This window comes from Arachis ipaensis, chromosome B4 (genome assembly GCF_059453495.1).
Source record: "Arachis ipaensis isolate K30076 ecotype BB chromosome B4, ASM5945349v1, whole genome shotgun sequence".
NCBI lineage: Eukaryota > Viridiplantae > Streptophyta > Magnoliopsida > Fabales > Fabaceae > Arachis > Arachis ipaensis.
Window position 1 is genome coordinate 48,713,956 of NC_142439.1, and position 72,089 is coordinate 48,786,044.

Here is a 72,089-nt window from a genome sequence, read left to right on the forward strand (position 1 = left end):
AGCATGCATGGTAAATATGTTATTGAGAGAATAAAATTTGAACATGCAAGCAACCCTAAGAATTAATAATAATTGTCAAACAATTCCTTTTAATAATCCACAAGCAAAATATAGAAGAAAACAATCACCCAATTAAATTTCTAACACCAATTAAAATAATACAAGAATAAAAAAGAAAGAAAAGGAAAACATAGATAATGAAAGTAAAAAAAAGAAAAAAGAAGAAGGGAATATAAATTAAAGTAATAATGGAAAAGTAAAAGGGGTAGAAGAAAAGAAAACCTTGATGAAGAAGATGAAAAGGGAAAGAAAGTAGTAGAAAGTAAGAAAGAATAAAGGAGAAAGAAGGAAGAAGAAAGAATTAAGAAGGAGGAAGAAAGAATTAGGATTAGGGAAAAAAAGATAGGAATTCTGGCGCTGATCTAGGTAAACTGTGCGGCGCAGGTGACGCGTTCGCGTGGGATGGTCTATTTTCAAATGACGCGGACGCATCAGGGACGCGTACGCGTGACCTGAATTGTGCTATTGGCACGAGAGCAGCCTCGCGCACGCACAAATCTCTGTTTTAATACGCACATTGCCAAAATTTAGGGTGATGCGTGTGCGTAAGGGACACGCACGCGTGAGTGGCCTGATTTGGAAAAATAACACGTACACGTAGGGGACGCGTATGCCTGATGGGGTTTGTGCTTCCAGCACAAATCCAGCCCCACTCCATCATAACTCCATGGCCATACACCCATTTACGTCGATTTTGCAAGGTCACACGTGCGCGTGGATGACGCGCACGCGTGGAGGGCTGATTTTGCAATTGACGTGGACGCGTCAGGGACGCACTCGCGTGGGCGTGTTTGTGCCTAAGGCATGCTTCCAGCCATGCTCCCGCGTAACTCACTGTTTCTTTTCTTCTTGTTTCGAATGCACACATGACGCGGATGCGTCAGCGACGCTGGCGCGTCGTGTGCCTCTCTTTTTTTTTATACAGAATACAAAATGAAGATGCTGATGCAGATGTTATGAATGACACTAATAACATAAAGTAGAATAAAATAAAATAAATTAAAACTAAGACTGAAAAGGAACGATTATACCATGGTGGGTTGTCTCCCACCTATCACTTCGCTTTTACATCCTTAAGTTGGACGGTCTTCAGGCTCATTCTGCTTCTGTTGGTGGGTCTTCTAAGAGGAAGACCTCTAGCTCTTTGTGATCCTTCATCTTCTCTCCCTGATAAAGCTTTAGGCGATGTCCATTGACCTTGATGAATTTGGAGCTAGAAGGATGACGCAGGAGAAAAACTCCGTATGGCTCTGCCTTTTCTACTCTGTAGGGACCTTCCCATCTTGATCTCAATTTGCCTGGCATGAGCCTCAGTATGGAGTTATAAACGAGAACCAACTCCCCTGGTCTGAACTCTCTCCTTTTTATGTGCTTGTCATGGACAATCTTCATCTTCTCTTTGTATCGCCTGGAGTTGTCATATGCTTCTAGGCGAAGGTTCTCTAATTCTACTAGTTGCAGCTCCCTTTCAGCACCAGCTTCTTCAAATCCCATGTTGCACTCCCTCACAGCCCAGAAATCCTTGTGTTCCACCTCTATTGGAAGGTGGCAAGCCTTTCCGTACACTAAGCGGAAGGGGCTCATCCCAATGGGTGTCTTGTACGCTGTTCGATATGCCCAGAGCGCATCTTGTAGCCTGGCACTCCAATTCTTCCTATGAGGCTTTACTATCTTCTCCAGAATACGCTTTATTTCTTTATTAGATACTCCTGCTTGCCCATTGGTTTGGGGATAGTATGCTGTTGCTACTTTGTGAACAATTCCATGCTTCTTCAGTAATCCTGCTAATCATCTGTTATAGAAGTGAGTGCCTTGATCACTCACGATTGCTTATGGTGATCTAAAGTGACAGATAATATGATTTCTAACAATGGAAACAACAGTGTTAGCATCATCAGTACGAGTAGGAATTGCTTCTACCCATTTAGAAACATAATCTACAGCTAACAGTATATAAAGGTAGCCACCAGAGTTTGGAAATGGACACATGAAGTCAATGTCCCAAACATAAAAAATTTCACAGAAAAGCATAATCTGTTGAGGAATCTCATCCCTCTTGGATATATTACCAAACCTTTGGCATGGGGAACAAGATTTACAAAAGACAGCAGCATCTTTAAAAAGAGTAGGCCACCATAATCCACACTCTAGGATTTTTCTTGCTGTTCTTTGAGTGCCAAAATGTCCTCCACTCTCCGAGGAGTGACAGGCCTCTAAAATGGACTGAAATTTTGATTGAGGCACACACCTTCTAATTACCTGGTCAGCACCACATCTCCATAAGTATGGGTCATCCCATATATAATATTTAGACTCGCTTTTCAGCTTGTCCCTTTGATGTTTAGTAAAATTAGGAGGAAAAGTATGGCTAACTAGATAATTAGCTACAGGTGCATACCAAGAAACTACTTCAGATACTGTATGCAAGCTATCAAATGGAAAAGCATCATTGATAGGAGTGGAGTCATCCTTAATGTGCTCAAGGCGACTCAAGTGGTCTGCCACTAAATTCTGGTTACCACTCCTATCCTTAATTTCTAAATCAAATTCTTGTAGCAACAGTATCCAACGTATCAACCTTGGTTTGGACTCTTTTTTAGCTAATAAATATTTTAGAGCTGCATGGTCCGAGTTCACTACCACCTTAGTACCAAGTAAATAGGCTCAGAATTTATCTAGAGCAAAAACAATAGCCAAAAGCTCTTTTTCAGTGGTGGTGTAATTAGACTGAGCAGTGTCCAAGGTCTTAGACGCATAAGCAATTATGAAAGGATCTTTACCTTCGCGCTAGGCCAGTGCCACTCCTACTGCATGGTTGGAGGCATCACACATAATCTCAAATGGCTGACTCCAGTCTGGTCCTCTCATAATTGGAGCTTGAGTCAGGGCGATCTTCAGCTTATCAAATGCTTGCATGCAATCCTCACTGAACTCAAACTCAATATCTTTCTGCACCAGTCTGGATAAAGGTAATGCTACCTTACTGAAGTCCTTAATAAATCTCCTGTAGAAACCTGCATGATCAATAAATGACAAGGGGTAATGATTCTTGCGAGTAGCTTGGTTGAGACGCCTATAATCAATGCAAACTCTCCATGAATTCTGCACTCTAGTTGTCAGGAGTTCTCCATGCTCATTCTTTACTGTTGTGACTCCAGACTTCTTGGGCACCACTTGTACTGGACTGACCCATTCACTATCTGAGATGGGGTAGATAATATCTGCTTCAAGTAGCTTGGTCACTTATTTCTTGACAACTTCTAAGATGGTGGGATTTAATCTTCTTTGGGGTTGATGGACAGGTTTTGATCCCTCTTCTAAGAATATTCTGTGCTCACAAAACTGAGGGCTGATGCCTACTATATCCGCCAAGCTCCACCCAATTGCTCTCTTGTGTTTTCTCAGCACACTGAACAGCTGCTCCTCTTGTTGGGAAGTGAGTTCCCTTGCAATGATAACTGGGAGCTTCTGATTATCCTCAAAGTAAGCAAACTTGAGGTGGGGGTAGAAGGGGCTTTAATTCCAATATCTGCTCATGGTTGGGTTCTAGATCATCTGGAGCTAGTGATAATGGCAAAGTGTCCTCACTGTGTTCAGAGGATGTCCCCACACTTGGACCTTGCTCCATGTACTTTTCTTCCACTTTTTCTTGGTGAACTTTAGCTACAGTTTCATCAATGATGTCACACTGGAAGATAGAATGATCTTCTGGAGGGTGCTTCATTGCTTCATTTAAACTGAAACTCACTGCTCTGCCATCTATCTCAAAGGAATAAGTTCCTGAGAATGCATCTAGCTTGAACTTCGAAGTCTTCAGGAATGGTCTTCCAAGCAGGATTGATAATGGTCTTCCTTAGTCATTAGGGGGCATTTCCAGGATATAGAAGTCAATGGGAAATGTGAGCCCCTTAATGCTCACTAATACATCTTCAGCAATTCCAAACACTGTAATAATGCTCTTATCTGCTAACACAAAACGAGCTGCCGACCTTTTCAAGGGAGGGAGCCTCAAAGCATCATATATAGACAATGGCATTATATTAACACACGCTCCTAAATCACATATGCAGTTAGAAAATATTACACCTCCAATAGTACAGTTAACCATGCATGGACCTGGGTCACTACATTTTTCAAGTATACCTCCCATTAAAGCAGATATAGAACTACCTAAAGGAATAGTTTCTAATTCATTAATTTTATCTTTATGTATGCATAAATATTTCAGAAACTTTGCATATTTAGGTACTTCTTGAATAACATTAAAAAGGGGAACAGTTACCTCAACCTTTTTGAAAATTTCTACCATTTTGGGATCAAGTTCCATCTGCTTCCTGGACTTCCTTGCAAGGTGTGGAAATGGGAACAGTTGCCTCAACCTTTTCCAATAATTCTCTCCTGAGCGTATCCCAATTGGTAATAGTTGCTTCAGGTTGGGAGTAGTACCACTCCTTCGTCTTTCCCTCAAGAGAAAATAGGAAGGTGGTTAACAGAATTGAAGTTTCATTTGCACCATGATGCCTAACAGTAGAACAGGCTGTCTAAAAATCCCTGAGGTGCTTGATAGGTTCCTGAGCAGGTAATCCATGAAACTTGGGCATCAAGTTGATTTGTGCATTGTGGAGTTCAAAATCTTCAGCCAGATTTGGATGACGCACTTGATACGGTTGCAGTGTAAAATCAGGGGCTCCAGCTTCCTGGAGAGTAATCCTCCTAGGTGCTGCCATACTATCTGCACGTGAATCAACTGAATCAGTAGTAAAGGAGCTTGTTTCTTCCTCAGATGGCGGTTCATATTCGCCCTTAGATGAGACTGGTGAATCGATAACAACCACTTCACCACCCTCAGAGGATAACCAATGCTGAGCTCACCTAATATGTGAAAGAGTTCTTTCAATTCCAGGATCAAATATGGCTAAGCTCGGATCAGGTAGTGAACGAGTCATTCAACGAAGGAAACATACAGCTCATGGTAATAAAATAAAATAAAATATGGGAATAAAATAAAAATATGTACACTAATTAATAATTTAGCACGCTATTGCAACTCCCTGGCAACGGCGCCAGAAATTGATGCGGGGCGAAAGTCAGCCAATTATGAAATCAATATAGGAAATATGTTGCGAGTATAGCTCTTAACCAGCAAAAATCCACCTCATCAATTTAGAAAGGTTGTCACAAAAGTTTAGAATAAAAATACTGGGAGTATGAGTCCCAGGTCATCTCCCAACGAGTTGCTAAAAAAGGTGTTAATTTATTAACCGGGAGTTTTTTGGGTAATTTTGAGCTTGGGCAATGGGCAAATAAATAATTGTAAATTAAGGCAATGAAAATTAAAAGAGATTTATAATATTCAAAATAAAAAGCCTTGACTGGGGGAATGATTAATTGGAAGTTCTATCCTTGTTGGAATTCTCTCAAGTGTAGTGTAAAGAGGTTGTTATTTTCACTTAGTTAACGCTTACTACATAAAGGAAAGTCAAGTGATTGAGCTAACTCTTATTCGCAAATCCTAGACCTCTCCCTTGGGAAGGTCTAGCGTTAGTAAATACAGAATTAGCCAACAACTTCCAATTTAACTAATCACTTGAGCATTCCAACTCAAGTGTCTCCTCTTAATCAACCCCCATGTCAAGTTGGGAGTCTACTCTATTGACATGAGAATTACTTGCATAGAATTAAATAAGGAATAAAAGGAAGACATGATAGATAATAACTACGATTCAATTAAAAGTAAAAGTAACCATTTGCATTAATAAATTTTAAAAATAATCCAATTGTAACTCTAAACAAGAATTAAGAATATGGAATAATAAAAGAGTAAGAGAACAAACTAGAATAATATTTTCAACAGAGGTGATGACTCTTCAATATCCAAAGCAAAAGTAATAAACTATGAAACTATGAATAGAAAACCTAAAGGAAGAGTAGTTTTCCTCTCTAGATTCAGATCTAAAAATTAAAACTATGCTAATGAGAATGTCTGTTGAGTCCCTGCACGTTCCCTGGCTCTAGTCTGTGTTTCTAGGCCAGAAACTAGGTCAAAACTCAGCCCAAAATCGCCTCCAGCATTTTCTGTTAATTCTGCAGATCGCGCATGTCACGCGTACGCTTCAATCTCGCGCATGCGTCGCTTGTCGTTTTGGCGTGTCACGCGTACACATCATCCACGTGCAAGTGTCTTTGTGCAGTACTTTAATCCACGCGTACGCGTCAGGCACGCGCACGCGTCGCTGCAAATTTTTCCATATCGCGCTCTCGCGTGAGCTAGGCATGCGTGTCAATGCTCGCTGGTTATCTCCTTGGTTTCTTGTGTTCCTTCCATTTTTTCAAGCTTCCTCTCCATTCTCTAAGCCATTCCTGCACTATGAAGCCTGAAACACTTAACACATGGATCACGGCATCGAATGGTATAAAGGAGAATTAAAATATATAAATTAAAGATCTCTACGAAGCAAGTTTTCAACCATAGAACAAAACTAGGAAGGGATTGTAAAAATCATGCAAATCATATGAATAAGTGGGTAAGGATTTGATAAAAACCACTGGAATGAGCACAAGATAAACCATAAAATAGTGGTTTATCACTGCTCCTAAATAACATCAAGAACAACTTTAAATCCAAAAACCCTCAACTAACCGAATCTTACTCAGCATGTTAGGAAGGGATTTCTCACCTTACACTTACTGGAAATTAACGTTTCTTGGCCCTCAAGTCAATTTAAGCATGATTCCTAAGGAAGAACATAAAAAAAAACACATGTTTAAGCATGTTTCATTGAAACCAAAGCAAAAGGGAGATGGTGCAGCCAACTCACCTTGATTCCAGCCTTGATAAGTCATATGATTATGTAGAGAAAGAAGAGAGGATCATTTTGGTTAGATTGGAATTTTGATTTGAGTTTTAGTTCAGCCGAAATCAAGCTTTGAAGATTTGGAACTAAGAACTTTTCTCTCCTTTTCTCTCTTGGGAATTTCGGCCACAAGGAGCAAATGAACCAGCCTTAGGGGTTTTGGGGGTGTAGGGTGAGTTTTGATTGGTTGGCTTGGAGGTGGGTTAAAATAATATTAAAATATCTCAGGTGTATAACTACTAAAACTAGATGTATTGGAACACTTGTAAAAACATCTCTAAAAATTATTTTCTAAGCTAATTGCATAAATGACACTAATAACATATTTATTATGAGAATAAAACATGTATGATGAGGCCTTGGCATTGCTAAGCCGCACCAGTAAACTGTGAACCCGGTTAAACCGATTTTCTGTTTTTATCTAAAACTGACCAGGTAACATTATAATATCATTTAAGCAGCTTATAATACTAATATAATGATAATATTATACTATTATCTCTCTTCTCTCATGAATCGAGTCCGGTTCATTAAATTGAGACTATTTAGGGAAAACAGAATCAAAACTCCTAACCGATACGGTTCAAAAGCTAGGTTCTTCGTGACTGCATTATTGAGCTTGCCTCAAAAAAGGTTCTAGCTTAAAGATGACATAATGACAATGAGGATTGAAATGCTTGATTATATAGCAGAGGTTCTCTCCTTACTGATCTTCCAGAGAAATCCGTACTTTCAAAAAAGGTCTCACATACTAAAAAACCAGGGTTGTTACTTTCTACCCTCCTAAAAAAAAATTTTGCCCTCAAAATTTTTGTTATCTAAGAACAGATGCGGGTAATCAGCTTTCATCTCATCTTCTAGTTCCCAAGTGTGCTCTTCTTCTCCTCTTTGTCCCCAAGCCACTTTGACCAAGCAAACAGTTTTACCCCTCAGTTGCTTATCACTTCTTTCTACGATCTGAACCGGTGATGCTTGGTATGTCAAATCGTTTCGTAACTGTACTCTTTCCAGTTGTAGAACATGACTCTCGTCGAGAATATATTTCTTAAGTTGCGAGACATGAAAAACATCATGAAGGTTTGACAGGTATGGAGGAAGGGCTACTTGATAAGCTACTAGACCGACTCTTTTAAGTATTTGGAAAGGTCTTATGTATCGAGGGTTAAGATTTTTAGTATTAAGGACTCTACCTATTCTAGTAGCTGGGGTTTCTTTTAGAAAGACATGGTCTCCCTCACTAAACTCTAAGGGTCTACGTCTATCATCAGCATATCTCTTTTGACGGCTTTATGCTGTCTGGATCTTCTAACGAATCCCCTTTATCTTCTCAGTAGTTTCTTGTACCAAGTCTGGACCCAAAACACTAGCTTATCCATCATCGTTCCAACACAATGGTGTCTGATATCTTTTCCCGTAGAGAGCTTCATATAGTGCCATCCCGATACTTTGCTGGTAACTGTTGTTGTAGATGAACTCGACCAATGGCTAATACTTATCTTAACTACTTTGGTTATCCATCACACACAATCTTAACATGTCTTCTATCATCTAGATTCTTCGCTCTGGTTGTCCGTCTGTCTGAGGATGGTATGCTGTACTCATATGCAGTTCTATCCCCAATGCATTCTGAAAAGCTCCCTAGAATCTGGAAGTAAACCTCGGATCTTGATCTAAGACAATTAACGAAGGTATCCCATGCAGCAGAACGATTTCTTGGATATATAGCCATGCTAGCCTTTCTAAAGTATAGTCAACTCGAATCGGAGGAAAATACGCCGACTTTGTCAATCTTTCCATAATTACCCAAATGGAAATTTGTCCTATTGAAGCTCTTGGCAATCCCATGACAAAATCCATACTAATCTTCTCCCCAAGATGATGCACTGGGACGAATAGACTTCTTTCTAAGTAGCTCATCCAACTACTTCTTCAACTCTGCAAGTTCCAACGGCGACATCGGGTACGATGCTATAAAAATCAATCCAGTTCTAGGTACTAGATTAATATTGAATTCTATCTCTCACTGAGGCCGAAACTCAGGAATGTCGGCCAGGAAAACGTCAGGAAATTCCTTCACCACTCAGTTCTGTTCTAGACTTAATTCACTGTCATTCGAGCTAGTCGCTAACAAAACATACCCCTCACAATTACTCCCGTCTATGGTAACTCTTGCAGAATTTATATATAACGTATGGGACAGAAATGGTTTAGTATATAGACTATCACACGGAATAATAGCAGTTCTTTCAAAGCAATCAAGGAAAACATGATACTTAGATAACCAATCTAATCCTAGAATAACTTCTAAACCATATAGAGGCAAACATATTAGATCATGTATGAAAATCCTATTTCTAATAGTAAACAGTACTTGCAGGCACACTAAACTAATTAAAGAATTTTGGGATGCAGGTGTATGGACAGATAAATCAAAGTTTAACTCAGAGAAATCTAGTCCCAACTCACGAGCAACAGTTAAGGAAATATAGGAATGCGATGCACCCAAATCGTACATTACAATTAGAAATCAATTTTTAACATAACACTGACCTTAGATCAGGGTGTCTGATTGCATAGCATCATCAGTAGTCATAGCAAACACTCGACCTTTTTATTGGGTTCAAAATGGATTCCGAGCAAACTTTCTTTGGTAGATCCTAGCTGTGTGTCCAGATTGCTCACAAGTAAAACAAGCATTCGTTCCTTATAGCATCCAAATCTAACATAGCCATAGCCATGGAGATTATAACAGCTGTGAGGATAGCTGTGCCTCGCATCGATTTGTCGTTCAGAGATCGATTAAACTATGACTATTCACAGTCATTAAGGTCCCATCCACACCAAAAAATCAACATTAAGGTGATTAGTCTTAATATCTCAAGTTAGGCACAAACATTCCCAAAAATGAGCGCTCATAGACATTCATGCCAAATGTATCTCCAAGGTACCCTAAAAGCATGAGACACACAATATAGTATGCAATAAAACATAGTCAGTCCACTCCCCAGGCTCTACTGGGAACGAACTGCTCTGATACCAAATTGTAACGACCCAACTCTCAGTATGCCATGGTCATACAAGAAGCCAAGTGTTACCAACTTGTTCTTCCTAATTATTAACTACTACTTAATATATGAGCCTGTTCCTTGTTAGAACGTTGCCGGTTTTACGAGTAACTTTTTTTTTCTAACTTATATTGTTGCGAGCGAGGGAGTAAAATAAATAAGCACACACTGATAGAAATAATAAGGAAGCATAAAGAAACATATAACACATCTAATAATATACATCATGTACACTATAACAAAATATGTAGCGTTCACAAAAGATCAAGTTAGTTTACATTGTCGTCATCCTACATAGCTAATATATACACGACACTCCCAGGGCCTGGCCCATACAAAAAGCCGCCAAACTGGCGCCCAGGCTAGCGTAACAACTATATAGCTCCTAGCTCTCGGGTGTACTAATACAAGTGAGAGACTAACTAACAGATAACGTCAGACTAGAGTGTCATCAAAAGAATGCCCCTACTATTGTCAGACAATATCTACACGTGGCCGTTTGGAAGGTCGTCATGAGACTCGCCCATCTCCTCATCCTGCTTTATCTCTATCTTAGGATCCTCCTCCTCCTTGTTGTCCATAGCTACAGCTATACCCTCGGATCCACCAAAAGCACTACTGTGACTATGTACAAAACCATTCGCGAGCACAGGTCCGTTCGTGTATATTGGAGCTACCCGGTCGTCTGGTGGTGCCAGCTCATCAGGCCGTGAAAAGTCAGGGATTGGTTCAAAGGGAAGTCCCACTCGAGTGGTATCACAGTTACGTAGTCACCAGCTAACTCGGGCTCATCAGGAATGATAGGCTCAGGTTCCACCACATTCAAAGGTTGAGCTGGTATAGGGTGTGCGGGACCATTGGGAAAAGGATGTCTAGGTGCGTCAGAGTGTAACCAGGATAAGGGAAAGTCGTAAGGAGCATCGGGGTAAAAATGCGGGCTAGATAGAGGATGTTGAAAAGCTCGATTAGGTAACGCATATTGTCTAATACGAGGCTCTAATCCTATAATGAAGTAACTGTGATGTACCAGATCCTCGTAGATGTAAGGGTCCTCGAACTCATAGAATATCACACCCGTCTCCATCTGAAGGGGAAGAAGGGAGAGAAGGGGGTAAGAACTGGGGAGGTCTTAGTAGGGCCGGGGTTATAGTTACATTCATTTATTCGGTGATGATGAGTAGAAGATAATAGAATACAACGAAGCAGTAAATAGAAAATAAAGATAGATAGAGAAAAGAGGGAAAATAGAAAACAGAACACGAACAGAAGAATACAAGAAAATAAAACACAGATATATCATACAAGCAGACAAACATAAAGAAATAGATCACACACAAAAAAGGAATACAACAGAGAATGATGCGCAAACAAGAATGATGCATGCCTAGTCCTAGTGCAGGTAATGAGCTCATCTGTCGGTTTCTACCCGCTCCCGACGTAACCCAGCATTACTAGCCGGATATGGCTTTCCTGTTAACTATACCCCTGTGTACAGAAAATAACCCCTCTGCCACCATAGGGTCCACTGCACGCAGGAAATAACACATCTGCCACTGCAGGGATGTATACCGACACACCTTCTGTATATAGGAAATAACCCATCTGCCACTACAAAAATGGAACAGGTGGTCATGGTACTTCTGTAGCAGGAAATAACCCCTCTGCTAAACAGAAAAAAAAATATGGATCTGTACCACAGGAAAGCGTTCTTAGTGGTCACACCACCATCTATCTGACTGCCATAATGCAACAGATGAACATATAGATATCTCTGGAGTTGCCTTAATGCAACAAATGACCTCTTAATAGGTCCTCTGCTTTTTATCATATTACTTTTTCGCTTTGTCTCTTTACTCTACTCTGATTATTCTTTTCTCAGTATCTCTTTACTCTGCTGTGATTTCTCTGTTTAACGTTAGTATTTCAAGCTTATGTAAATTTTGGTATGAATAGTTACCCTGTCCCAAGTATAGGTTCATTAAGTCTATACTAAAACAGTTTAACTTTTCATATAATACCTAATCCTAGTCGCAACTCAAGGACTAACTATGTTGCCCTAGTTCGTTCACTAATCTTTGTCTGTTTTTCTGTCATTAAAACTTTACAGAATTTTGTTTGGTTTTTATCTTTTCTTTAACTTCTTATCTTTCCTTTATCTTTGCCTCACTATCATGTTATTACCACTCCCTAAGTTTTTTATGAAGGTAATTATGAGATTCTGCGCTTAAAGTTGTCTTTCTAAAGCTTTTACGAAAAATTGCCTTTTTCGCATTATTTTATTATTTTTATTGAAATATTATTTTTAATTAAATATTATTATTTAATATTTTATTATTATTTATTATTTTATCATTAAATTTTCGAAAGTTACCCTACTTTGACTTTTAACCTTTAAAATTCACTTTTTACCACCCGTAACTTTTAATATTTGTTCTTTAACCACCCTAACTTTCAGAAATTACCAAATAACCCCTCAAACACCAAATGTTTTTAAAGATCTAAAGCCTGTTCTTAAAATGTTTTTCATCACACTCAAAATATTCTTCGTGTTCTTCGTAAATTCTTTAGATTCTTTCTCTGTTTTTACCCATTTTTCAATCTTTTCAGTAACCGATTTTTACCAAAATTTATAATAAATTCCCAGCCACTAAAACCCCATATTTTCTACATGATTTTAACACAAATTGAACCCCAATTTAGGGACTAGGATTTCGGTTTTCCAGCAGCTCCAAGAACATGAAATCAAAGCTTGAATTTCATCAAATTTCACCAAAATTTTACCAAAATTTCACCAAGAATCAATCATGTATGCAACCAATTTTTAGCACATCCAAATCATACAACATTCACAAAACTCAAACACAAATAATTAAGATTAATTTCGTCAAACCCTACCTGGTTTTGCTGCTCCTAATTCAGTTAGACTTTCCGGTGGTCCTTAAGCACTTTTTCCTCCTAAATCACATCAAGAACAACTTTAAATCCAAAAACCCTCAACTAACCGAATTTTACTCAGAATGTTAGGAAGGGATTTATCACCTTAGACTTGCTGGAAATTAATATTTCTTGGCCCTCAAGTCATGTTAAGCATGATTCCTAAGGAAGAACATCAAGAAAACACATGTTTAAGCATATTTCCTTGAAACCAAAGCAAAAGGGAGATGGTGCAGCCAACTCACCTTGATTCCAGCCTTGATAAGTAATATGATTATGTAGAGAAAGAAGAGAGGATCATTTTGGTTGATTGGATTTTTTATTTGAATTTTAGTTCAGCTGAAATCAAGCTTTGAAAATTTGGAACTAAGAACTCTTCTCTCCTTTTTCTCTCTTGGGAATTTCGGCCACAAGGAGCAAATGAACCAGCCTTGGGGGCTTTGGGGGTGTAGGGTGAGTTGTGATTGGTTGGATTGGAGATGGGTTAAAATAATATTAAAATATCTTAGGTGTATAACTACTAAAACTAGATGTATTGGAATACTTGTAAAAACATCTCTTAAAATTATTTTATGAGCTACTAGTATAAATAACACTAAAAACATATTTATTATGGGAATAGAACATGTATGATGAGGCCTTACCATTGCTAAAGTCATCAGAGAGTGCTGGTGCTCAGCTGCACCAGTAAACTATGAACCCGGTTAAACCGATTTTCTATTTTTAACTAAAAACTGACCAGGTAACCTTATAATATCATTTATGCAGCTTATAATAATAATATAATGATAATATTATACTATTATCTCTCTTCTCTCATGAATCGAGTCTTGTTCATCAAATTGAGACGATTTACGAGAAACAGAATCAAAACTCCTAACCGATACGATTCGAAAGCTAGGTTCTTCATGACTGCGTTATTGAGCTTGCCTCAAAAAAGGTTCTAGCTTAAAGATGACATAATGACAATGAGGATTGAAATGCTTGATTATGTAGCAGAGTTTCTCCCCTTGCACATCTTCCAGAGAAATACATACTTTCAGAAAAGGTCTCACGTACTCGAAAACCGGGGTTGTTACATCTTGCACAGTGAGATGTGATTAATGCATGTGCTTAAGCAAGCAAAATTAAGGATACAATAAAGGCACAAGAAACAGAGACAATATGATTGCAAAAACAAGTAGTGTGCGCATGATACATTGCATGAAGGATAAGTGGCACACCAAACTTAATGTGACACTTTCACTTGGAATTGATTCAAGTATCCAGTAAAAATTAGAAATAAATTTTGTTGCATAGTGATGCGTTAGCATCTTTCCTACCTTTTCCTAGTGAATTTGCATTTAATTTGTTGAGTTTAATCAAGAATTAATTATCTTTTAGCCACTATGGATGCTACTTTGAGTAGTGTGCAATTCTATTTATTTTAGGTAGCATTCGGATGGATTTGATGGAGTTTCCTCAGAAAAAGAGAAGAAGGCGAATGATGCTGTCAACCCTGACCTATCTGCACTCAAACCTAAATAACTCAAGTTATAGAGGTCCAATTGACATGATTTTAGTAGCGTTGGAAAGCTAACTTCTAGAGCTTTCCAACAATGTATAATAGTCCATATATTATTCACAACTCATTTGCTGCTGCTTTCTGATATTCTGAATTACTATTTGATGCAATTGAAATTCAAAACACTCTTTTTTGTTTGTCTAACTAAGTAAATCACTTAACCATTGTTGCTTAATCCATCAATCCTCGTGAGATCGACCCTCATTCACTTGAGGTACTACTTGGTACGACCCGGTGCACTTGTCGGTTAGTTTGTGGTTATAAATTCCGCACCAAGTTTTTGGCGCAGTTGCCGGGGATTGACTGTGATTGACAACTGCTAGTTATTTGATTGCTTAGATTAGATACTTTTTACTTTAATTAATTTTTCTTTTAGTATTATTCATTTTCATTTTTTTAATTTATTTATTTATTTATTTATTTATTTATTTTTCCTTTCTTTCTTCTCGTTCATTCCCCACCCCCGTTTTCTTTTTATTTCCTTTTACCTTCGTTTCCTTTTTAATTTGTTTATTTCACTTTCATTTTGTTTCTTTCATTTTTTTTTCTCTATTTTATTTGTTTTATTTGATCCATTTTTTTTATCTTTCTTTCGTTCTTTTATTTTATTTTATTTTATTTCATTTTTGTTTTCCTTTTTATTTATTTTTTTCTTTTATTTTATTTTTTTATTTTATTAGTCTTATTTAAATTTCAACTTTAACTCTTAAAATTTTGCTCAATTATTTTTTTTATAAATTTCTGAAATTAAGTTTGGTGTTTCCGTAGTAATTTTTTAAAAAAAATATTTTTTAAAATACTAGTATTTTTCTTTGTTTAATTTTTATATTTTTAGTTTATCTCTTTTCATTTATTTTTGAATTTTTCTTTTATTTTATTATTCTTTATTTTATTTCCTTTAAAAAAAACATGTTCTTTCTTCTTTGCTTTCCTATTTACCACGTGGTGCGTTTAATTCTTTTTGGTGTTTTGTGCTAAGGAAAATAATGGAGAGAGATCACATAGGTTACTACTCACACCCAAGGAGTGATTCTTATTATTGTGGATGGAGGAACTACCCGAATTTTGGTTGGTAAAGTCGAATCCAAAGAAACTTCAGTGCTCCATGTTCCAACTATCAAAAATAACCATTTCCATATTCATATCAAGAACCACCATTGATGAGCGGATAATTTATACACTTTTTGGCATTATTTTTAGTATGTTTTTAGTAGAATCTAGTTACTTTTAGGGATGTTTTCATTAGTTTTTATGTTAAATTCACATTTCTGGACTTTACTATGAGTTTGTGTGTTTTTCTGTGATTTCAGGTATTTTCTGGCTGAAATTGAGGGACTTCAGCAAAAATCAGATTCAGAGGTTGAAGAAGGACTGCTAATGCTGTTGGATTCTGACCTCCCTGCACTCAAAGTGGATTTTCTGGAGCTACAGAACTCAAAATGGTGCGCTTTTAATTGCGTTGGAAAGTAGACATCCAGGGCTTTCCAGAAATATATAATAGTCCATACTTTGGCCAAGTTTAGACGACGTAAAATGGCATTGAACGCCAATTCTACGCTGTTGTCTGGAGTTAAACGCCAAAAACACGTCACAAGCCAGAGTTGAACGCCAGAAATACGTTACAAACTGGCGTTCAACTCCAAGATTGACCTCTACACGTGTAACATTCAAGCTCAGCCCAAGCACACACCAAGTGGGCCCCGGAAGTGGATTTATGCATCAATTACTTACTTCTGTAAAACCTAGTAACTAGTTTAGTATAAATAGGACTTTTTACTATTGTATTAGACATCTTTGATCAGTTTTATGCTATCTTAGACTTTCATGGGGGCTGGCCATTTGGCCATGCCTGAACCATTATCACTTATGTATTTTCATACGGTAGAGTTTCTGCACTCCATAGATTAAGGTGTGGAGCTCTGCTGTTCCTCAAAGATTAATGTGATGAACGTGACAATCATCATCATTCCCCCACGAACGTGTTCCTAACAACCACTTCCATTGCACCTTAGATTGAATGAGTATCTCTTGGATCTCTTAATCAGAATCTTCGTGGTATAAGCTAGATTAATGGCGGCATTCATGAGAGTCTGGAAAGTCTAAACCTTGTCTGTGGTATTCCAAGTAGGACTTTGGGATTGAATGACTGTGATGAACTTCAAACTCGCGAGTGCTGGGCGTAGTGACAGACGCAAAAAGAGGGTGAATCCTATTCCAGTATGATCGAGAACCTCAGATGATTAGCCGTGCTGTGACAGAGCATTTGGACCATTTTCACAAGAGGATGGGATGCAGCCATTGACAAGGGTGATGCCTCCAGACGATTAGCCATACAGTGACAGCGCATCGGACCATTTTTCAGAGAGGATAAAAAGTAGGCATTGACAACGGTGATGTCCTTACATAAAGCCAGCCATTGAAAGGAGTAAGACTGATTGGATGAAGACAGCAAAAAAGCAGAGATTCAGAGGAACGAAAGCATCTCTATACACTTATCTGAAATTCTCACCAATGATATACATAAGTGTTTCTATCCTTATTTTCTATCTATTTATTATTTATGTTCAAAAACTCCATAACTATTTTATATCCGCCTGACTGAGATTTACAAGGTGACCATAGCTTGCTTCATACCAACAATCTCTGTGGGATCGACCCTTACTCACGTAAGGTTTATTACTTGGACGACCCAGTGCACTTGCTGGTTAGTTGTATCGAAGTTGTGAATGAAAAACGATTTATTAAGACGTGCGTACAGAGTTTCTGGCGCCGTTGCCTGAGATCACAATTTCGTGCACCAAGTTTTTGGCGCCGTTGCCGGGGATCACAATTTCGTGCACCAAGTTTTTGGCGCCGTTGTCGGGGATTGTTCGAGTTTGGACAACTGACGGTTCATCTTGTTGCTCAGATTAGGTAATTTTCTTTTTGCTTTATTTTCAAAAATTTTTCAAAAACCTTTCAAAAATTTCTCATCTGTTTTCGAAAAAAAAATAAATCTTTTCAAAAATATATTTTTCTTCAGAATTTTTAAGAATGAATTCTAGAGTTTCTTGAAGCATGTTGAAGCCTGGCTGGCTGTAAAGCCATGTCTAATTCTTTTGGATAGGGGCTTCCAACCATCAGCATAGAGGCAAGTTAATTGGAATGTCAGCCGTGGCATGTCTGAGTTACATACTAAAGCTTGGCTGGCTATTAAGCCATGCCTAACCCTCGGATTAGAGCTTTAGACTAAGAATACAAGATTCCTTGAATTCATATTAAAAAATTTTAAATCCTTATTTTATTTTTCCTATATGTATTTTCGAAAAAAATATACAAAAATCCAAAAAAAATAAAAAAATCATAAAAATAAAAAATATTTCATGTTTCTTGTTTGAGTCTTGAGTCAAGTTGAAAGTTTGGTGTCAATTGCATATTCATCTTGCATTTTTCGAAAAATTCATGCATTCATAGTGTTCTTCATGATCTTCAAGTTGTTCTTGGTAAGTCTTCTTGTTTGATCTTGATGTTTTCATATTTTGTGTCTTTTCTTGTTTTTCATATGCATTCTTGCATTCATAGTGTCTATACATGAAAATTTTTAAGTTTGGTGTCTTGCATGTTTTCTTTGCATTAAAAATTTTTCAAAAATAAGTTCTTGATGTTCATCTTGAAATTCAAAGTGTTCTTGATGTTCATCTTGACATTCATAGCATTCTTGCATGCATTCATTGTTTTGATCCAAAAGTTTCATGCATTGAGTCTTTTTCATGTTTTTCCCTCTCATCATTAAAAATTCAAAAATAAAAAAAATATCTTTCCCTTTTCAAAACTTTTTAAAATCTAGTTGTTTTTATGAGTCAAATCAAATTTTCAATTTAAAAATCTTATCTTTTTCAAAATCTTTTTCAAAAATCAAATCTTTTTCATTTTTCTTATTTATTTTCGAAAATTTTAAAAATATTTTTCAAAAATCTTTTTCTTATCTTTATCTCCTAATTTTCGAAAATAATATCATCAATTAATATTTTGATTCAAAAATTTCAAGTTTGTTACTTGTTAAGAAAGATTCAAACTTTGAGTTCTAGAATCATATTTTGTGATTTCTGGTGAATCAAGTCATTAATTGTGATTTTAAAAATCAAATCTTTTTCAAAACTAATTTCAATCATATCTTTTCAAAAATATCTTTCTATCTTATCTTTTTCAAAATCATATCTTTTTCAAAAAATTTGATTTTAAAATATCTTTCTAACTTCTTATCTTCTTATCTTTTCAAAATTGATTTTCAAATTTGTTTCAACTAACTAACTAACTTTTTGGTTGTTTCTTATCTTTTTCAAAATTACCTAACTAACTTTCTCTCTCTAATTTTCGAAAATATCTTCCCTCTTTTTCAAAATTTCTTTTTAATTAACTAATTATTTTAATTTTTTATTTTAATTTTCAAAAAATTACTAACCTTTTTCAAAAACTATTTTCGAAAATCACTAACTCTTTTTCAAATATTATTTTCGAAAATTCTCTCTCTCTCTTATCTCCTTCTATTTATTTATTCATCTACTAACACTTCATCTCACCCAAATTCGAACCCCCTCTTCCATCTGTGTTCGAATTTTTTCTTCTTCTTTTCTTCTACTCACACAGGGACCTCTACACTGTGGTAAAATGGACCACTATTATTATTATTTTTCTGTCCCTCTTTTTCATATGAGCAGGAGCAAGGACAATAACATTCTTGTTGAAGCAGATCCATAACCTGAAAGGACTCTGAAGAGGAAACTAAGAGAAGCTAAATTACAACAATCCAGCAAGCACCTTTCAGAAATTTTCGAACAAGAAGAGGAGATGGCAGCCGAAAATAATAATAATGCAAGCAAGATGCTTGGTGACTTTATTGAACCTAATTCCAATTTACATGGAAGAAGCATCTCCATTCCTGCCATTGGAGCAAACAATTTTGAGTTGAAACCTCAATTAGTTTCTCTGATGCAGTAGAACTGCAAGTTTCATAGACTTCCATCTGAAGATCCTTTTCAGTTCTTAACTGAATTCTTGCAGATATGTGATACTGTTAAGACTAATGAAGTAGATCCTGAAGTCTACAGGCTCATGCTTTTCCCTTTTGCTGTAAGAGACAAAGCTAGAGTATGGTTGGACTCACAACCTAAAGATAGCCTGAACTCTTGGGATAAGCTGGTCAAGGCTTTCTTAGCCAAGTACTTTCCTCCTCAAAAGCTGAGTAAGCTTAGAGTGGATGTTCAGACCTTCAGACAGAAAGAAGGCGAATCCCTCTATGAAGCTTGGGAGAGATACAAAGGACTGACCAAAAAGTGTCCTTCTGACATGCTTTCAGAATGGACCATCCTGGATATATTCTATGATGGTCTGTCTGAATTAGCTAAGATGTCATTGGATACTTCTGTAGGTGGATCCATTCACCTAAAGAAAACGCCTGCAGAAGCTCAAGAACTCATTGACATGGTTGCTAATAACCAGTTCATGTACACTTCTAAGACGAATCCTGTGAGCAATGGGACGCCCCAGAAGAAGGGAGTTCTTGAAATTGATACTTTGAATGCCATATTGGCTCAGAATAAAATATTAACTCAGCAAGTCAATATGATTTCTCAGAGTCTGAATGGAATGCAAGCTGCATCCAACAGTACTCAAGAGACATCTTTTGAAGAAGAAGCTTATGATCCTGAAAACCCTGCAATAGCAGAGGTGAATTACATGGGTGAACCTTATGGAAACACCTATAACCCCTCATTGAGAAATCACCCAAATCTCTCATGGAAGGATCAACAAAAGCCTCAACAAGGCTTTAATAATGGTGGAAGAAATAGGTTTAACAATAGTAAACCTTTTCCATCATCCACTCAGCAACAGACAGAGAACTCTGAACAAAATACCTCTAATTTAGCAAACTTAGTCTCTGATCCATCTAAGGCCACTGTAAGTTTCATGAATGAAACAAGGTCTTCCATTAGAAATTTGGAGGAACAAGTGGGCCAGCTGAGTAAAAGGATCACTGAAATCCCTCCTAGTACTCTCCCAAGAAATACAGAAGAAAATCCAAAAGGAGAGTGCAAGGCCATTGACATAGTCAACACGACCGAACCTGGAGAGGAAGGGGAGGACGTAAATCCCAGTGAGGAAGACCTCCTGGGACGTCTAGTGATCAATAAGGAGTTTCCTTTTGAGGAACCAAAGGAATCTGAGACTCATCTAGAGACCATAGAGATTCCATTGAACCTCCTTATGCCCTTCATGAGCTCTGACGAGTATTCATCTTCTGAAGAGAATGAGGATGTTACTGAAGAGCAAGTTAACAAGTACCTTGGTGCAATCATGAAGCTGAATGCCAAATTATTTGGTATTGAGACTTGGGAAGATGAAACTCCCTTGTTCACCAATGAACTAAGTGATCTGGATCAACTAACATTGCCTCAGAAGAAACAGGATCCTGGAAAGTTCGTAATACCTTGTACCATAGGCAACATGATCTTTGAAAAGGCTCTGTGTGATGGGTAGCAAGTTCAGTTCCTTTTCTTTATACTTGACACATTATTCACTATAGACACTTGGCTCACATTCCTTCTTAGAACATTGATGCCCAGCACCTCTTTGGGCTACTAAATGCCTTGTAGTTAGGTTGCTCTTGATAGTGGACTTTCAGCTGATGATCCTGGGTTAGTTAACCCAAGTCATCAAGTGTTGATGCACTCCAAAGAGCTTAATAATCCAAGCAGATCCTAATACAAAGACACCACAGGCATATATTCTAAGGTTCAAGCTATTGGTGTCCAGCTTTGTTTCTTTTTGTTTTTCTTTTGTTCTGCCACTCTTTGGCTATTTCTTTTTCTCCCTTTTTTTCTTTCTTTTTGTTTTTCTTTCTAACCAAGGATTTTTATTTGATTGAGATTCATAGACAGTAGGCCACTTTATACTTAGAAGGAGACATCCTAGTTCTTTTATTCACTAAAAGTGAGCTATCATACAATCACACATACATACCACCACTTACTTTTATTGTACTTCTATCTAACAGAGAACTATCTCACTTCTCATTCAAACATTTCTTTTATTGAATTGAAAATGCAGGGGACAAAGCATGCTTTTAGTTAAGTGAAAGTAAACACACAAGCACACACTTAGACTAGCTTATTTATTGCAAAAAAAAATTGATTCTAATTGTACTAGATGAACACTTTAGCAAGACATAAATCAAAGCATTTTTCAACAGCAGAAGTTAAGTATAGATATAACCTATTGGTTTGCAGTTCTTTTGTCCCTCCGTCTGTTGTGCCCCCTTTTGAGTTATTATGCATACTGTCTTCAATTGGTGGTTAGTTCCCTGCACAATTCTCAAAAGTTGCTTGCTTCTCAAGCCCTTAGGTGACTGATTAGTACATATGAATTGAATGTGGCTTTTGGAGTTAGTTTGATGTGGGAACACCAAACTTAATTCCTTGCCACTTCCTCTGATGCAACAGGTTAACAATATGTAATGTCTTGTGTCCTTGCCAAAGGTTATAGAGTTAAAACTAGAAAACAGTTAAATGGTTGACTAATCATGTTTGATTGCTTGGAGCTAGTGTTGTGCAGGAAGTGAAGGTGTGCTTTTAAATGAGGTTTTGGTGGAACACCAAACCTAGAATCCTTCATTCTCCCTATTGTTTTGGTGTACAACACCAAACTTAGCTCCTTGCAATGCATATCAATTATTCAACATTTTTATTGAAAAGGCTATGAAAAGAAAACTACCTCAGGTTGGGTTGACTCCCAACAAGCACTCTTTTATTGTCACTAGCTTGACATCGAACCTCTTAGATCATGGGGGCTGAAAATCATAGTGCCTCAGCTTTTCTCCTCTTACTGTAAACTTCCTTCCGGTCTCCTTTTTGATGATCTCTAGGTGTTCAAGTGAAAGGACCCGGTTTACAGTGTAGTATTCAGATGATTGTGGGGACACCTTCATTGGTTGGGTGTTTAACATTACTTTATCCCCTGGTGAAAAGCCTTCAGTGGGGATTTTCTTGTTTTTCCACCCTTTTGGCCTCTTCTTCTTCTCTTCTTTCTTAAGAGATGATTCATGCCTTGGTGGTTCTTTATCTGGAATGTTGAGGTTCTCATCTGGGGGTTTTGGATCCAGTTCCTCCTTGATTTCTTTGGTCTGTTGCACCATCTCTACTTCTTTCAAGCATGGATGTAGAAGTCTTGGAGTTAACTCATTGAATGCCTCCTTCAAGCTTTGATCCTTGGCCTTATCCTTCATAGAATCTTTTTCTTGAATTGGCTCATGCAAGGTTTTAAAAACATGGAATGCTAGGTGCTCATCATGCACTCTTAGCAATAATTCCCCTTTCTCAACATCTATCAATGCTCTGCCCGTAGCCAGGAAAGGCCTCCCCAGAATGATGGGAGTGTTAGGGTCCTCCTCCATATCCAGGATGACAAAATCAGCTGGAAGAAGGAATTTCCCCACTTTTACCAGTACATTCTCTACAACTCCAACTGCTTGTTGGATAGATTTGTCAGCCATTTGAGGGAGTATTCGTGTGGATTTCAGCTCACAAATTCGAAGTTTTCTCATTAGAGACAAAGGCATCAAGTTTATGCTTGCACCAAGGTCACAGAATGACTTTTCAATTGTTATGTTTCCTATGGTGCAAGGTATATAAAAAGTCCCAGGATCATCTTTCTTCTCTGGTAACTCTCTTTGGAGAATAGCACTACATTCCATTATCATCTCAACAATTTGTCCTTCTTTTAGGGACTTTTTCTTTGTCAGCACTTTCTTCATAAATTTGGCATACACTGGCATCTGTTTAAGTGCTTCTAAGAAAGGAATATTGATGCTGAGGGTCTTGAATATGTCTAGGAACTTTGAGTATTGCTTATCCTCATTCTCTTTTTTGAACCTCTGAGGGTATGGAAGTTTGGGGATATGTGGCTTCACCCTTTCCTTCTTCTCTTGTAGTTGTGTTTCAAGGATGTCCTTATCTCTCTTTGAGCTTTTTGCATTCTTGATTTTCTGATCCTCTTCACTTCTCTCTTCTGTCTCTTCTTATGGAACTTCTCTGTTGTGTTCTTCCTGATTGATGGCTTTCTTCTCACTTTCCACTATGATTGCTTTGCACTCCTCCCACTTTGTAGTTTTTCCTTTGTCCCTCGGGTGGTCTTGAGTGGCACTAGGGGATGCATCTGTAATTCGTTTAGCCATTTGTTCCATATGCCTCTCGAGATTTCTGATTGAAGCTTCTTGGTTTTTGCTTGTTGTGGCTTGATCTTTTCTTGCTGCTTCTTGATCTTTTCTTGCTGCTTCTTGATCTTTTCTTGCCATCTCTTGATTTTTCATGAGTTTCTCCATCATTGTCTCTTGGTGCTTCATCATCTTTTCCATCAATGTCTCCAAGTTGGAGATCCTTTGAGTGTCTTGTAATGTTTGTGGCTGGTTGTGGGGTGTTGAAGGTTGATGGTAGGTGTTTTGTGTAGAACCTATGCACAATTACTCAAGAGGGGGGGGTGAATTGAGTATTGCAACAACAATGAATCTTTTTGCGAAAGTTAAAGACAATATACAAAAGTGTTATTGTACTAGTATTTTTCCAAGAGCTTAACTCAATTGCTAAGCATTTATAAGGAGCTTTTACTTTCCAATAGACACCAACTCAAATAAATTGATCAAGCTTTTCACTAATCGGACTTAAGCTATTCCTTAAGTACTTACGAAGCTACTTTTCGATCATAATTTATTTGCTCAAAGGTAAAAGACAATAATATAGAAGAGATGAGTTTGGAGAGATGCAAACGCTATTTAGAGTGGTTCGGCACAATCCTTGTCCTACGTCCACTTTCTTTCTCAATCGCTATTGAGAAGTTCCACTATTGCCAAGCTTCAAGGTGCTCGCGCAAAACCTTTTACAATCCGAGTCCTTAGTTTCTAACACCTCACGGTATATGATCACCACTCGTATACTAACCCACTCCACTTAGAGATACCTCCTCTAAGATTTGCCTTGAGTACTTAGTATACTTCTTTGGTATCCTCACCGACTATAGTGTTTATAACTCTTGACTCAACCTTGGAGATCACACTCCAATTTACAAAGTGTTACAAGAAAACAATTCTCAAAGAATTGTTGAGATGAAATGAGTACTCTCTAGAAGAGTGTATGATTACAAGTTTAGCACTATTGAACCAATTGATATTGCTCTCTCAAATTGTGTATTATAACACCTTAAAAATGTGTAGAATGAAAGAATATGAACAAGATAGTTTGCAAATACTCACATGTATGAAATAAGGCTTCAATCCATCAATTTATAGACTTCCCAAACCTTAGAAACGTTGGGGAGTTAATGGGATGGAGCCGTTTTGTTAAAACTAGCCGTTTTTTATGTTTTTGAATCATTTGCATCGATGCATAACACTTTGCATCGATGCAAATGTGTCTTTGAAGCTGAAATTTGAATTTTCAGCTAGGTTGCATCGATGCAAACATCTTTGCATCGATGCAACAAGTCGTCGCATGCTTTGCATCGATGCAAGATGAGTGCATCGATGCAAACCTTAAAGAATGGCTTAAAATCACTTCAAAATGCTTAGGATTGATCTCAAACTTGTTGGAGTCAATTCCTATGCTTTTGTACCTTTGAAAACAAGTTTTAAACCATTTGGCTAGCATCGAATTGCAAGATGTGCATATGATATGATAATCAAAACATTTTGTGAGTGTGTGTTGAGAGATTTAGCAATTGGTTCTTAACAAGAAGTTACCTAAGTCCTAAGACACTATACTTGTCTTCAAATGTTGTGGACTTGAGTTTCTTGTTGTTGTTGTGTTGCTTTCAACTCTTCATTCCTCAACGTTGAATGTTGGTTGATCTTTCAACATGCTTGTTCATTCAAGTTGTTTGTTGGTTTGTCTTTCATGTCGTTTGTTGGTTTGTCATTCATCAAAACCTACGAATACAAACTTCGCATACAAGCAACATGATTTACAATTTCCCCCTTTTTGATAATGACAAACCAATTTTGAGGATATGCATTTATAAATGATTTTGAAAGCAACAATAATGCACTTTGTTTTATAGAAAGCTTTGGAGAAGACTTCACAAAAAAAATTTTGCAGGAGTTCCCCCTAAATATGTGCATTTGTTCCCTTAAAGGGTGTTTATCAAAGAAAACGATTTAGATATCAAAGTTTTTGCTTAGCGGAAGTCTTTTTGAAAACATTGTTTCGCAAACTTATTTCTTCTTTTCAAATCCTCAAACTTCTTCTTTTTCAAGAGTTCAAAATTTCAAATATCCTCAAACTTCTCTCTTCCCCCTTTTGACATTATCAAAAAGAAAGGAGCTTGAAATGTGTCATAGAAGCATGCATAAAACAATGTATTTTTTTAAGTTCAATTTCTCTATTAATTTCAAGGATGAGATATTCCCCCTTTCAAAAAGAATTTGATATTCCCCCTTTCAACAACATTCCCCCTTTTTATATATATAACAAGCATGCATAATTCCCCCTAAAGAAGTGAAATATATTAAAGCATGCACATTAACTTAAAATAGGGGTACCAAGCCTATTTTGAGTTATTCACCAAATAAGCATACAAGCATTAATCATTAAACAAAATTATGAAGGAAATATCAAAGTATTTAAACCATAATAGAAATCCTTAGCTTACTAGGAGTTAGTTTAACAATTCATATAATCAAATGAACTTCAATTTGTTGATCCTCCATTGTTTATAATCTTCAAATTCTTCAATCTACCTCAAGATTAATCACTCATTCATCAACTCATAAACCTACAAAACAATGGCTTGTTCATCTTTGTCAAGGTAGCAAGTAGTGCTCATTGGTGTATCCATTGCCTTAGCATTGTCCATTCCAAATCTTTTGAGCAATTCCTTGCAATATTTGGTTTGGCCAACGAAAGTTCCTTCTTTTCCTTGTTTGATTTGAAGACCAAGGAAGAAGTTGAGTTCGCCCATCATGGACATTTCAAATTCACTTTGCATGAGGTTTGAGAAAAACTTGCAAAGTGATTCGTTAGTTGAACCAAATATTATGTCATCGACGTAAACTTGTACCAAAAGGATATTTTTGTTTTCAATCATGATAAATAAAGTTGTATCAACCTTCCCTCTTCTAAAACCCTTTTCTATTAAAAACTTGCTCAAACGTTCATACCAAGCTCTTGGAGCTTGTTTAAGACCATAAAGAGCTTTCTTGAGTTTAAAAACATGATTAGGATTTTCATAATCCTCAAAACCGGGAGGTTGTTCAACATATACTTCTTCTTGAATGAAACCATTAAGAAAGGCACTCTTAACATCCATTTGATAAAGTTTGAAGTTATAAGAGGATGCAAAAGCAAGTAACATCCTAATAGCTTCTAATCTAGCTACGGGAGCATAAGTTTCGTCATAATCAATGCCTTCCTCTTGATTATAACCTTTAGCTACCAATCTAGCTTTGTTTCTAACAATTGTACCATTTTCATCGAGTTTATTTCTAAAAACCCATTTTGTTCCTACAATTGTTTGATTACTTGGTTTAGGCACCAATTCCCAAACGTCATTTCGTTTGAATTGGTTAAGCTCCTCTTGCATTGCCATAGCACAATGTTCATCATCAATTGCAGACTCAATGGTAGATGGTTCAATTTGAGAAACAAAAGCACTATATGCAAATAAATTTCTGAAAGTGGATCGAGTTGTTACCCCTTTCGAAACATTACCAATGACGTTGTCTAGAGGATGATCCTTTGAAGTACGCCAGTCCTTTGGAAGTGCATTTATTTGTGCTTGTGATGGTTCAATTTCTTCAACTTGAACACTATCCTTTGTTGTAGAGGCTTCATATAAATCTTTTTCTTTGTCTTCACCATTCAAATTTAGTGAATCAAAGTTTTCTACATTTTCATCAAAATCTTTTCTAGCACAACCACGGTTAGTTTCATCAAAAGCTACATGAATACTTTCTTCCATAGTCATGATGAGTTTATTATATACTCTAAAAGCTTTGCTAGTTAAAGAGTAGCCTAAGAAGATTCCTTCATCAGCCTTAGCATCAAATTTGCCTAAGTTATCTTTTCCATTATTTAGAATAAAGCATTTACAGCCAAAGACGTGAAGGTGGGAAATATTTGGCTTTCTTCCTTTGTACAATTCGTACGGTGTTTTCTTAAGAATAGGTCGAATGATAATCCTATTCATAACATAACACGCGGTGCTAACCGCATCCGCCCAAAAGTACTTAGGAATATTAGCCTCATTGAGCATAGTTCTCGCCATTTCTTCTAAATGACGATTTTTCCTTTCAACCACACCATTTTGTTGTGGTGTTCTAGGAGAGGAAAAATTATGCTCAATGCCATTTTCTTCACAAAAAGTTTCAAAAAGATTGTTTTCAAATTCTCCACCATGATCACTTCTAATAGATGATATATGCAAATTCTTTTCATTTTGAATAACTTTGGCTAATCTTTTGAATGCTCGAAATGCATCACTCTTGTTTGCTAGGAACAAGGTCCATGTAAATCGAGAGTAATCATCAACAATAACTAAAGCATAGTAATTGCCACCAAAGCTCATAGTCCTTGAAGGACCAAATAAATCCATGTGCAAAAGTTGTAATGGCCTTGTTGTTGAAACAATGTTTTTGGATTTAAAAGAGGCCTTTACTTGTTTTCCCTTTTGACATGCGTCGCAAAGGACGTCTTTTTCAAAACGTAGCTTTGGTAAGCCAATTACTAACTCTTTAGAGACCAACTTGCTAAGATGGTCCATGTTAGCATGAGCTACTCTACGATGCCATAACCAAGTTTCATCATTTTTACTAACAAGGCATTTCACATCATTTGAGGAAACTTCATCTAGATTAATCATGTATACATTGTCAACACGGTGTCCAATTAGCACAATTTCATTAGTGTCTTGCCTTTTTATCAAACAACATTTTGAATCAAAGGTGACTAAGTTTCCTTTGTCACAAAGTTGGCTAACACTAATGAGATTATGTTTGAGACCTTTGACAAGTATAACATTATCTATGGAGGTAGAAGAATTTTTACCAACTTTTCCAACGCCGATTACTTTGCCGGTGTTGTTGTCTCCATAGATCACGTTTCCTCCGTTTGTAGGTTCTATTGCGGTGAATTTTGATTCATCGCCGGTCATGTGTTTGGAGCATCCACTATCAACATACCAATTTGTATCCTTAGCTCCAACACGTACCTTTTCTTCGCTTGCCATTAAGCAAAGATTTGCAACCTCGTCGTCATCGGAGTCGGATTCATCCTCGTTCTCCCATGATTCTTTAACGTGGTCGGTTCCTTCGTAAGTGATTTGGAGTTTATCCCAAATCTCTTTAGCGGTTTCACATGTAGAGATCTTCATATAATCATGCTCGTTAAGTGCACAATGAATGAAGTTGATGGCTTTATCATTCATTGCCACTTTCTTCCAATCATCGTCACTATATTCATTTTCTCCTTTCGGTACTTGCTTTAAGACGGAGACTTCTCCTTCTTTAGCGCTTGTTGTCTTTGTTGGAATGTGATTTCCATTCTCAATCACTTTCCAAATTCTCACATCTTGAGAACGGATCCAAATTCTCATCTTATTTTTCCAATAAGAGTAATTTATTCCGCTAAAAAGAGGAGGTCTAGCGGTTGAGTTACCTTCACTAGTGTTGTTGTTGTTAAAGCTTGTGCTTGCCATGATCTTTTCCCTTAAACGGTTAAGTCTTTCAAAGGGTTAAGCTCTGATGCCACTTGTAGAACCTATGCACAATTACTCAAGAGGGGGGGGGTGAATTGAGTATTACAACAACAATGAATCTTTTTGCGAAAGTTAAAGACAATATACAAAAGTGTTATTGTACTAGTATTTTTCCAAGAGCTTAACTCAATTGCTAAGCATTTATAAGGAGCTTTTACTTTCCAATAGACACCAACTCAAATAAATTGATCAAGCTTTTCACCAATCGGACCTAAGCTATTCCTTAAGTACTTACGAAGCTACTTTTCGATCACAATTTATTTGCTCAAAGGTAAAAGACAATAATATAGAAGAGATGAGTTTGGAGAGATGCAAACGCTATTTAGAGTGGTTCGGCACAATCCTTGTCCTATGTCCACTTTCTTTCTCAATCGCTATTGAGAAGTTCCACTATTGCCAAGCTTCAAGGTGCTCGCGCAAAACCTTTTACAATCCGAGTCCTTAGTTTCTAACACCTCACGGTATATGATCACCACTCGTATACTAACCCACTCCACTTAGAGATACCTCCTCTAAGATTTGCCTTGAGTACTTAGTATACTTCTTTGGTATCCTCACCGACTATAGTGTTTATAACTCTTGACTCAACCTTGGAGATCACACTCCAATTTACAAAGTGTTACAAGAAAACAATTCTCAAAGAATTGTTGAGATGAAATGAGTACTCTCTAGAAGAGTGTATGATTACAAGTTTAGCACTATTGAACCAATTGATATTGCTCTCTCAAATTGTGTATTATAACACCTTAAAAATGTGTAGAATGAAAGAATATGAACAAGATAGTTTGCAAATACTCACATGTATGAAATAAGGCTTCAATCCATCAATTTATAGACTTCCCAAACCTTAGAAACGTTGGGGAGTTAATGGGATGGAGCCGTTTTGTTAAAACTAGCCGTTTTTTATGTTTTTGAATCATTTGCATCGATGCATAACACTTTGCATCGATGCAAATGTGTCTTTGAAGCTGAAATTTGAATTTTCAGCTAGGTTGCATCGATGCAAACATCTTTGCATCGATGCAACAAGTCGTCGCATGCTTTGCATCGATGCAAGATGAGTGTGCATCGATGCAAACCTTAAAGAATGGCTTAAAATCACTTCAAAATGCTTAGGATTGATCTCAAACTTGTTGGAGTCAATTCCTATGCTTTTGTACCTTTGAAAACAAGTTTTAAACCATTTGGCTAGCATCGAATTGCAAGATGTGCATATGATATGATAATCAAAACATTTTGTGAGTGTGTGTTGAGAGATTTAGCAATTGGTTCTTAACAAGAAGTTACCTAAGTCCTAAGACACTATACTTGTCTTCAAATGTTGTGGACTTGAGTTTCTTGTTGTTGTTGTGTTGCTTTCAACTCTTCATTCCTCAACGTTGAATGTTGGTTGATCTTTCAACATGCTTGTTCATTCAAGTTGTTTGTTGGTTTGTCTTTCATGTCGTTTGTTGGTTTGTCATTCATCAAAACCTACGAATACAAACTTCGCATACAAGCAACATGATTTACATTTTGGTTAGTGATTTGGTTATTGGGTGGACAGTAGCTAGAATTTGGGTGGTTATTTTGGGGTTTTCTATATGGATTGGTGTTAGTGTTTTGCTGGTTGTGGTTTTGGTTGTTTCTTGAGTTGTTTTGGTTTGAATTTCGTTGCCATGGTTGCTGATTTTGAGTGTGGTTATCTCCCCATCTGAGATTTGGATGGTTCTTCTAGGATGGATTGTAGGTGTCACCATAGACTTCATTTTGGCCGGAGCTTTGGTTATGCACATATTGAGGTTGTTCCTGCTGCTGATCTTCTTGGTTTTCTTCGTTTTGCCCCCATTTGGTTGATGGTTGGTTTGTATTCACTGCTGCAACTTGCAAGCTATCAATCTTTTTAGCCATCTGCTCAAATTATTGTTGAATCTGCTCCTGCATTATCTTGTTTTGAGCTAGGAGGTTGTCAACCCCTTCCATTTCTAACACTCCTTTCCTTTGTGATGGCTGGCGTTGTCTCTGATGAGCAAAGAAATATTGATTGTTTGCCACCATATCAATGAGGTTTTGGGCTTCTTCTGCTGTTTTCATCAGTTGCAATGATCCTCCAGCTGAGTGGTCAAGTGATTCTTGAGCCTTTAGAGTGAGTCCTTCATAGAAGTTCTGTAGCTTGTCCCACTCAGTGAACATTTCTGGTGGACATTTCCTCAGCAGAGCCTTGTATCTCTCTCATGCTTCATATAGATTTTCAGCATCCAATTGCGTGAATGTTTGCACCTCAGTCTTCAGCCTGATGACTCTTTGAGGTGGGTAGAATTTGACTAGAAATTTAGTTATCAAGTCATCCCAGCTAGTGATGCTTCCTTGAGGAAAAGTTTCAAGCCATTGTGCAGCCTTGTCCCTTAATGAGAACGGGAACAGCAGAAGCTTGTAAGTTTCAGGATTCACGCCATTGGACTTGACAGTGTCACAAATCCTTAAGAAGGTAGATAGATGTTGATTAGGATCCTCCAATGGTCCTCCTCCATAAGAACAGTTGTTCTGCACCAAGGTGATGAGTTGGGGCTTCACTTCAAAGTTATTTGCATCGACATTTGGGGTAAGGATGCTACTCCCACAATGCCTTGGATTAGCAAATGTATATGAAGCCAAGACTCTCCTCTGGGGTTGACCATTGTTGTTAGCCATTCTCACTGGTGGATTTGTTGGATTTGTTGAGTGTTCCTCCAATTCATGATATTCTTCATCTGATTCTTCCTCTCCAGCAACATTTTTTTCTCTTGCTTCTCTTCTTGGCCTTCGGAGGATTCTTTCGTCAGTTTCATGAAAGGTAGGGATCTCTCTTCTTGTATCTGACATACAAGCAAAACACAAGAATCACACAATACCAGAAAATCAATAACACTTCAATCCATGGCTGAAGTGAAATATTAGTTAGCTTGGGCAAAAATTCAAACAATTAGCGTGTTAGTCAAAAGTTAAAGAAACAGAAAAGAAAAAGTGCTTGATCTAGATCTCCACTTCACTTAATCATTGTCAATCTATTTCAATCCCCGGCAACGGCGCCAAAAACTTGATGGGATATCTTCGCGGAAAAACGAATTTCTCCAAAACACCCAAATCTAACCGGCAAGTGCACCGGGTCGCATCAAGTAATAATAACTCACGGGAGTGAGGTCGATCCCACAGGGATTGAAGGATTGAGCAATTTTAGTTTAGTGGTTGATTTAATCAAGCGAATCAAGATTTGGTTGAGAGATTTGTGATTTGCAGAATTTAAATTGCATAGAAAGTAAAGGAAATGGATGAATTGCATGAAATTAAAGAGAACTGGAATTTAAAGTGCTGAATCTTAAAGAGCAAGAAATTAAATGGCAGAAACTTAGAATGCAAGAAATGTAAATTGCAGAATCTTAATGTGCAAGAAATGTAAATGGCTAGAATTGTAAAGGGAATTGGGAGTTGGATTTGCAGGAATTAAACGAGGAAAAGTAAATTGCAACAAACAGAGAAGTAAAGGATGTCTTGAATCAAACCAGATCTTAAAACAGAAAAGTAAAATGAGCATAAAAACAGTAAACAGAGGATGTAAATTGAGAATTCAGATCTCAGGACCCAAGAGACTAGAAAACCAAGTCTAGATCTCAATGCCTTCCTAGATCCAACAAGCACAATTGCAAAGGAGATTGTAAATTGCAAAGAAAGTAGATGAAGAACAATGAACCGAAACTGAAATTCAATTAAGCAGAAAATTAAACAAGATCCCAAGGTGAGATTGAAACAGAATTTCTTCAATTCTCCACCCAAAATCCAAGACAAGAAAAGTAAAGAGTGCTGGGCAAGAACAAGGAAGAAGAGAGATCAATTCTCCTCCCAAATTCTCTTGAATTAAAACAACAATGCTAAGAAATGTAAAAGTGAGCTCTCAGCAAAACTTCAAAGAAAGCTATTCCGAAAAACTAAAAGGGAAGCTCTCTTAAAAACTTAAATCCTATGCTATTTATACACTTTCTTCAAATGGTCTTCAAGCCTTCAATTTGGCCTTTGCTCTTGATGGAATTGGGTTGATAGAGGCCTTGGTTAATTGCTCTTGGGGTTTGGAGAAGAACCGAATTGAACTGGGTTGGAATCATGAAAGCTTGAGTAAAAGTTGGAGTAAAAGTTAGGGTCTAACTTTTGCTCCAACTTTTCACATCAGCACCCTTGTTTTGCTGATACCAACGTTGGGGCAAAAGTTAGGGGTCTAACTTTTGCTCCAACGTTGGCCTCCCCTTTGTTATTCATGGCGCCAACGTTAGCCAGAAAGTTAGGGGCTAACGTTGGCGCAAACTTTTGCTAGCCCAGGGAGAGTTTTTCATGTGCCAATGTTAGCCAAAAAGTTAGGGGCTAACGTTGGCGCAAACTTTTGGTGCATCCAGGGAGTGTTTTTCATGCCAAAAGTTAGCCAAAAAGTTAGGGGCTAACTTTTGGTCCAGCTTTTTGCTTCCTGGTTCATTTTCAATTAATCCAAAAGTTTGAGCTAAAGTTTGAGGCAAACTTTTGCTCAAACTTTTTTGTTCTCTCTTCCTCCTAGCCATTCCTTGTTGCATCAACCTTTCTCCAAGCTTTCTTCACCTATCATTAATCAACCAAACACATCAAAGCTATGCTCAAAATCATGAGATATTCATTCTTTCATAATATGTGACAATTATAGCATAAAACCTCATGAAATAGCATGAATTCATACATGGTTGATTAAATCAAAGGAAACATGAAAATCTACCCAATTGGCTTGCTTTTGGCTCAAGAAAGTGCATAATTCAATTGAAAACAAAAGAAAAAGGCTAGTGAAACTAGGCTAAGATGACTTGTCATCAAGCACTCTATCATCCTTCATGAAATAAGAGAAGATCAAAAAGCAATGAGGGAGGAGCAACAAAGACAAGGAAGAGACATAGAAGAGCTCAAGGACATCATTGGTTCCTCAAGAAGGAAACGCCACCATCACTAAGGTGGACTCATTCCTTGTTCTTATTTTCTGTTTTTCGTTCTCTCTATGTTAAGTGCTTATCCATGTTTGTGTCTTCATTACATGATCATTAGTATTTAGTAACTTTGTCTTAAAGTTATGAATGTCCTATGAATCCATCACCTCTCTTAAATGAAAACTATTTTAATTCAAAAGAACAAGAAGTACATGAGTTTCGAATTTATCCTTGAACTTAGTTTAATTATATTGATGTGGTGACAATGCTTCTTGTTTTTTGAATGAACGCTTGAACAGTGAATATGTCTTTTGAAGTTGTTGTTTAAGAATGTTAAATATGTTGGCTCTTGAAAGAATGATGATAAGGAGACATGTTATTTGATAGTTTGAAAAATCATAAAAATGATTCTTGAAGCAAGAAAAAGCAGCAAAGAACAAATCTTGCAGAAAAAAAAAAATAGCGAAAAAATAGAAAAAAAAAAAAGAGAAAAAGCAAGCAGAAAAAGCCAAAAGCTCTTAAAACCAAGAGGCAAGAGCAAAAAGCCAATAACCCTTAAAACCAAAAGGCAAGGGTAAATAAAAAGGATCCCAAGGCTTTGAGCATCAGTGGATAGGAGGGCCTAAAGGAATAAAATCCTGGCCTAAGTGGCTAAACCAAGCTTTCTCTAACCATGTGCTTGTGGCGTGAAGGTGTCAAGTGAAAACTTGAGACTGAGCGGTTAAAGTCAAGGTCCAAAGCAAAAGAAGAGTGTGCTTAAGAACCCTGGAGCTATAAGTCCCGCTCATCTGATTGGAGCTATGTTTCATTGATAGTTTGGAATTTATAGCATATTCTCTTCTTTTTATCCTATTTGATTTTCGGTTGCTTGGGGACAAGCAACAATTTAAGTTTCATGTTGTGATGAGCGGATAACTTATACGCTTTTTGGCATTGTTTTTAGTATGTTTTTAGTAGAATCCAGTTACTTTTAGGGATGTTTTCATTAGTTTTTATGTTAAATTCACATTTCTGGACTTTACTATGAGTTTGTGTGATTTTCTGTGATTTCAGGTATTTTCTGGCTGAAATTGAGGGACTTGAGCAAAAATCAGATTCAGAGGTTGAGGAAGGACTGCTAATGCTGTTGGATTCTGACCTCCCTGCACTCAAAGGGATTTTCTGGAGCTACAGAACTCAAAATGGCGCGCTTCTAATTGCGTTGGAAAGTAGACATCTAGGGCTTTCCAGAAATATATAATAGTCCATACTTTGGCCAAGTTTAGATGACGTAAAAGGGCGTTGAACGCCAGTTCTATGCTGCTGTCTGGAGTTAAACGCCAGAAACACGTCACAAGCCAGAGTTGAACGCCAGAAATACATTACAAACTGGCGTTCAACTCCAAGATTGACCTCTACACGTGTAACATTCAAGCTCAGCCCAAGCACACACCAAGTGGGCCCCGAAAGTAGATTTATGCATCAATTACTTACTTTTGTAAACCCTAGAAACTAGTTTAGTATAAATAGGACTTTTTACTATTGTATTAGACATCTTTGATCAGTTTTATGCTATCTTAGACTTTCATGGGGGCTGGCCATTCGGCCATGCCTGAACCATTATCACTTTTGTATTTTCATACGGTAGAGTTTCTGCACTCCATAGATTAAGGTGTGGAGCTCTGCTGTTCCTCAAAGATTAATGCAAAGTACTACTATTTTTCTATTCAATTCAACTTATTCCGCTTCTAAGATATTCATTCGCACTTCAACCTGAATGTGATGAACGTGACAATCATCATCCTTCCCCCACGAATGCGTGCCTGACAACCACTTCCGTTCCACCTAGATTGAATGAGTATCTCTTGGATCTCTTAATCAGAATCTTCATGGTATACGCTAGATTGATGGCGGCATTCATGAGAGTCCGGAAAGTCTAAACCTTGTCTGTGGTATTCCGAGTAGGACTCTGGGATTGAATGATTGTGACGAACTTCAAACTCGCGAGTGCTGGGCGTAGTGATAGACGCAAAATGAGGGTGAATCCTATTCCAGTATGATCGCGAACCTCAGATGATTAGCCGTGCTGTGACAGAGCATTTGGACCATTTTCACAAGAGGATGGGATGCAGCCATTGACAAGGGTCATGCCTCCAGACGATTAGCCATGCAGTGACAGCGCATCGGACCATTTTCCAGAGAGGATAAAAAGTAGTCATTGACAACGGTGATGTCCTTACATAAAGCCAGCCATGGAAAGGAGTAAGACTGATTGGATGAAGACAGCAGAAAAGCAGAGATTCAGAGGAACGAAAGCATCTCTATACACTTATCTAAAATTCTCACCAATGATATACATAAGTGTTTCTATCCTTATTTTCTATCTATTTATTATTTATGCTCGAAAACTCCATAACTATTTTATATTCGCCTGACTGAGATTTACAAGGTGACCATAGCTTGCTTCATACCAACAATCTCCGTGGGATCGACCCTTACTCACGTAAGGTTTATTACTTGGACGACCCAGTGCACTTGCTGGTTAGTTGTATCGAAGTTGTGAATGAAAAACAATTTATTAAGACGTGCGTACAGAGTTTCTGGCGCCGTTGCCTGAGATCACAATTTCGTGCACCAACCATCTCCCTATTCTTACCAAGAACCATCCTCTTTTTTATCTTATAAAAAACCATCACCTCTCTCTTATTCATACCAAGAGCCACCATCTCCCTACTCATATCAAGAATCATCGTCTCTTTCTTATTCATATCAAGAGACACCATCTCCTTATCCATATCAAGAACCATCAACTCTTGAGCTTCTCATGAAATAATTCATACATGATATATGGACTAGTGTCAAAAATGTAAAGAAATATGTGCAGTTGATTATCAAGCCCCAGAAAGAGGAACAAGGAAATTCCTTCCCAAGAGATATAATGCAAGATCCTATGGAAGAAAATGAGGAAATCAATCAAAGGAGTTCATACTGCAGTGAATTAGAGAACTTTCCACCCTCACACATGGAAGAAGAGGAAGATTCACCAACAAAGAAGGAAGATGCATGGTGCACGGAATTATGATCACAACTCCGGTACAACTAACCAGCAAGTGCACTGGGTTGTCCAAGTAATAAAACCTTACGCGAGTAAGGGTCGATCCCACAGGATGACCATAGCTTGATAAAAACTTGGTGCATGAAATTATGATCACACTTTTCACAACTCGGGTACAACTAACCAGCAAGTGCACTGGGTCGTCTAAGTAATAAAACCTTACGCGAGTAAGGGTTGATCCCACGGAGATTATCAGCTTGAAGCAAGCTATGGTTATCCTGTAAATCTTAGTCAGGCGGATTCAAATGGTTATGAGGTTTTGATGATTAAAAGATAAATAATACATAAAATAAAATAAGATACTTATGTAATTCATTGGTGGGAATTTCAGATAAGCATTTGGAGATGCTTTGTTGCTTCTGAACCTCTGCTTTCCTATTGTCTTCATCCAATCATGCGTACCCCCTTCCATGGCAAGCTATATATTGGTGGATCACCGTTGTCAATAGCTACCATCTGTCCACTCTGTTAAAATGGTCCAGGTACGATTTCTGTACGGAAAATCAACTGTCAGATCTCTTGTATCGGATGAAAAATACCAGGCACAGCTACCGCACAGCTAATCATCTATCAGTTCTCACCTGTGTCAGAATAGGATCTCTCTATCCTTTTACACACTATCACTGTGTCCAACATTCGTGAGTTTGAAGCTCATCACAGTCATCTCGTCCCAGATCCTACTCGGAATACCACAGACGAGGTTTAGACTTTCTGGATCTCAGGAATGCTGCCAATTGGTTCTAGCCTCTATCACGAAGGTTCTAATATCACGGATTCAAATACTCTGTTGCCAAGAGAGGCAAGTCAAATCCGTGGATCAGAGACCCAAGAGACTATACTCCGGTTGTCGTCCAATGACTACGTTGAACATTATATAGACCGCTTGTGGTTGTCAGGCACGCGGATCTTGGTAAAGCGAGTAACGAAGATAGTGGGTGAGAGCTTCCCAACCTCTTCTCCGAACCTCACGTCAGATCTCCGGATATTCACTCTTTTTGAGCATGAAGAAAACCTCGGGGATCACCCTTTTCTTGGCCACAACTTCATAGAAGTGGTCTTGATGGACCTTTGAGATGAATCTCTCCATCTCCCATGACTCGGAGGTGGAAGCAACTGCCTTCCCTTTCCTCTTTCTAGAGGTTTCTCCGGCCTTAGGTGCCATTAATGGTTATGGAAAAACAAAAAAACAGAGCTTTTCCCCACACCAAACTAAAAAGGTTTGCTCATCCTCGAGCAAAAGAAGAAAGAAAGGAGGAGAAGAAGAAGAAATGGAGGAGATAGAGGGCTGTTTTGAATTTGGCCAAGGGGGGTTTAAGTGTTTATGATGTGTGAAATTGAAGGTGGTAAGGAGGGGTATTTATAGGGTAAGAGAGAGAGAGGGAATTCGTGTAAGAAGGGGTTGGGTTTTTGGGGAATAGTGGATGGATGTGAGTGGTGAAGAGATTATGGGGAAGAGGGTAGGACTTGATAGGTGAATGGTGTTTGGGGAATAGGTATTGATGTGATTGGTCAAGGGTATTTGGGGAAGAGTGTTATGGAAAAGTGTAAAGAGGAGAGAGAGTGAGTTGGTGTAGGTGGGGATCCTGTGGGGTTCACAGATCCTGAGGTGTCAAGGAATTCTGGTCCCTGTACTTTTCTGGCGTTTAAACGCGCTCTGTATGTCATTTCTGGCGTTTAACGCCAGCTCTGCTGCCTTTCCTGGCGTTAAACTCCAGGCTGATGCCTCTTTCTGGCGTTTAACGCAAGCCAGACACCCTTTTCTGGCGTTAAATGCCAGTCTGTCTGCCAATTCTAGCATTTAACAACCAGAATGCTGCCAGACTGGGTGTTAAACGCCCATTCTGCTATCCTTACTGGCGTTTAAATGCCAGTAAGTCTGTCCTCTAGAGTGTGCTATTCTTGATGCTATTTTTGATTCCGCTTTAATTCTGTAGCTATTTTTGTGACTCCACATGATCATCAACCTCCCAATAAGCGCTTCTTTAATGTCAATAGCTTGACAGTGAGCTCTTATAGAGCTTCACAGACACTCAGAGCATGATGGTGGCCTCCCAACACCAAACTTAGAAGTTGAGTGTGGGGGCTCTGTTTGACTCTGTATTGAAAGAAGCTTTCCATGCTTCTTCTCCATGGTTACAGGGGAAGATCCTTGAGCTTTAAACACAAGGTAGTCCTCATGCAATTGAAGGACTAACTCTCCTCTGTCCACATCAATCGTAGCCCTTGCTGTGGCTAGGAAGGGTCTTCCAAGGATGATGGATTCATCCCCATCCTTCCCAGTGTCTAGGATTATGAAGTCAGCAGGGATGTAAAAGCTTTCAACCTTCACTAAGACATCCTCTACAGGTTCATAAGCCTGTTTCATTGATTTATCTGCCATCTCTAGTGAGATTTTTGCAGCTTGTACCTCAAAGATACCAGTTTCTCCATTACAGAAAGTGGTATGAGGTTTATACCTGACCCCAGGTCACACAGAGCCTTCTCAAAGGTCATGGTGCCTATGGTACAAGGTATTAAGAACCTTTCGGGATCTGGTTTCTTCTGAGGTAATTTCTGTTGAACCAAGGCATTCAGTTTCATGATTGCTCCTAGATACTGAGCAACTTGCTCTTCAACAATATCTTCATCCTCTTAAGAGGAAAAATACTCATCAGAGCTCATGAATGGCAACAGTAAGTTCAGTGGAATCTCTATGGTCTCTGTATGAGCCTCAGATTTCTTTGGTTCCTCAATAGGGAACTCCTTATTGGTCAGTGGACATCCAACAAGGTCTTTCTCACTGGAAATCACTACCTTTTTACTCTCTCCAGGTTCAGCCACTTTGGATATAGTTATGGCCTTGCACTCTCTTTTTGGATTCTCTTCTGTATTGCTTGGGAGAGTACTAGGAGGGATTTCGGTAACTCTTTTACTCAGCTGACCCACTTGTGCCTCCAAATTTCTGAGGGAGGACATTGTTTCAGTTATAAAACTGAGAGTGGTGTTAGATAGATCAGAGACTATGGTTGCTAAGTTAGAGAGGCTCTGCTTAGAATTCTCTGTCTGTTGCTGAGAAGATGATGGAAAAGGCTTGCTATTGCCAAACCTATTTCTCCCACCATTATTATTATTGAAGCCTTGTTGAGGCTTCTGTTGATCCTTCCATGAGAAATTTTGATGATTTCTCCATAAAGGATTATAGGCGTTTCCATAGGATTCTCCCATGTAATTCACCTCTTCCATTGCAGGATTCTCAAGGTCATAAGCTTCTCCTTCAGAGGAGGCTTCTTTAGTACTGTCGGATGCAGCTTGCAATCCGGTCAGATTCTGAGAGATCATATTGACTTGCTGAGTTAATATTTTATTCTGAGCTAATATGGCATTCAGAGTATCAATCTCAAGAACTCCTTTCTTCTGATTCATCCCATTATTCTTAGGATTTCTTTCAAAAGTATACATGAACTGGTTATTCGCAACCATTTCAATGAGTTCCTAGGCTTCTGCAGGTGTTTTCTTCAGATGAAGAGATCCACCAGCAGAGTGGTCCAATGACATCTTGGACAATTCAGACAGACCATCATAGAATATACATAAGATGCTCCATTCTGAAAGCATGTTAGAAGGACACCTTCTGACCAATTGCTTGTATCTTTCCCAAGCTTCATAGAAGGATTCACCTTCCTTCTGTCTGAAGGTTTGGACTTCCACTCTAAGCTTGCTCATCTTTTGAGGTGGAAAGAGTTTGACCAAGAAAGCATTGACCAACTTTTCCCAAGAGTTCAGGCTTTCTTTAGGTTGTGAGTCCAACCATATCCTAGCTCTGTCTCTTATAGAAAAGTGGAAAAGCAAAAGTCTATAGACCTCGGGATTAACTCCATTGGTCTTAATAGTGTCACAGATTTACAAGAATTCAGCAAAGAATTGATGAGGATCTTCCAATGGAAGTCCATGAAACTTGAAATTCTGCTGCATTAGAGAAACTAATTGAGGCTTAAGCTCAAAGTTGTTTGCTATGATTGCAGGAATTGAGGTGCTTCTTCCATAGAAGTTAAAAGTTAGTGCAGTAAAGTCACCAAGAACCTTCCTTGCATCTCCACCATTGTTGCTGGGTTCGGCTGCCATGTCTGCTTATTTTTTGAAATTTTTTGTATGGTCCTCTCTGGAGTGTTGTGCTTTAGCTTCTCCTAGCTTCCTCTTCAGAGTCCTTTCAGGTTCAGGATCAGCTTCAACAAGAATGTCCTTATCCTTGTTCCTGCTCATATGAAAAAGAAGAGAACAAAGAGAATAGTGGAATCCTCTATGTCACAATATAGATATTCCTTTATGTGAGTATAAGAGTAGAAGATTAGAATGAAGAAGGAAGAAGAAGAAATTCGAACACACACACACACACAGAGAGAGAGAAAGAGAGAGAGAGAGAGGGTTCGAATTATTAGATGAGTTGAAGAGAAGTGTTAGTAAATAGATAAAATAAATAGAAGGAGATGAGAGAGAGAAAGTATTCGAATATTAATTAAAGGAAAAAATGTTTTTGTTTTTATTTTAATTATAAGTTAGAATTCGAATTTTAAGAAAAGAAATAAAAGCAAATTGAAAACTAAATAAATTAATTAATTAAAAAGATTTTTGAAAAATTTGTTAGTTAGTTTTCGAAATTAATGAGAGAGAAAAGTAGTTAGGTGGTTTTGAAAAAGATAAGAAATAGTAAACTTTTTAAAATTAAAACAAACAAATCAAGTAATTAGTTGAAAAGGTTTGAAAGTCAAATTTTTTAAAAGATAAGAAGTTAGAAAAAGATTTTGAAATTCAGATTAAAAAAAAGATATGATTGAAATTTATTTTGAAAAAGAATTGAAAAAGAAATTAAAAAGATTTGATTTTTATAATTAAAGTTGATGATTGACTAACAAGAAACTAAAAGATATGATTTTTGAATTTAAAGGTTGAACCTTTCTTAACAAGAAAGTAACAAACTTGAAATTTTTGAATCAAAACATTAATTGTTGGTAAAGTTTTTGAAAATGTGAAATAAAAATTAAGAAAAAGATTTTGAAATTTTATTTAAGAAATTCGTAAATATTAAGAAGAAAAATGAAAAAGATTTAATTTTTGAAAAAGATTTGAAAAGATAAAGTTTTTAAATTGAAATTTTGACTTGACTAACAAGAAACAACTAAATTTTAAAAATTTTTTACCAAGTCAACTCAAAATTTCGAAAATTATGAGAAGAATAAGGAAAATATTTTTTTTTGACTTTTGAATTTTTTAATGGGGAGAGAGAAAAAAAACAAAATGAAACAAAACATAAAAATTTAAGATCAAAGCAAATAATGGATGCAAGAACACTTTGAATGTCAAGATGAACACCAAGAATACTTTGATGATCATGATGAACATCAAGAACATATTTTTGAAAATTTTTAAGAAAACAAAGACATGTAAGACACCAAACTTAAGAAATTTTGTACTAGGGACACTAACAATTCGAAAATGCATATGAAAAATAAGAAAAGACACAAAACAAGAAAAATTAAAGATCAAACAAGGAAAATTATCAAGAACAACTTGAAGATCAAAGAATAACACAATGCATGAATCTTCGAAAATCTAAGAAAAATTAAAAACATGCAGTTGATACCAAACTTAAAATTTGACACTAGACTCAAACAAGAAAGATAAAAATTTTTTGGTTTTTATGATTTTATTAAATTTTTTTATATTTTATTTTATCTTTTTCGAAAATAAAAATAATAAAAATTTAAACATAAAATAAAATTATTCAATCTAAGCAACAAGATGAACCGTCAGTTGTCCAAACTCGAACAATCCCCGGCAACGGTGCCAAAAACTTGGTGCACAAAATTGTGATCACACTTTTCACAACTCCGGTATAACTAACCAGCAAGTGCACTGGGTCGTCCAAGTAATAAAACCTTACGCGAGTAAGGGTCGATCCCACGGAGATTGTGGGCTTGAAGCAAGCTATGGTTATCCTGTAAATCTTAGTCGGGAGAATTCGAATGGTTATGAGGTTTTGATAATTAAAAGATAAATAAAACATAAAATAAAATAAGATACTTATGTAATTCATTGGTGGGAATTTCAGATAAGCGTTTGGAGATGCTTTGTTGCTTCTGAACCTCTGCTTTCCTATTGTCTTCATCCAATCCTGCGTGGTCCCTTCCTTGGCATGCTATATGTTGGTGGATCACCATTGTCAATGGCTACCATCCATCCTCTCAGTGAAAATGGTCCAGGTATGGTTTCTGTATGGCTAATCAACTGTCAGATCTCTCGTCTCGGATGAAAAATACCAGGCATAGCTACTGCACGGCTAATCATCTGTCGGTTCTCACTTGTGTCAGAATAGGATCTCTCTATCCTTTTGCACACTGTCACTGCGCCCAACATTCGTGAGTTTGAAGCTCGTCACAATCATCCTGTCCCAGATCCTACTCAGAATACCACAGACAAGGTTTAGACTTTCCGGATCTCAGGAATGCTGCCAATTGGTTTTAGCCTTTACCACGAAGGTTCTAATCTCACAGATTCGAATGCTCTGTTGTCAGGAGAGGCAAGTTAAATCCGTGGATCAGAGACCCAAGAAACTATACTTTGGCTGTCGTCCAATAACTACGTTGAATATCATATAGACCGCTTGTGGTTGTCAGGCACACAGAGCTTGGCTAAGCGAGTAACGAAGATAGTGGGTGATTGTCACGGGTCACCCCTTCATTCTGACTTAACTAAGTTAAGTATGAGAGTATATCTTGGAGAAGAAGTAAGTGTGAATTGAAAGAGAAACAATAGTACTTGCATTAATTCATGAAGAACAGCAGAGCTACGCACCTTAATCTATGAGGTGTAGAAACTCCACCGTTGGAAAATACAAAAGAGAAAAAGGTCTAGGCATGGCCGAATGGCCAGCCTCCCAAATGTGAAAAATGGCATAAGATGATACGAATACAATATTTAAAAGTGCTATTTATACTAAACTAGTTACTAAGGATTACAGAAAATAAGTAACTAAGTGCAGATAGTGCAGAAATCTACTTCCGGGGCCCACTTGGTGTGTGCTTGGGCTGAGCATTGAGCTTTACACGTGCATAGGCCTTTTCTAGAGTTAAACACAAGCTTGGATGCCGGTTTGGGTGTTTAACTCTAGTTTTGGTGCCAGTTTCGGCGTTTTACGCCAAAAAGGGTCCCTGGCTGGCGTTGAATGCCAGTTTGGGCCATCAAATCTCGAGCAAAGCATGAACTATTAGACATTGCTGGAAAGCCCAAGATCTTAGCTTTCCAGCCCAATTGAGAACGTACAAATTGGACTTATGTAGCTCTAGAAAAATGCATTTGAGTCCAGGGAGGTCAGAATCCAACAGCATCTACAGTCCTTTCTTAGCCTCTAAATCAGATTTTTGCTCAGGTCCCTCAATTTCAGCCAGAAAATACCTGAAATTATAGAAAAACACTCAAACTCGTAGTAAAGTCCAGAAATGTGATTTTTGCATAAAAACTAATAAAAATATAATAAAAAGTAACTAAAACATACTAAAAAGTACCTAAAAAATGCCAAAAAGCGTATAAATTATCCGCTCATCAATGTGCAAACAAAGGAGGTTGTAAGCGATGAAAACAATTATGGGAATCTACACTCCAATAAAGTAGAGAGTGGCATAGAGGGTGAGTTTATTATACCACCAATTCAAGAAGTTCATGATGAAGGGTACACTCTAACCATCACACAACACCCAAATTTTGAAATCAAAGAAGGGAAGGCAACCAAGGAAAGCACTAAAAAGGGGATTGTGACCAAGAAACAGAAGAAAATATCCATGAAAAAGAGAAGGTCAGAAAAAAACAATCCAACCTCTACACCAACAAGCAAGGTGAATCAAGCTAATCACAATAAAAGAAAGCTTGTTAGGAGGAATTTATATTAGGGGGCACTAATTTTTACCTCTCCCCCCTTGGAGACTTTTCTTTTAACCAACTGGAAGAAGATAAAGAAAATTCAACAATCAAGTGTCAAGCTAGTGATATTAAAGAAGCGCTTGTTGGGAGGCAACCCAACTACTAGTATCCTTGTTTTTTGCAGTTACTGTGGTTTTAATTTTATAGTTATTTTGATTTTAGCATTATAGTTATTTTAGTTTTGGTTTTAAATTACTTTATCTATTTTTTTTAGAATTTTTCTTGTTTTACATGTGTTTTGGTCATGCAGAATGATTAGAATAGGAACAGGAGCAATTAAGAAGAATTTTTGACACCCTGTTTTCAGATTTTCTTTGCTTGAGAACAAGCAAACTTTTAAGTTTGGTGTTGTCGCTTCGCTTTTGGCCTTTTCTGTTTATTTTAATAGCACCAAAGGGAGATGAATGTTCTTCATGGAGGAATGAGATGGCCACCAGCATAACTGAGGTGGTTGAGTTCCTTTCATTCTATTTCTCTTCCATTCTTATTTTATTGTCTTCTGTTTTCTGTTACTTTGATTGCCTGTATGATCTTTGGTACTTTTAGTTCCTAGATTTAGTTTCATTCTATCATTTGTTTTTAGTTAAAAAAAAATATTTGTCTCATGTATTTCTCACTGAGCTTGAATTCAAAAGAAAAAGAAGTGATGTATTACATGAGAAATTGAGTTTATATTTAAGAGTAATCTTATTTACTTAAATGTGGTGGTATTATTTGTGATTCTGAATGCATGACATGAACAGTGCATATTTGAATTTGAATCAAAGGATGTTGATGTATAAGGAATAGGAATTTAGAGAACTATTCTGAATTTTCTGAATTAAACAAAAGCTTAATCCTTGAAGCAAAAGAAAAATAAGAGCAAGGTCCAAGTCTCTGAGCATCAATGACTAGGGAGGTCTGACATGATTAAAAGCTTGGTGCGCAGAAATCGTGACGGTTCCATTCCTTGGTAACGGCGCTGAAAACTTTATACACACGTTCATAATCTTAATTCTTTGTCACAACTTCGCACAGCTGACCAGCAAGTGCACTGGGTCGTCCAAGTAATAAACCTTACGTGAGTAAGGGTCGATCCCACGGAGATTGTCGGCTTGAAGCAAGCTATAGTCACCTTGTAAATCTCAGTCAGGCGGATTCAAATGTATATAGAGTTTTAATAATTAAAAGATAAATAAAACATAAACTAGGATAGAGATACTTATGTAATTCATTAGTGAGAATTTCAGATAAGAGTATAGAGATGCTTTCGTTCCTCTGAACCTTTGCTTTCCTGTTGTCTTCATCCAACCATTCCTACTCCTTTCCATGGCAAGCTTTATGTAGGGCATCACCGTTGTCAATGGCTACATCCCATCCTCTCTGTGAAAATGGTCTAATGCGCTGTCACTGCATGGCAAATCATCTGGCGGTTCTCCATCATACTGGAATAGGATTTACTATCCTTTTGTGTTTGTCACTACGCCCAGCACTCACGAGTTTGAAGCTCGTCACAGCCATCCCTTCCCAGATCCTACTCGGAATACCACAGACAAGGTTTAGACTTTCTGGATCTCAAGAATGGCCATCCATGGGTTCTAACTTATACCACGAAGATTCTAATATCTCGGACTCAATCCTCTGTAGATATCTAAGAGATACTCATTCTAGCTTGTTTGCATGTAGAACGGAAGTGTTTGTCAGGCACGCGTTCATAGGTGAGAATGATGATGAGCATCACATTATCATCACATTCATCATGTTCTTGGGTGCGAATGGATATCTTAGAGAAGGAATAAGCTTGAATTGAATAGAAAAACAGTAGTACTTTGTATTAATTCATGAGGAACAGCAGAGCTCCACACCTTAATCTATGGAGTGTAGAAACTCTACCGTTGAAAATACATAAGTGATAAGGTCCAGGTATGGCCGAATGGCCAGCCCCCATGATCTAAGAACTAAATGTCCAGAGATGTCAATACAATAGTAAAAAGTCCTATTTATACTAAACTAGTTACTAGGGTTTACAGAAATGAGTAAATGATGCAGAAATCCACTTCTGGGGCCCACTTGGTGTGTGCTTGGGCTGAGCATTGAGCTTTACACATGTAGAGGTCTTTCTTGGAGCTGAACGCCAGTTTCTAACATGTTTCTGGCGTTTAACTCCACTTTGCAACCTGTTTCTGGCGTTTGACTCCAGAATGCAGTATGGAACTGGCGTTCAATTCCAGTTTACGTCGTCTATCCTTAACCAAAGTATAGACTATTATATATTGCTGGAAAGCCCTGGATGTCTAATTTCCAACGCAATTGAGAGCGCGCCATTTGGAGTTTTGTAGCTCCAGAATATCCACTTTGAGTTCAGGGAGGTCAGAATCCAACAGCATCTGCAGTCCTTCTTCAACCTCTGAATCTGATTTTTGCTCAAGTCCCTCAATTTCAGCCATAAAATACCTGAAATTACAGAAAAACACACAAACTCATAGTAAAGTCCAGAAATGTGAATTTTAATTAAAAACTAATAAAAATATACTAAAAACTAACTAAATTATACTGAAAACTATGTAAAAACAATGCCAAAAAGCGTATAAATTATCCGCTCATCACAACACCAAACTTAAATTTTTGCTTGTCCCCAAGCAACTGAAAATCGAATAGGATAAAAAGAAGAGAATATACTATAAATTCCAAAATATCAATGAAACTTAGCTCCAATCAGATGAGCGGGACTTGTAGCTTTTTGCCTCTTGAATAGTTTTGGCATCTCACTTTATCCATTGAAGTTTAGAATGATTGGCATCTATAGGAACTCAGAGTTTAGATAGTGTTATTGATTCTCCTAGTTCAGTATGTTGATTCTTGAACACAGCTACTTTATGAGTCTTGGCCATGGCCCTAAGCACTTTATTTTCCAGTATTACCACCGGATACATAAATGCCACAGACACATAACTGGGTGAACCTTTTCAGATTGTGACTCAGATTTGCTAAAGTCCCCAATTAGAGGTGTCCAGGGTTCTTAAGCACACTCTTCTTTTTGCTTTGGACCTTGACTTTAGCCACTCAGTCTCAAGTTTTCACTTGACACCTTCACGCCACAAGCACATGGTTAGGGACAGCTTGGTTTAGCCGCTTAGGCCAGGATTTTATTCCCTTAGGCCCTCCTATCCACTGATGCTCAAAGCATTGGATCCTTTTTATTTACCCTTTCCTTTTGGTTTTAAGGGCTATTGGCTTTTTGCTCTTGCCTTTTGGTTTAAAGAGATTTTGGCTTTTTCTGCTTGCTTTTTCTTTTTCTATTTTTTCTTTTTTTTTTCACCATTTTTCTTTTCTTTTTTTTTTTCTGCAAGCTTTTGTATTCACTGCTTTTTCTTGCTTCAAGAATCATTTTTATGATTTTTCAGATTATCAAATAACATTTCTCCTTTTCATTATTCTTTCATAAGCCAACATATTTAACATTCAGTAAACATCAACTTCAAAAGACATATGCACTGTTCAAGCATACATTCAGAAAACAAAAAGTATTGCCACCACATCAAAATAATTAAACCAGTTTCAAGGATGAATTCGAAACCATGTACTTCTTGTTCTTTTGTAATTAAAACATTTTTTCATTCAAGAGAGGTGGTGGATTCATACTCAAAACTTTAAGGCATAGACACTTAGACACTAATGATCATATAGTAAAGACACAAACAGAATTAAACATGAAGCATGGAAACCGAAAACAGAAAATAAATAGACAAGGAGATTAAGGAATGAGTCCACCTTGGTGAGGGTGGCGTCTTCCTCTTCTTGAAGAACCAATGGTGCTTTTGAGCTCCTCTATGTCTCTTTCTTGTCTTTGTTGCTCCTCCCTCATAATTCTTTGATCTTCTCTAATTTCATGGAGGATGATGGAGTGCTCTTGATGCTCCACCCTTAGTTGTCCTATGTTGGAACTTAATTCTCCTAGGGAAGTGTTGATTTGTTCCCAATAGTTTTGTGGAGGAAAGTGCATCCCCTGGGGCATCTCAGGGATTTCATGGTGAGGAATCTCCTCATGCTCATGTTGAGGTCCATGATCTCTTATTTGCTCCATCCTTTTCTTAGTGATGGGCTTATCCTCTTCAATGAGCATATCTTCCTCTTTGTCAATTCCAGCCGAATTGCAGAGGTGGCATATGAGGTGAGGAAAGGCTAACTTTGCGCAAGTGGAGGACTTGTCAGCCACCTTGTAGAGTTCTTGAGGTATAATCTCATGAACTTCCGCCTCTTCTCCAATCATGATACTATGGATCATGATGGCCCGGTCTATAGTAACTTCAGACCGGTTACTAGTAGGAATGATTGAGCGTTGAATGAACTCTAACCATCCCCTAGCCACTGGTTTGAGGTCATGCCTTCTTAATTGAACCGGCTTGCCTCTTGAGTCAATCTTCCATTGAGCTCCTTCCTTACATATGTCTATGAGGACTTGGTCCAACCTTTGATCAAAGTTGACCCTTCTTGTGTAGGGGCGTGAGTTCTCTTCCATCATTGGCAAGTTGAACGCCAGCCTTACATTTTTCGGACTGAAATCTAAGTATTTCCACCGAACCATAGTAAGCTAATGCTTTGGATTCGGGTTCACACTTTGATCATGGTTCCTTATGATCCATGCATTTGCCTAGAACTCTTGAACCATTAGGATCCCGACTTGTTAAATGGGGTTGGTGAGAACTTCCCAACCTCTTCTTTGTATTTCAAGTCAGATCTCCGGATACTCATTCCTTTTGAGCTTGAAAGGAACCTCAGGGATCACTTTCTTCTTGGCCATAACTTCATAGAAGTGGTATTGATGGACCTTTGAGATGAATCTCTCCATCTCCCATGACTCGGAGGTGGAAGCAATTGCCTTCCCTTTCCTCTTTCTAGAGGTTTCTCTGGCCTTAGGTGCCATAAATGGTTATGGAAAAACAAAAAGCTATGCTTTTACCACACCAAACCTAAAATGTTTGCTCGTCCCCGAGCAAAAGAAGAAAGAAAGAAGTAAAAGAAGAAGAGAAATAGAGGAGAGGGAGAGAGAGTAGGTTTCGACCAAGGGGAGAAGTTAGGGTTGTGTTGTGTAAAAATGAAGGAAGAATGAGGGGTTTATATAGGAGTGGGGAGGGGTTTAGGGTTCGGCCATTTAGGGTTGGGTTTGGGAGGGAAAATATTTTGAATTTGAAGGTAGGTGGGGTTTATGGGGAAGAGAAGATGGATGTGAGTGGTGAAGAGGTGATAGGGAAGAGTGATTGAGTTAATTGGTGAGGGGTATTTGGGGAATAGAGTTATGAAAAGGTGGGAAGATGAGAGAAGAAGGGTAGGTGGGGATCCTGTAGGGTCCACAGATCCTGAGGGAATTCTGTGGGATCCACAGATCAAGTGGGGCCAAGGACTTAACATCCCTGCCTCAATTAGGCGTGTAAAACGCCCTACATATGCAATCCTGGCGTTTAACGCCACTTTCATGCTTGTTTCTCGCGTTAAACGCCAGTCTATAGCATGTTTCTGGCATTGAACGCCAATATGGTGCATGTTTCTGGCGTTAAACACCAGTCTGATGCTTGTTTCTGGCGTTTAACGCCAGCTTTCCTCTGGGTGCAATCCTGGCATTTAAACTCCAGACTGCTGCTTGTTTCTGGCGTTTAACGCCAGTTTCATGCTCTGTTCTGGCGTTAAACGCCAGCCAGATGCTCCTTACTGGCGTTTAAACGCCAGTAAGCTCTTCCTCCAGGGTGTGCTGTTTTCAATGCTGTTTTTTATTCTGTTTTTGATTTTTCAGTAGTTTTTGTGACTTCACATGATCATCAACCTAATAAAACACGAAATAATAAAGAGAAAATAAAATAAAATTGATTAAATAACATTGGGTTGCCTCCCAACAAGCGCTTCTTTAAGGTTAATAGCTCGACAGTGAGCTCTCATGGAGCCTCACAGATAATCAGAGCAAGGTTGGAACCTCCCAACACCAAACTTAGAGTTTGAAAGTGGGGGTTCAACACCAAACTTAGAGTTTGGTTATGGCCTCCCAACACCAAACTTAGAGTTTGATTGTGGGGGCTCTGGTTGACTCTGCAGTGAGAGAAGCTTTTCATGCTTCCTCTCCATGGTTACAAAAGGAGATCCTTGAGTTTTAAACACAAGGTTTTCCTTATTCAGTTGAAGGATCAATTCTCCTCTGTCCACATCAATCACAGCTCTTGCTGTGGCTAGGAAGGGTCTTCCAAGGATGATGGATTCATCCTCATCCTTCCCATTGGCTAGGATTATGAAATCAGCAGGGATGTAAAGGCATTTAACCTTTACTAGCATGTCCTCTACTTGTCCATAAGCCTGTTTTCTTGAATTGTCTGCCATCTCTAATGAGATTTTGGCAGCTTGCACCTCAAAGATTCCCAATTTCTCCATTACAAAGAGTGGCATGAGGTTTATCCCTGATCCAAGGTCACATAGAGCCTTCTGAAAGGTCATGGTGCCTATGGTACAAGGTATTAAGAGCTTTCCAGGATCCTGTTTCTTCTGAGGCAATCTCAGTTGATCCAGATCACTCAGTTCATTGATGAGCAAGGGAGGTTCATCTTCCCAAGTCTTATTACCAAATAATTTGGCATTCAGCTTCATGATTGCACCAAGGTACTTGGCAACTTGCTCTTCGGTAACATCTTCATTCTCTTCAGAAGCAGAATACTCATCAGAGCTCATGAATGGCATAAGGAGGTTCAATGAAATCTCTATGATCTCTAGATGAGTCTCAGATTCCTTTGGTTCCTCAAAGGGAAACTCCTTCTTGATCACTGGATGTCCCAGGAGGTCTTCCTCACTAGGATTCACGTCCCCCCTCCCTTGTAGGTTCGGCCATGATGGTCAATTCAATGGCCTTGTACTCTCCTTTTGGGTTTTCTTCTGTATTGCTTGGGAGAGTACTTTGAGGAGTTTCAGTGACCCTTTTACTCAGCTGACCCACTTGTGCCTCTAAATTTCTAATGGAGGACCTTGTTTCATTCATGAAACTTACAGTCACCTTAGATAGATCAGAGACTATATTTGCTAAGCTAGATGGATTCGGCTTAGAACTCTCTGTCTGTTGCTGAGTGGATGATGGAAAAGGCTTGCTATTGCTAAACCTGTTTCTTCCACCATTATTAAAGCCTTGTTGAGGCTTTTGTTGATCCTTCCATGGGAAATTTGGATGATTCCTCAATGAGGCTTTTTGGTCAGTTCCTTGTATATCTCCCAAGCTTCATAGAGGGATTCACCTTCTTTCTATCTGAAGGTTTAAACATCCACTCTAAGCTTGCTAAGCTTTTGAGGAGGAAAGAACTTGGCTAAGAAAGCCGTGACCAGCTTATCCCAAGATTTCAGGCTATCCTTAGGTTGAGAGTCCAACCATATTCTAGCTCTGTCTCTTACAGCAAATGGGAAAAGCATAAGCCTGTAGACCTCGGGGTCAACCCCATTGGTCTTAACAGTATCACAGATCTGCAAGAATTCAGTTAAGAACTGAAAAGAATCTTCAGATGGAAGTCCGTGAAACTTGCAGTTCTGTTGCATCAGAGAAACTACTTGAGGTTTCAGCTCAAAATTGTTTGCTCCAATGGCAGGGATTGAGATGCTTCTTCCATGTAAATTGGAATTTGGTGCAGTAAAGTCACCAAGCATCTTCCTTGTATTGTTATTATTTTCGGCCATGTTTTCTCCTTTTTCGAAATTTTCTGTCAGATTTTCTCCAGAGAGTTGTGCTTTGGCTTCCCTTAGCTTCCTCTTCAGAGTCCTTTCAGGTTCAAGATCAGCTTCAACAAGAATGTTCTTATCCTTGTTCCTGCTCATATGAAAAAGAAGAAGACAGAAAAGAAAATATGGAATCCTCTATGTCACAGTATAGAAATTCCTTTTTGTGAGTAGAAAAATAGAAAAATAGAAGAGGAAAAATTCGAACACCAAGAAAAAGAGAGGGTTCGAATTTTGAGATGAAGAGGAGTAATAGTAAATAAATAAATAAATAAATAATTAGAAGGAGATGAGAGAGAGGGAATTTTGAAAATTTATTAAATTAAAAATAAAATTTAAAGTTAAGTTTCGAAAATTAAAATTGAAATCAAATTAAATTAAAATTAAAAATTAAAACAATTAGTTAATTAAAATGAAATTTTAAAAAGAGGGAAGGGATTTTCGAAAATTAGAGAGAGAATTAGTTAGGTAGTTTTGAAAAAGGTATGATTGAAACCAAAAGATAAGATTGATTTGAAAAAGATTTGAAAATTGTTTTTGAAAAAGATAAGAAGTTAGAAAAGATTTTGAAATTGATTTTGAAAAAGATCTGATTGAAACTTAATTTGAAAAAGATTTGAAAAAGAAATTTAAAAAGATTTGATTTTGAAAATTAAAGTTGATTACTTGACTAACAAGAAACTAAAAAGATATGATTCTAGAGTTTAAAGATTGAACTTTTCTTACTAGGCAAGTAACAAACTTAATATTTTTAAATCAATCACATTAATTGTTAGCTTTGAAATCGAAAATATGGAATAAAAATAAGAAAAATATTTTTGAAAATCATTTTGGAATTTTCGAAAATTATGAAAGAAAAATGAAAAAGATTTGATTTTTGAAAAAGATTTGAAAAAGATAAGATTTTTAAATTGAAAATTTGATTTGCCTCATAAGAAATAACTAAATTTTAAAATTTTTGACTAAATCAAATCAAATTTTCGAAAATTATGAGTGAAAAAGGGAAATATATTTTTTTGAGTTTTGAATTTTCAATGAAGAAAGAGAAAAACAACCCAAAGACTCAATGCATAAAAATTTTGGATCAAAATATGTGATGCATGCAAGAACACTATGAATGTCAAGATGAACACCAAGAACACTTTGAATGTCAAGATGAACACCAAGAACTTATTTTTGAAAAATTTTCAAGAAATGAAAACATGCAAGACACCAAGCTTAAAATATTTTTTTTTCTTTAGACATTACAAATTGAAAATGCATATGAAAAACAAGAAAAGACACAAAACAAGAAAATATGAAGATCAAACAAAAAGACTGGCCAAGAACAACTTGAAGATCAAGAAGAATGCATGCATGAGTTTTCGAAAAATGCACAAATTTTTAAATATGCAATTGACACCAAACTTAAAAGTTGACTCTAGACTCAAGCAAGAAACACAAAAAAATATTTTTGATTATATGATTTTGTAAATTTTTTTGTATTTTTTGAAAATTAATTGGGAAAAATGAAAAAGAAAATATTTTTTGATTTTTTTCGAAAATAAGAATAATAAAAACAAAAAGGTTAAAATTAAAATAAAGTTACCTAATCTGAGCAACAAGATGAACCGTCAGTTGTCCAAACTTGAACAATCCCCGGCAACGGCGCCAAAAACTTGGTGCGCCGAAATCGTGACGGTTCCATTTCCTGAAAACTTTATACGCACGTTCATAATCTTAATTCTTTGTCACAACTTCGCACAACTGACCAGCAAGTGCACTAGGTCGTCCAAGTAATAACCTTACGTGAGTAAGGTTCGATCCTACGGAGATTGTCGGCTTAAAGCAAGCTATGGTCATCTTGTAAATCTCAGTCAGGCAGATTCAAAAGGATATAGAGTTTTAATAATTCATTGGTGAGAATTTCACATAAGCGTATAGAGATGCTTTCATTCCTGTGAACCTCTGCTTTTCTGCTGTCTTCATCCAACCATTCCTACTCTTTTCCATGGCAAGCTTTATGTAGGGAATCACCGTTGTCAATGGCTACATCCCATCCTCTCTATGAAAATGGTCCAATGCGCTGTCACTGCATGGCTAATCATCTGTCGGTTCTCGATCATACTGAAATAGGATTTACTATCTTTTTGCGTCTGTCACTACGCCCAGCACTCGCGAGTTTGAAGCTCGTCATAGCCATCCTTTCCCAGATCCTACTCGGAATACCACAGACAAGGTTTAGACTTTCTGGATCTCAAGAATAGCCATCCAAGGGATCTAACTTATACCACGAAGATTCTAATATCTCGGACTCGGTCCTCTGTATTAGATATCTAAGAGATACTCATTTTAGCTTGTTTGCATGTAGAACGGAAGTGTTTGTCAGGCACGCGTTCATAGGTGAGAATGATGATGAGCGTCACAAAATCATCACATTCATCATGTTCTTGGGTGCGAATGGATATCTTAGAGAAGGAATAAGCTTAAATTGAATAGAAAAACAGTAGTACATTGTATTAATTCATGTGGAACAGCAGAGCTCCACACCTTAATCTATGGAGTGTAGAAACTCTACCGTTGAAAATACATAAGTTATGGAAAAACAAAAAGCTATGCTTTTGCCACACCAAACTTAAAATGTTTGCTCGTCCCCGAGCAAAAGAAGAAAGAAAGAAGTAGAAGAAGAAGAGAAATGGAGGAGAGGGAGAGAGAGAGTAGGTTTCGGCCAAGGGGAGAAGTTAGGGTTGTGTTGTGTGAAAATGAAGGAAGAATGAGGGGTTTATATAGAAGGCGGGAGGGGTTTAGGGTTCGGCCATTTAGGGTTGGGTTTGGGAGGGAAAATATTTTGAATTTGAAGGTAGGTGGGGTTTATGGGGAAGAGAAGATGGATGTGAGTGGTGAAGAGAAGATGGGGAAGAGTGATTGAGTTGATTGGTGAGGGGTATTTGGGGAAGAGAGTTATGAAAAGGTGGGAAGAGGAGAGAAGAAGGGTAGGTGGGGATCCTGTGGGGTTCACAGTTCCTGAGGGAATCCTGTAGGGTCCACAGATCAAGTGGGGCCAAGGACTTAACATCCCTGCCTCAATTAGGCGTGTAAAAAACGCCCTATATATGCAATCCTGGCATTTAACGCCACTTCCATGCTTGTTTCTGGCGTTAAACGCCAATCTATAGCATGTTTCTGGCGTTGAACGCCAGTATGGTGCACGTTTCTGGCGTTAAACGCCAGTCTGATGCTTGTTTCTGGCGTTTAACGCCAGTTTTCCTCTGGGTGCAATCCTGGCATTTAAACGCCAGATTGCTACTTGTTTCTGGCGTTTAACACCAGTTTCATGCTCTGTTCTGGCGTTAAACGCCAGCCAGATGCTCCTTACTGGCGTTTAAACGCCAATAAGCTCTTCCTCCAGGGTGTGCTATTTTCAATGCTGTTTTCCATTCTGTTTTTGATTTTTCAGTAGTTTTTGTGACTTCACATGATCATCAACCTAATAAAACACAAAATAATAAAGAGAAAATAAAATAAAATTGATTAAATAACAATGGGTTGCCTCCCAACAAGCGCTTCTTTAATGTCAATAGCTTGACAGTGAGAATCAGAGTAAGGTTGGAACTTCCCAACACCAAACTTAGAGTTTGAATGTGGGGGTTCAACACCAAACTTAGACTTTGACTGTGGGGGCTCTGGTTGACTCTGCAGTGAGAGAAGCCTTTCATGCTTCCTCTCCATGGTTATAGAAGGAGATCCTTGAGTTTTAAACACAAGGTTGTCCTTATTCAGTTGAAGGATCAATTCTCCTCTGTCCACATCAATCACAGCTCTTGCTGTGGCTAGGAAGGGTCTTCCAAGGATGATGGTTTCATCCTCATCCTTCCCAGTGTCTAGGATTATGAAATCAGCAGGGATGTAAAGGCTTTTAACCTTTACTAGCACGTCCTCTACTTGTCCATAACCCTATTTTCTTGAATTGTCTGCCATCTCTAATGAGATTCTGGCAGCTTGCACCTCAAAGATTCCCAGTTTCTCCATTACAGAGAGTGGCATAAGGTTTATCCCTGATCCAAGGTCACATAGAGCCTTCTCAAAGCTCATGGTGCCTATGGTACAAGGTATTAAGAGCTTTCCAGGATCCTGTTTCTTCTGAGGTAATCTCAGTTGATCCAGATCACTCAGTTCATTGATGAGCAAGGGAGGTTCATCTTCTCAAGTCTTATTACGAAATAATTTGGCATTCAGCTTCATGATTGCACCAAGGTACTTGGCAACTTACTCTTCAGTAACATCTTCATTCTCTTCAGAAGAGGAATACTCATCAGAGCTCATGAATGGCATAAGGAGGTTCAATGGAATCTCTATGGTCTCTAGATGAGTCTCAGATTCCTTTGGTTCCTCAGAAGGAAACTCCTTGTTGATCACTGGACGTCCCAGGAGGCCTTCCTCACTAGGATTCACGTCCTCCCCCTCCCTTGTAGGTTCGGCCATGATGGTCAATTCAATGGCCTTGCACTCTCCTTTTGGGTTTTCTTCTATATTGCTTGGGAGAGTATTTGGAGGAGTTCCAGTGACCCTTTTACTCAGCTGGCCCACTTGTGCCTCTAAATTTCTAATGGAGGACCTTGTTTTATTCATGAAACTTACAGTGGCCTTAGATAGATCAGAGACTATATTTGCTAAGCTAGATGGATTCTGCTCAGAACTCTCTGTCTGTTGCTGAGTGGATGATGAAAAAGGCTTGCTATTGCTAAACCTGTTTCTTCCACCATTATTAAAGCCTTGTTGAGGCTTTTGTTGATCCTTCCAAGAGAAATTTGGATGATTCCTCCATGAGGGATTATAGGTGTTTCCTTAGGGTTCACCCATCTAATTCACCTCTGCTATTGCAGGGTTCTCAGGATCATAAGCTTCTTCTTCAGAAGATGCCTCTATAGTACTGTTGGATGATTCCTTCAATCCATTCAGACTCTGAGAAATTATATTGACTTGCTGAGTCAATATTTTATTCTGAGCCAATATGGCATTCAGAGTATCAATTTCAAGAACTCCCTTCCTCATAGGCGTCCCATTATTCATAGGATTCCTTTCAGAAGTGTACATGAACTGGTTATTTGCAACCATGTCAATGAGTTCTTGAGCTTCTACAGGCGTTTTCTTTAGGTGAATGGATCCACCTGCAGAATGGTCCAATGACATCTTTGATAACTCAGACAGACCATCATAGCATATATCCAGGATGGTCCATTCTGAAAGCATGTCAGAAGGATACTTTTTGGTCAGTTCCTTGTATCTCTCCCAAGCTTCATAGAGGGATTCACCTTCTTTCTGTCTGAAGGTTTAAACATCCACTCTAAGCTTGCTAAGCTTTTGAGGAGGAAAGAACTTGGCTAAGAAAGCCGTGACCAGCTTATCCCAAGAGTTCAGGCTATCCTTAGGTTGAGAGTCCAACCATATTCTAGCTCTGTCTCTTACAGCAAATGGGAAAAGCATAAGGCTGTAGACCTCGGGATCAACCCCATTGGTCTTAACAGTATCACAGATCTGCAAGAATTCAGTTAAGAACTGAAAAGGATCTTCAGATGGAAGTCCATGAAACTTGCAGTTTTGTTGCATCAGAGAAACTAATTGAGGTTTCAGCTCAAAATTGTGTGCTCCAATGGCAGGGATTGAGATGCTTCTTCCTTGTAAATTGGAATTTGGTGCAGTAAAGTCACCAAGCATCTTCCTTGCATTATTATTATTTTCGGCCATGTTTTCTCCTTTTTCAAAAATTTCTGTCAGATTTTCTCCAGAGAGTTGTGCTTTGGCTTCCTTTAGCTTCCTCTTCAGAGTCTGATAAACCACTATTTTATGGTTTATATTGTATTTAATTATGTGGTTTTATCATGATCCTTACCCACTTATTCATTAAATTAGCATGAAATCATAATTCCTTCCTGAATTTATAACATGTTTGAAAACTGCTTCCTAGAGACTTTAATTATGTATTTTTAATTCTCCTTTATTCCATTCGATGCCGTGATCTGTGTGTTGAATGTTTCAGACTTTATAGGGCATGAATGAGTTGGAGATTGGAAAGGAAGCTAGCAAAAATGGAAGGAACACAAGAATTTGAGGAGATAACCAGCGAGAAGTGACGCGGTCGCATGGCTCATGCGACCGCGCGAAGGAGAGTAAATCGCAGTGACGCGGCCGCATGGCTCACGCGGCCTCGCGGATTGATAAAGCTCAGGCGACTCGGTAGCGTAGATGACGCGAACACGTGGCAAGGAAAAGCGCGAATGACGCGTCCGCATGGATGACGCGATCGTGTGACATGTGCGATCTGCATAATCTGCAGACTTCGCTGGGGGCGATTTTGGACCTTATTTCGACCCAATTTTCGGCCCGGAACAGCAGATTAGAGCCAGAGAATATGTAGAAACAAAGGACAGGATTCATTCTACACAGTTGACAGTTTTAGATCTAGTTTTTTCCTCCTTTAGGTTTTTCTCTCTAGGTTTTTAGAAATTTAATTTTCAATTGGTCTTAGCATTGGAACATTGAGAAGAGTTATTTCCTCATCAAGACTTCGTCATTCTAGTTCGTTCTCTTAACTAGGTTTTATTCTTCCATGTTCTTTGCTTTGTTCAATTTTGTTATTTGAATATTTTCATGATTATTTCATACAAGGATTATTTCTCCCATTTTAATTTATTTTTCATTCCAATAATCATGTCTTCTTTTAATTCCCTTTCATGTGTTATGGATTTATTATTTTCAATGAGTGAGTAGTTCCCTCACTTGATGGGGAGTTGATTGAAAGGAACTATTGAGTTGGAAGGATTGAAAGAAAAATTGTACTTGGGCTAACTGTTGGATTGTTTTCTAATCACTAACACCAATCCCTTTGAACTAAGTGGGTTGCAACTCGTGAATAGATCTAGCATCACAACTTGTTTGACATTCCTTTACATAGTAAGGGATAACTAAACAGAGCAACCATTAATTATAAATTAATCTTGAAATCATCCCATCAATAATAGAGATTCCAACTAATCAACTCCTAGTCAAGGCTTTTATTCATATTATTTAAATTTCCTCTTTTTTTTTTAATTTTCTCTCTACTTAACTCAACTTCTTGGAACATCTGATTAATAAAATAGCACACTTTTCTGCAACTCGTTGGGAGATGACCTGGGACTCCAACTCCCAGTAATTTTTAATTTAAACTCTCTGTGACATGTTTCTAAATTGATAGGCAGATTTCCGGTGAGTTAAGAACTATACTTGCAACGTAACTATTTTAATAATTTCTAATTCACCAACTTCTGCGCCTCATCAATTTTTGGCGCCGTTGCCGGGGAGTTGCAATAGAGTGCTAAAGTTATTAATTAGAATTTATTTATTTGTATTTTATTTTATTTTGCTACTATGAGCTGCATGTTTCTTCCGTCAAATGATGCGTTCACTTCCTGGTCCGCGCTTGCTAATATTCGATCCTGAAATTGAAAGGACTATTTCACGAATAAGGCGAGAAAAGCGTCGGTTAGTCCGCTCTGAGGTCGGATCTGAGAGTGAACTTTAGGAAGAAACCAGCCCCCGTTCTACTGATTCGGTTGTTGTACGTGCAGAAGACATGGTAGCTAGGAGAGTTACCATCCAGGAGGAAGGAGCCCCTGATTTTACAATGCAACCGTTTCAAGCACATCATCCAGCAGTAGCTACAGATTTTGAAATAAAGACCGCACTGCTAAATTTGATGCCCAAGTTTCATGGCCTACTTGCTCAAGAGCCTATCAAGCACTTGAGAGATTTCCAGGCAGCCTGTTCTACTGTCAGGCGTGATGGTACTGATGAAACTTCAATTTTGCTGAAAGCTTTCTCGTTTTCTCTTGAGGGAAAAGCAAGAGAGTGGTACTACACTCAACCTCTGGCAAATGTATCCAACTGGGATACACTTAGAAAGGAGTTTTTGGAAAAATTCTTTCCATCTGAAGTTACTGATAAACTGAGGAAGGATATTTCCACAATTCTTCAGGATGACAATGAAACTCTCTTTGAATACTGGGAGCGCTTCAATAATCTTCTGGAAGCATGCCCCCACCACATGATTGACAAGATAGTGTTACTTAGCTATATCACACAAGGCATGAGGCCCCAAGATAAGACCACATTGGAAAGTGCTAGCAATGGGTCTATGAAGAAGTACAAAACCACCGATGAGGCTTGGCAATTGATCAGTGATTTAGCTGAATCTACTAGGAGCCACAGGCAAAAGCAAGGCCGTTCAAAAGCCGTTGCAGAAGTATCCTCTAATAGAGAGACTGCTGCTCTAGCTCAGAGTATATGCGAGATGACCAACTTGCTGAAGCAGATGCAATTGAATCAACAGCAAGCTCAGCAAGCTCCTCCACCACAGCAAAACCAACAACTAGTCCCTCAAAGAATTTGCGGAATCTGTGCTGATTACAGCCATTACACTGATGAATGCCTGCAGCTCCAACAAGAAGACAACATGGTGGCATCCACTCATAACTTCTATGACCGCCCCAACCAAGGGTACAATCAAAGTGGAAATAATAACCATGGATGGCAGGACAATTCTAACCAGAATTGGAGGGACAACAATAATAGAGGAGGCAGAGATAATTAGGGAAATCAGAGGTGGAATAATAACAATAACAGGTAGCAGAATCAACCTTACAGAGCACCTCACCTGAGGCAAAACCAAGGACCACAAAATAATCAACAGTAGACATCCCAATTTACTCATTCTTCTTTATCTCCTAATGAAGAGCTACTACAATCTTTTGAGCGAAGACAACAGACCATGGAAAATAACATGAATAATATTAACGCCAGTCTGAATGGTCTCACCTCTACTTTGCAAGCTCTTATGTCACAGATTGGATCAACACAAAATTCCAGTAACCAACCTTCAAGCTCCACTAGAATCCCCTCTCAACTATTACCCAATCCAAAGGGAGGCATTAATGCCATCACCTTAAGGTCGGGAACCACACTGCAGGAGAGGAGTCAGGAGGAACCAAGCCCACCAGAACACACCTCAGCTGAAGAGGTAGTAGAAATAGAAGATGCTGAAGAGGAAGAGGACATAAAGGACATAGCTGAAAAAGAAATAGCTCAACCACAGGAGGAAGCACCAAAAGGCGCAGATACTACAGAAAACACTACTTCCATTCCATTTCCACAACTTGCAAGGAAGCCCAGGAAACAGCTAGAACCCGACCCCAAAATGGTAGAAATATTCAAAAAGGTTGAGGTAACTGTTCCTCTTTTTGATGTTATTCAGCAGGTACCTAAATATGCAAAGTTTCTAAAAGACTTATGTATCCATAAAGACAAAATTAATGAATTAGAAACTATTCCTTTAGGTAGTTCTATATCTGCTTTAATGGGAGGATTACCTGAAAAATGTAGTGATCCAAGTCCTTGTATAGTTAGCTGTACTATTGGTGGTGTAGTAATTTATGATTGCATGTGTGATTTAGGAGCATGTGTCAGTATAATGCCTTTGTCTATATATGATATTTTGAGGCTCCCTCCCTTAAAAAGGTCGGCAGCTCGTTTTGTGTTAGCAGATAAAAGCATTATTACAGTGGCTGGAGTTGCTGAAGATGTTTTGGTGAACATTAAAGGACTTACATTTCCCACTAATTTTTACATCTTGGAGATGCCCCATAATGATTCAGATAAGCCATCATCAATCCTACTTAGAAGACCATTCCTGAAGACATCAAAATTCAAAATGGATGCTTTTTCAAGAATATACTCCTTTGAAATAGATGGCTGCATAGTAATCTTCAATCTGAATGGAGTCATTGACAACCCCCCAGAAGATCGTTCTATCTTTCAGTGTGATGTCATAGACGAAATTGTAGCTGAAGTTCACAAGGAAGAGTTAGAAGAGAGGCACACTGGACAAAGTCCAAATATGGGAACCCTCTTAACTGACAATGAGGGCACTTTGTCATTTTCACAAGCTCCAGATAATCCAGAGCCTGCCCATGATCAAAAGTTAGAATTGAAACCCCTCCCTCCACATCTCAAATATGCCTATCTCGAAGATGAGCAGAGGTTTCCAGTTATCATTGCAAGGGAACTTACTTCTCAACAAGAAGAGCAGTTACTTGATGTGCTGAGATTGGCAGACATAGTAGGCATCAACCCTGAAGTATGTGAGCACAGAATATTCTTAGAAGAGGGAGCAAGACCTGTCTGTCAACCCCAAAGAAGATTGAATTCCACCATCTTGGAAGTTGTCAAAAAGGAAGTGACCAGACTATTGGAAGCAGGTATCATATATCCCATTTTAGACAGTGAATGGGTAAGCCCAGTACAAGTGGTGCCCAAGAAGTCTGGGGTCACTACAGTGAAGAATGAGCATGGAGATCTCATAGCAACTAGTGTTCAAGATACTTGGAGAGTCTGCATTGATTACAGGCGTCTCAACCAGGCTACCCGTAAGGATCACTACCCACTTCCATTCATTGATACTGGATCGCCTGTCAGGTAAATCACATTATTGCTTTTTAGATGGTTACACAGGTTATTTCCAGATCCATATAGCTCCTGAGGATCAGGAAAATACTACTTTTACATGTCCTTTTGGGATTTATGCTTATAAGAGAATGCCCTTTGGTTTGTGCAATGCACCAGCTACTTTCCAAAGGTGCATGATGAGTCTTTTCTCTGATCTTATTGAGGACTGTATGGAAGTTTTTATGGATGATTATAGCGTTTATGGTGATTCTTTTAGCCTTTGCTTAGATGGATTATCTAGAGTATTAGATAGATGTGTTAATACAAACCTTGTATTAAATTTAGAAAAATGTCACTTTATGGTAAAACAAGGGATTGTATTAGGACATGTGGTATCTAATAATGGCATTTCTGTAGACCCAGCAAAGGTGAATGTTATCTCTAGTCTACCTTACCCCTCTTCTGTGAGGGAAGTCCGTTCGTTCCTTGGCCATGCAGGATTTTACAGGAGATTTATTAAGGAGTTTAGTAAGGTCGCACTTCCCTTATCCAGATTACTGCAGAAGGATATTGAGTTCGAGTTCAGTGGGATTGCAAACAAGCGTTTGATAAGCTGAAGACTGCTCTGACTCAAGCTCCAATTGTGAGAGGACCAAACTGGAGCCAGCCATTTGAAATCATGTGTGATGCTTCCAACCATGCAGTAGGAGCAGCGCTGGCTCAGCGTGAAGGTAAGGATCCTTTCGTTATTGCTTATGCGTCTAAGACTTTAGACACTGCCCAGTCCAATTATACTACTACTGAGAAAGAGCTTCTTGCTATTATTTTTGCTCTGGATAAATTTCGAGCTTATTTACTTGGTACTAGAGTAGTAGTGTATTCGGACCATGCAGCTTTAAAGTATCTATTAGCTAAAAAGGAATCCAAACCAAGACTCATACGTTGGATACTGCTATTACAAGAATTTGATTTAGAAATAAAGGACAGGAGTGGTAATCAGAATTTAGTGGCAGACCACTTGAGTCGCCTGGAGCATATTAAGGATGATTCTACTCCTATAGATGATAATTTTCCTTTTGATAACCTGCAAGCAGTATCTGAGGTAGTCCCTTGGTATGCACATTTTTTCCAAATTTCTCTAAGCATCAAAGAGACAAGCTGAAAAGCGAGTCTAAATATTATATATGGGATGACCCGTATTTATGGAGGTGTGGCGCTGATCAAGTAATTAGACGTTGTGTACCACAATCAGAATTCCAATCCATTTTAGAGGCCTGTCACTCATCTGAGAGTGGAGGACATTTTGGTCCTCAAAGGACAGCTTGAAAGATCTTAGACTGTGGATTTTGGTGGCCTACCCTTTTTAGAGACGCTACTGAGTTTTGTAAATCTTGTCTCCCATGCCAGAAATTTGGTAATATATCCAGGAGGGATGAGATGCCTCAACAAATTATGCTTTTCTGTGAAATCTTTGATGTTTGGGGCATTGACTTCATAGGTCCATTTCCAAATTCTAATGGATATTTTTATATATTGTTAGCTGTGGATTATGTTTCCAAATGGGTGGAAGCAATTCCTACCCACACTGATGATGCTAACACTGTTGTTTCCTTCGTGAAAAACCATATTATATGTCGCTTCGGATCACCACGAGCAATCGTGAGCGATCAAGGCACACATTTTTGTAACAGGAGACTGACGGGATTAATGAAGAAGCATAGGATAATTCATAAAGTTTTAACAGCTTACTATCCCCAAACAAATGGGCAAGCCGAGGTGTCAAACAGAGAAATTAAGCATATCTTGCAAAAGATAGTAAAGCCTCAAAGAAAATACTAGAGCACCAGGCTACAAGATGCACTCTGGGCATACAGAACAGCATAAAAGACACCCATTGGGATGAGTCCTTTCCGCTTGGTTTATGGAAAAGCTTGTCATCTCCCAGTTGAAGTAGAACACAGAGCCTTTTGGGCAGTTAAGGAGTGCAACATGGGAATTGAGAAAGCCGGAGCTGAAAGGAAGTTGCAACTGCAGGAACTGGAGAGCCTTCGCCTAGAAGCTTATGAAAACTCCAGAATATACAAGGAAAATATGAAGGCTATACATGATCAAAACATCAAGAAGAAAGAGTTCCAACCTGGGGATTTAGTCCTCCTATACAAATCTCAACTAAGGCTCATGCCAGGCAAGTTGAGATCAAGATGGGAAGGTCCATACAAAGTAGAGAAGGCCGAACCGTACGGAGTTTATCACCTAAGCCATCCTTCGAGCTCTGAATATTAAGGTTAATGGACAACGCCTGAAGCTATACCATGGCGAGAAGGTACAGAGAAACAAGGATCTTGAGATCTTCCTCTTGGAAGATCCCCACATAGCAGAAGATTGAGCTAGTGGAGCGTCCAACTTACGGACGTTAAAGCAAAGTGCTAGGTGGGAGACAACCCACCATGGTATGATCATTCCTTTCTTTATTTTTAGTTTTTTCCTATTCAATAACTCTTCTCTTTCTTAGTACTTTCATGCATCTGCATTTACATGCTTTTACTTTAATTAAAAAAAAAATTCGCCTACGCGACGCGATCGCATCAGCGATGCATCCGCGTCACAGGGAGAATAAAGAAAAATAAAAATGAACAGAAAGTCACGCTGGAGTGTGGCTGGAGGCGTGCCAATGGCACAAATCAACCCACGCGACCGCGTCGCTGACGCGTTCGCGTCGCATAGGAATCATGGCCTCCCACGCGACCGCGTGCCCGACGCGACCGCGTGCCCTGAAGTTTTTGACGTAAAAGGGTGCACAATGAAATATTGTGCGAAAGTGATGCTGGATTGGTGCTGGAAGTACAATCCTTATCACGCGACCGCGTCGCTGACGCGGCCGTGTCATGCATCTCCTGGCGCACACTCACGCGATCGCGTGACCCACGTGATCGCGCCGTCCCAATTTGGGCAAACAATCTAATTTGAACAGAAAGTTGTGCTGGAGCGAGGCTGCACTCGCGCCAGACGCATAATATGGGTCACGCGACCGCGTGACCGACGCGATCGCGTCACCTTACTTGAAGCGCATTCACGCGAACGCGTGCCCCACGCGGCCGCGTCGCGTGCGCCGCATAGCTCAACCTAAATTGCCAAATTATCTTATCCTTCTCCCCTCCAAATCCTAGTTTTTCTTTTCCCCCCTTATTTCTTCCTTCCCCCTTCCCCCTTCTATCTCACCTTTCACTCTCTATCCCTCTCACTTCCATTAACAAGGTTTTACCTTCTTCTTCCCTCTTTCTTTTTTCTATCATTCTTATTATTGTATATGTTATTTTCTTCTTCTTTTCTTTTTCCCCTCATTATTCATATTTTCCTTCTTCTTTCTTTCCTTTTTACATGGTGTTAGTAATTTTTATTTGAGTCTTATCCCTCATTATATGCTTGTGGATTGTTGCAATTGGTTTGACAATTATTTTTATTCTATTTAAGGGATTACTTGCATGTTCACCTTCATACTTTCTATATCTTATTTACCATGCATGCTATGTGTTTGTGAAAAAGCTCAAATAGCATTATGCACTTCTCTATGTTGTCATACTATTCAATGCTTGCTTTTCACAACTTTTCTTTACTATTGTATTAATTGAATTTAATTGTTAATACAAATGTGATGGTTTGTTACAAAGTATTGCTTGGTCTATGCTACTCATGCCCTTTGCCGGCATGCCAATAAACACCTTGCGGTCACTTGTCTTTATATGCACTAGCTATTTTCCATTATTGGCTTTTCACATGTACTCGAGAGCATGTGTTAATGTCATCTACATCCTAATGTGCACCCATCACCACTCTTCCGTTCTCTTCCTTGCTACATATCTATTTGAATTTAATTTACTTTCTCCTCTCTTTTCAGGATGGCCACCAAGAAAGGAAAGGAGAAAGCGACTCCTAAACCCCCAGCAAGAAGAGGCACTAAAAGAGCATTAGTGGCAGAGCCCTCTTCAACCGCAGTCAAGCCCTCAACAAAAAGAGTTAAGAGGATAATAAAGGTTGATGAAAAGGAGAAAGCCTTTCCAGCAAAGGACACTGCGCGATTTCCTAATCGCTACTGTGAGCAGATGTTCCCTATCCTGGCAGAAAGGAACTATAACAATGAATACCTTCTTATCCTCCCGTCCAATATTGCTACCTTTTTTGAGCCGCAAATTGAACGAAGACAATGGGGTTTCCTATAGAGACAGCCAAGGCAGGTCAATCTTTCTTGGGTAGTTGAGTTCTACTCTAACTTCTACATGCCAACCCTGCAGTCTGTTTATGTCTAGCAGAAGCAAGTCCCCATCACAAAAGAGGCCATTCAGCAAGCTCTGAGTCTTCCCCCTATTCCAGAAGGAATGGACGCCTTCCAAGAAGCCACACTTAAGTGCCAGAGGTACCAATTTAACTGGGACTCCGTTCTCAGAGTTATCGCATTACCTGGCAGCCGTTGGATCTACGGAAACCACCGTACCCGCCCTAAGAGAATCTTGGCTTCAGCACTTACCTTGGAGGCTCGCGTATGGGCACAGATTATGTCTCATTACGTCTTTCCGAGCACTCATGAGTCCTCCTTCACTGCGGACATGGCCATTCTACTATGGTGCATCCTTACAGACCAACCTCTGAATCTCTCAAGACATATCCGGAATGCTATGGGACATGTACAAATTGCGGGCAACTTACCTTTCCCCGCCTTGGTCTCAAATCTTGTCTCAGCAGCCGGAGTCTCCTACAGAGCTGGGGACACCAAAGCTGTGCTTCCACGGGATGATCAGTATGTCCCTAACGGGAAATACCACAGACTTCCAGCAGCCACTACAAGTCTTCCTACTGCTCCAGTTGAAGATAATCCTTCTTCAACACCACAAGCACCTACAACTGATGAATTGCTCCAGCAGATAATCGAAAGGTTGGATCGGCAAGAACACAAAGCTAAGTTGAGAGAGCGCCGTAACGAGCGCCGATTCAAACACCTCAAGGAGCTACTTTAGGGACACTTCAGGGACTCAGATACCCCGGACTCCACTTCTTTTACCAGCACAGGAAGCCATGACGGTCCCGACTGTGGAGATACTGCCACCAGCCCACCCCTGTTCCTGACAGACGGCACCGAGGACGGTGCAAAGCCTTAAGTGTGGGGAGGTCGGTCAGTACCTGGCTTCCGGAGGTAATTTCTTTTCCCTAGCACCAATAATTAGGATATTTTAGTTAGATTTTCTTTTTTTTTTTATAGAATAGAATAAATTGCATAGGTTAGGATAGTTGCATGCATGTTCTACTTGATTGAAAAGACAATAAGTTTCTTTTAAGACTCTATCTTTAGAACAAAATTTCACTAATTTTTCAAAATTTTTATGATAAATTTGCTTGAGTTGTATTTGGAACATGATATTTGAGCTAAAGAACACACAACCTGTGAAAGATTTGAGCCTTTATGTATGGTTACACTATTTAACCATAATTATTTCATTCTTGTGTGTTTACTTCTTTATGATTGTGATCTATATTTTGTTTTATCTTATATGTCCAATATTTATTATATTTTCATGCTTGCACATGATTGAGGCCATTATTTGTTTAAACTCACTTATCCAAATTAAGCCTACCCTTTTCAATTACCTTTGTTAACCACTTTGAGCCTTTAAATCCCATTTGTTCTATATTTTACCACATTACTAACCTTAAGCTGAAAAACAATTGTATATCCCAAATTGAATCTTTGGTTAACTTAAGATAGAATTGTGTGTGCTAGTTAAGTATGGGAAATTGTGGAAACAAAAGTGGTTAAGGGAATGTGTCATGAGAATTTAATGGGAATTTGGATACCTACTCATGTGAAACTATAAGAATTAAAAATCTATGTGCATTGATAAGCTATATTTATTTTAATGTCAAAAAAAAATTTATAAATAAATAAGGGGACAAAATGACCCCAATGTTAAATTCAGAATTCAAAGATCAATGCACATATGATAGAACCAAATATAAAGTTAATACATGAGTATGAATAGAAAAAGAGAATTCTGGGTAGCTAGCTAAGAACTTTAAGATTACATTAAAAATATATAGGTTAGGTTGAAGCTTGGGTTAATTAAAGATTCAATTTATTAGCTCACTTAACCATATGTATACCCCTACCTGTACCTTAGCCCCATTACAACCTTGAAAAGACCTCATGATGTTTGCATTGGTATATTAATTGTTGTTGATTGGTTAGGAAAAGAACAAAAGTTAGAAAGCATGATTAGAGAAAGATAGAGTGATTACCCTATACACTAGAGATTAGAGCGTACATACATTATCAGTGAGGGTTCAATGCTTGAATTTTCATGTTCCCTGCTTTCATGAGCTATCTTCTTGCACCTTTATCTGTTTTATTGTATAATGATAGAATTAGTGGAATTTGATTTGTAATTGTTTTGAAGAGCTTATTTACTTTTGATCAAGTGGGCAAGAATCATATAGTTGCATTTATTTATATATATATAGGCTTGCATTGCATTTCATGAGTTTCTACTTGTTCATACTTATTTCCTTATCTCCTTCAATTAAGCATGAGGACATGCTGATGTTTAAGTGTGGGGAGGTTGATAAACCACTATTTTATGATTTATATTGTGTTTAATTGTGTGGTTTTATCATGATCCTTACCCACTTATTCATTAAATTAGCATGAAATTATAATTCCTTCCTGAATTTATAACATGTTTGAAAACTACTTCCTAGAGACTTTAATTATGTATTTTTAATTCTCCTTTATTCCATTCGATGCTGTGATCTGTGTGTTGAATGTTTCAGACTTTATAGGGCATGAATGAGTTGGAGATTGGAAAGGAAGCTAGCAAAAATGGAAGGAACACAAGAATTTGAGGAGATAACCAGCGAGAAGTGACGCGGTCGCATGGCTCACGCGACCGCGCGAAGGAGAGCAAATCACAGTGACGCGGCCGCATGGCTCACGCGGCCATGCGGATTGGAAAATCTCAGGCGACGCGGTAGCGTGGACGACGCGAACGCGTGGCAAGGAAAAGCGCGAATGACGCGTCCGCATGGATGACGCGATCGCGTGACATGTGCGATCTGCATAATCTGCAGACTTCGCTGGGGGCAATTTTGGACCTTATTTTGACCCAGTTTTCGGCCCGGAACAGCAGATTAGAGCCAGAGAATATGCAGAAACAAAGGACAGCATTCATTCTACACAGTTGACAGTTTTAGATCTAGTTTTTTCCTCCTCTAGGTTTTTTTTCTCTAGGTTTTTAGAAATTTAATTTTCAATTGGTCTTGGCATTGGAACATTGAGAAGAGTTATTTCCTCATCAAGACTTTGTCATTCTAGTTCGTTCTCTTAACTTGGTTTTATTCTTCCATGTTCTGTGCTTTGTTCAATTTTGTTATTTGAATATTTTCATGATTATTTCATACAAGGATTATTTCTCCCATTTTAATTTATTTTCCATTCCAATAATCATGTCTTCTTTTAATTTCCTTTCATGTGTTATGGATTTATTATTTGCAATGAGTGAGTAGTTCCCTCACTTGATGGGGAGTTGATTGAAAGGAACTCTTGAGTTGGAAGGATTGAAAGAAAAATTGTAATTGGGTGAACTGTTGGATTGTTATCTAATCACTAACACCAATCCCTTTGAACTAAGTGGGTTGCAACTCGTGAATAGATCTAGCATCACAACTTGTTTGACTTTCCTTTACCTAGTAAGGGATAACTAAACAGAGCAACCATTAATTATAAATTAATCTTGAAATCATCCCATCAATAATAGAGATTCCAACTAATCAACTCCAAGTCAAGGCTTTTATTCATATTATTTAAATTTCATCTTTTTTTTAATTTTCCCTCTACTTAACTCAACTTCTTGGAACATCTGATTAATAAAATAGCACACTTTTCTGCAACTCGTTGGGAGACGACCTGGGACTCCAACTCCCAGTAATTTTTAATTTAAACTCTCTGTGACATGTTTCTAAATTGATAGGCAGATTTTCGGTGAGTTAAGAACTATACTTGCTACGTAACTATTTTAATAATTTCTAATTCACCAACTTCTGCGCCTCATCAGAGTCCTTTCAGGTTCAGGATCAGCTTCAACAAGAATGTTCTTATCCTTGTTCCTGCTCATATGAAAAGAAGAAGACAGAAAAGAAAATATGGAATCCTCTATGTCACAGTATAGAGATTCCTTTATGTGAGTAGAAGAATAGAAAAATAGAAGACGGGAAATTCGAACACCAAGAGGAAGAGAGAGTTCGAATTTTGAGATGAAGAGGAGTATTAGTAAATAAATATATAAATAAATAATTAGAAGGAGATGAGAGAGAGGGAATTTTAAAAATTAATTTAATTAAAAAGAAAATTTAAAGTTAAATTTCAAAAATTAAAATTGAAATCAAATTAAATTAAAAATTAAAAATTAAAACAATTAGTTAATTAAAATAAAATTTTGAAAAAGAGGGAAGGGATTTTCGAAAATTAGAGAGAGAATTAGTTAGGTAGTTTTGAAAAAGATATGATTGAAACAAAAAGATAAGATTGATTTGAAAAAGATTTGAAAATTGTTTTTGAAAAAGATAAGAAGTTAGAAAAGATTTTGAAATTGATTTTGAAAAAGATCTGATTGAAACTTAATTTGAAAAAGA

The 72,089-nt window shown here is 38.1% G+C and overlaps 4 non-coding genes across 4 annotated transcripts; 2 read left to right on the plus strand and 2 right to left on the minus strand.

Annotated features, from left to right (window-relative positions):
* Nucleotides 1-19,700: 19,700 nt before the first annotated feature.
* Nucleotides 19,701-19,808, minus strand: LOC148567481 (small nucleolar RNA R71). Its single transcript, XR_015881535.1, has one exon. It is a non-coding gene; the product is annotated as a small nucleolar RNA R71 (small nucleolar RNA).
* A 21,075-nt stretch (nt 19,809-40,883) lies between these two features.
* On the plus strand, nt 40,884-40,991 carry LOC148567482 (small nucleolar RNA R71). The gene has a single exon (XR_015881952.1). It is a non-coding gene; the product is annotated as a small nucleolar RNA R71 (small nucleolar RNA).
* Nucleotides 40,992-58,181: 17,190 nt separating this feature from the next.
* LOC148567483 (small nucleolar RNA R71) lies at nt 58,182-58,289 on the plus strand. Its single transcript, XR_015882196.1, has one exon. It is a non-coding gene; the product is annotated as a small nucleolar RNA R71 (small nucleolar RNA).
* A 2,629-nt stretch (nt 58,290-60,918) lies between these two features.
* On the minus strand, nt 60,919-61,026 carry LOC148567484 (small nucleolar RNA R71). The gene has a single exon (XR_015882268.1). It is a non-coding gene; the product is annotated as a small nucleolar RNA R71 (small nucleolar RNA).
* Between the last annotated feature and the right edge of the window lie 11,063 nt (nt 61,027-72,089).